The sequence below is a fragment of the Schistocerca nitens genome, chromosome 4 (assembly GCF_023898315.1).
Source record: "Schistocerca nitens isolate TAMUIC-IGC-003100 chromosome 4, iqSchNite1.1, whole genome shotgun sequence".
Lineage (NCBI taxonomy): Eukaryota > Metazoa > Arthropoda > Insecta > Orthoptera > Acrididae > Schistocerca > Schistocerca nitens.
Window position 1 is genome coordinate 660,216,594 of NC_064617.1, and position 72,089 is coordinate 660,288,682.

General features: G+C 41.9%; 1 protein-coding gene across 1 annotated transcript; it reads left to right on the forward strand.

Annotated features, from left to right (window-relative positions):
- Nucleotides 1-7,389: 7,389 nt before the first annotated feature.
- On the forward strand, nt 7,390-37,591 carry LOC126253058 (uncharacterized). Its single transcript, XM_049954145.1, has 3 exons — nt 7,390-7,792; nt 35,049-35,510; nt 37,269-37,591. The coding sequence occupies exons 1-3, from the start codon at nt 7,483-7,485 to the stop codon at nt 37,376-37,378; spliced, it is 882 nt and encodes a 293-aa protein (XP_049810102.1). The 5' UTR covers nt 7,390-7,482; the 3' UTR covers nt 37,379-37,591.
- Nucleotides 37,592-72,089: the final 34,498 nt, after the last annotated feature.

Below are 72,089 nucleotides of genomic sequence, written 5' to 3' on the forward strand. Positions count from 1 at the left end.
GACTGGATATTTTTCAAAAAAAGAGGTTTTCAGTAATCGGTGTGTTACTCCACAGGTTTCTGAGTACAAGCGATGTGAGCTTTGGTTGCTAGTGGCATCGTCATTGCTGTAGCATTCTAAGTAAGATAGGCAAGTGGGGGAGTCGGATGTTGGCTACCCTACTGGGTGGTCTGAAATAGCTTGCAGAGAACAGAGACAAAAATGCAGAGGAAGATGAATTTTGGAATATATTCTGGTAAAGATTAATAAGATAAATAAAGACTTGAGATAATGTTGTTGCTGCACTGCTTGCTTGCACGTACTTATGATGTGTTTGAATAACAGATGGTTTTAATGGAATTTTCTTGATTGGTTCCGGTTAGCTAGTTTCATTGTTCAGACACTGAACGGTGACTGTTGGACATTTTGGGAGACTGGACCATGGGTTTACAGACTTTCATCTTTTTGTTACACAGTTTTATTCACCATTAAATTTAAAAATTTACCCAGTGATTAAATATCGAACAGTTTTACAGTTTTAATAACTACAAACCGAGATTTTGCGTGCTGTAAGTTAAGAAAAAATCAGTTAACAGAGAAGGCATTTAAATCCCAATGAAAGAAACCCAGTTATTGAACTATAATTATAATGTTAATTTTATCTTCGATAAGCACGTGGAACAGAATTTTATCTTAAAAAGCAGACCTTCAGGCTTCTACACAAGACAGAAGAAAGCAAGGTGTATACTTAACATAAGCAACAAGGCCGAACTATTTCCGGTATACAAACACTCAGCAGTATATGAATATTACATTGCCATTATGAGCAGAGTAACAAGATCACCAATACTGCTCCCACAATGGGAATTTTAACATTCAGAAAGAACAAGGTAGACAGTGACGACATTAAAGGTGTACAAGCTAATGGCCAAGTTAATAACTGATCTCTAGATAGTTTAGGACCTGCGGACCCTTGGGGTGTTTGGACTGTAGTGGCTGATACCAAAGTATCTGGAAAAGATGCGGTAAGCAAGTTCTGTCCCGGAACCGCTGGACGATACGGCATGGGTTAGTCCCAAGTGCCGCGACCGAACACAGGACCACGGATACTCTAGCGCGGGCACAATTAGTCCGCGTGGTAGTAAAACTCCGTTCGACCGTCCACGAAAGACCAAACAGGAAAGGCAATGCTCAGAGAATGTTGCTGGCACGATGCGCAACCATCAGTCCGAGATAGGACTAACGTAATCGTGAGGCGGCTACCTGGCACACAAACCACCGATCAGTACATTGTAATAACAAGGTTAAGGCTAACATACAAAGATCAGATGTAACAAACGAGAATCCACTAGACAATTTACCATAGGATTCAGCACTTGCGACCACCCTGATCCACTGACATGTAACCGATCACAATGCAAACCGACACCTGAGAAACATTAAGTAATTACTCGGACACAAAAGAACCACATTATAAGAAAGGCTACTTCCGCGCTAAGGCGAACGGAATAGAACATTAAATACAACCCCAGGTGAGACTACTTGACTAATTTAGTACAAATTGGCAATCATTTATCAATACAAACATAAATATAAAACCAAACTTTGAAACACTTAAGTGCCCAGATCTGATTATTATCCTGGCTTATTTCAGAGTCACACTAATGTCAAATTTATGTATGAACTTCGAGTAATTGAATCCATACACACTTAAACCGTTATGTTAAATGTTACACACGATAACTGTCAACAAAGGGAGAGACCGTAGCCAAACATTTTAACCTCCTGAGGAGGAGAAAGAGATTAACAAATACACTCCTGGAAACTGAAATAAGAACACCGTGAATTCATTGTCCCAGGAAGGGGAAACTTTATTAACACATTCCTGGGGTCAGATACATCACATGATCACACTGACAGAACCACAGGCACATAGACACAGGCAACAGAGCATGCACAATGTCGGCACTAGTACAGTGTATATCCACCTTTCGCAGCAATGCAGGCTGCTATTCTCCCATGGAGACGATCGTAGAGATGCTGGATGTAGTCCTGTGGAACGGCTTGCCATGCCATTTCCACCTGGCGCCTCAGTTGGACCAGCGTTCGTGCTGGACGTGCAGACCGCGTGAGACGACGCTTCATCCAGTCCCAAACATGCTCAATGGGGGACAGATCCGGAGATCTTGCTGGCCAGGGTAGTTGACTTACACCTTCTAGAGCACGTTGGGTGGCACGGGATACATGCGGACGTGCATTGTCCTGTTGGAACAGCAAGTTCCCTTGCCGGTCTAGGAATGGTAGAACGATGGGTTCGATGACGGTTTGGATGTACCGTGCACTATTCAGTGTCCCCTCGACGATCACCAGTGGTGTACGGCCAGTGTAGGAGATCGCTCCCCACACCATGATGCCGGGTGTTGGCCCTGTGTGCCTCGGTCGTATGCAGTCCTGATTGTGGCTCTCACCTGCACGGCGCCAAACACGCATACGACCATCATTGGCACCAAGGCAGAAGCGACTCACATCACTGAAGACGACACGTCTCCATTCGTCCCTCCATTCACGCCTGTCGCGACACCACTGGAGGCGGGCTGCACGATGTTGGGGCGTGAGCGGAAGACGGCCTAACGGTGTGCGGGACCGTAGCCCAGCTTCATGGAGACGGTTGCGAATGGTCCTCGCCGATACCCCAGGAGCAACAGTGTCCCTAATTTGCTGGGAAGTGGCGGTGCGGTCCCCTACGGCACTGCGTAGGATCCTACGGTCTTGGCGTGCATCCGTGCGTCGCTGCGGTCCGGTCCCAGGTCGACGGGCACGTGCACCTTCCGCCGACCACTGGCGACAACATCGATGTACTGTGGAGACCTCACGCCCCACGTGTTGAGCAATTCGGCGGTACGTCCACCCGGCCTCCCGCATGCCCACTATACGCCCTCGCTCAAAGTCCGTCAACTGCACATATGGTTCACGTCCACGCTGTCGCGGCATGCTACCAGTGTTAAAGACTGCGATGGAGCTCCGTATGCCACGGCAAACTGGCTGACACTGACGGCGGCGGTGCACAAATGCTGCGCAGCTAGCGCCATTCGACGGCCAACACCGCGGTTCCTGGTGTGTCCGCTGTGCCGTGCGTGTGATCATTGCTTGTACAGCCCTCTCGCAGTGTCCGGAGCAAATATGGTGGGTCTGACACACCGGTGTCAATGTGTTCTTTTTTCCGTTTCCAGGAGTGTATATCACTTGCTTCTCACTGCACAAAATAGCCTGCAAAAACTAAATCAAAACTTTAGAGAGAAAAAAACATTTAAGCAAACGAATTCGTAAAATATAACAAATAAATGACAGCATATGACAAGCAGAAATGTAATACTGTTACATATCAGATGACGTCACTACTCGTAAATAAGCTAACTGAAAACTCACTACCGGCCGGTGTGGCCGAGCGGTTCTAGGCGCTTCAGTTTGGAACCTCACGACCGCTACGGTCGCAGGTACGAATCCTGCCTCGGGCATGGATGTGTGTTATGTCCTTAGGTTCGTTACGTTTAAGTAGTTCTAGGTTCTAGGGGACTGATGACCTCAGATGTTAAGTCCCATAGTGCTCAGAGCCATTTGAACCAACTGAATACTCACTTCCTTTTGCCGTCGCAACATACAGCTATCGGGCTATTCAGAATGTTGCGATTATGTTAGAGACAAGTCCACTGCGGTTGTAATTACGCAGGCGAGAATATATGTCACCGGAAGCAGAGGCAATCACCAGCACCTAAACGCGTGGCCTCGGCTGCGGCTTCACATGTGGCAATTTGACTGAAATCGACAGCATTCCTCAGTGACGTAAGGTGCCATCTGCGCTCGCTCTCTCTCTCTGTCTCTCTCTCTCTCTCTCTCAACCACGGAGCGATCCATTTCTCTCCGTGACGGTTGCCAACCCTCGTCTTCACTGCGACGGGGCCTAACTCTTACAAGGGAACCTCCCCATCGCACCCCCCTCAGGTTTAGTTATAAATTGACACAGTGGATAGGCCTTTGCTTATTTTTTTCATAGTTCCACACAACTTCTTCCTGTTTTCTCGATTGATCTGTGTTCAGTTTTTCAAGGCCTATCCCTGTGCAAACTTATAACTAAATCTGAGGGGGGTGCGATGGGGAGGTTCCCTGGTTAGCTTCCCCCCAGGCGCCGCCAGAACGCACATGTTCCCATTTACCATGCCTCCGTAAAGAAACTCTGTACTTACGTGAAGAGTCGATAACCAGAAAGCCACAATGGCTCAAACGTGATTAAGAAAAGTTATCATTTGACTTGGCTTCCACTCAGTATTATAGATTTACCATTCCTCTACTCATTCAGTAATATTAATTTCATGGCAGAGTTTCTTACAAAGAGTAATTTTTGTAAAGACTATTGTATCTCTCAAAGGAGAAGTTTTAGTTTCCGCAATAAAATATTTTAAAAAATTAAATTTTTTCAATCATTTAGCAAGTTCAGGTTTCACCGTCTCCTCACGAAATTTTTTTTTAAAATTATTATGCATGTTTCCGCATTGAATACTGAGGAATACAGTGGCTAATGTCAAAACATTATCAACATAAGAACAGCTGCGTGTCCTTGTATTTCATTGTGCAATGTTTTCTCTCTTTTCACCTAGCTTGCCGCTTAGCTGTATTTTTTATGTTCATCTCTTCAAGCAGTATCTAGTTTCTGTTGCCGCAGGCAAGCCGTATAAATTTATTAGGGTCAGTTTTACATCGCCAACAGCCTTCGCGCTTGGTAACACTGGTCCCCTTCAGATCACCGAAGTTAAGCACTGTCGGGCTTGGCTAGCACTTTGAAGGGTAGCAGTCCAGCTCTATCGAGAGCTGTTGGCAAGTGCGGCGCACTCAGCCCTTGTGAGGCCAATCGCGGGGCTATTTGTTTGAGAAATAGCGGCTCCGGTCACGAAAACTGACAAGCGATGTGCTGACGACATGCTCTTCTATATCCGCATCCAGCCACACCATCCTGAGGATGACATGGCGGCCGGTCGGTACCGATGGGCTTTCAGAAGCCAGGTCGGACGAAGTTTTACATTGAAACAACCTCTTTAATTATTTTTTTATTAAACACTGACCTACAGAATTTTCCCTGACAAAAACCTCTCAAACTTAACCTATCCATTTATTACCCACAATATACAAGTCCAACGCAATCTGACTGCTATACACTCACAACACAAAAGAAAGGTCCTGAATTGCAGGAATTCCTAACAATAATACAAATTCAAAAAAAAAAATGGTTCAAATGGCTCTGAGCACTATGGGACTCAACTGCTGTGGTCATAAGTCCCCTAGAACTTAGAACTACTTAAACCTAACTAACCTAAGGACAGCACACAACACCCAGCCATCACGAGGCAGAGAAAATCCCTGACCCCGCCGGGAATCGAACCCGGGAACCCGGGCGTGGGAAGCGAGAACGCTACCGCACGACCACGAGATGCGGGCAATATAAATTCAAAAAATATGAAAGTAAATAAATATGAAACTACTTCCAACTCTATTAATTGCCTAAACTCATTTCAATTACGGATCCCGATAGTGGAAACCCCATTCTTTTTCGTAAGTCACTTACCTCACAGAAGATCTTTATAACACGATCTACAGCAATTAGCCGGCCAGTGTGGTCGAGCGGTTCTAGGCGCTTCAGTCTGGAGCCGCGCGACCGCTACGGTCGCAGGTTCGAATCCTGCCTCGGTCATGGATGTGTGTGATGTCCTTAGGTTAGTTAGGTTTAAGTAGTTCTAAGTTCTAGGGGACTGATGACCATAGATGTTAAGTCCCATAGTGCTCAGAGCCATTTGAACCATTTTTTGAACCATTACAGCAATTACAGCAAGTAGCAACAACAGGCAGCCAAATAAATAGATTCTAACTATTACAGACTCTAATTACTATGAGGCATATGTTTAACAGAAAGAAAGATTTTGTTGAAGAGCAAACGATGTATTTAAAAAATTTTACCTTATTCATGTGACATCCAGTTCCAAAAATTATATACAATAGTAGTTGTCAATAATTCCAGTACCCAAACATTATCAACAACATCCTACATTTCATTGGGTATTTTTTAATAAACACATCATTTCATCTCACTTTACAATCCATGTTCTACCAACACAGAGTCTCCACTAAGAATATCATGTCCATATGCTTCTCTATCCACTCGCTAACTGCTAGTCCGTCCAACCACAGAATCTCTATCCGAGGTCGCAGAGCGCTGACAGCGATTTTAACACAGTCTACAGCGCTTCCAATATACAAACAGGTTACTTACAACATCAGTTATGAAACAATAAAATCATTCGTAGTTATGTGCTACATTTCAAAATTTGTGTCGGGGTCAGATGAGGTAAAATTCATTTCAGATCTCATTTACTATGCAGACAGTTTCATTCTCACAGTGCAGTGTTACATTTGCCTGTGTATCATGCACAGTTTGGAAATTTGATTAGGCAGTTCGCACTAGCAAATTCACAGGAAATTTTAATAGAAACATTTTGGATATTTATTCTTTCAAAATTTGATTGGTAATTTTATGTAGCATCTTTTATTGTGTTAGTTCTGTCTGTTGAATTTGCTAGTCACATATTGCGTCGTCGCACATTGTAACACTGATCACTGCACTGCGTAATAGAAACTTACACAGGATTGTTTCTTTAATTTACAGTTTTAGTTTTCTAATTACTTTAGTAGAAGCTAACTGCAGTAATGGTATACAGTTATACAGTTTCAGATAGTTTGGCGAATTATTTTATCAAGTAGTGTATTCATAATTATCACACCACTTGCATTGTTCAAGACAATAACACAGTAACACAGAGTTAAAGATAGGAAACCTGTACAGGTTTAGTTACGACATAGAATTTTTTTTTTTAATTCGGTAAAGCTACAATGGTAGATTCGATCCGTCAAGTACAGAATCGATATCTACACCCTTACACCCTACCACAAATACATCTTGTGTACTTGCAGTGTGATGATGGATACTAAACGACTAAACTACGGCTAATATCCATGCGTCGAAGTACGCACAACAACAAGAAAGTGCCCCTTAGTGCAGCAGTCATGTGTTTTCTAGGCACGCTCTGAAAACCCGCGCGAAACCGGCAGTGCCTCCGTGCGCACGCGATAGCCGGGAGTCAATAGCGCGTGCTTCCTTCCACTAGCCAATTAACACGTTACATTTTTGGACCATTCCTCACAGAAACACAGGCGTGGAGGCAGGGGGGAGGAAGTTCGTTACGCGTGCTGGCCTTGCAGACGTCTCCCAGGCCCTGCCGCCGCCAGGGTTGGCTGCTGCTGTGTGACTCCCATAAAAGATACACGCGTCTGCCGCCGCGTCCCACAACACAGACGCAGATCCTCACAGTGAGACACACGCGACACCGCTTGCTGTATGTAGCTTACAAAAATACCGGCAACTCTTTTAAAAAACCATCAAAACACAGTTACGTTTGAATCATGCACCATAGTGTTCAGCATGTCTCGGTACTGACTGTTGTGTTGCTGCTGAAGTCTGCTAACAACTCACCGATTACCGCCTTCAGCGCGTCTGAAGTTGACGCAGCGGAAAACGAGGTCGTTGATGTGCCGTGTCTCTTTGGTAGACTGAACTGTGACGAAAGCTTCAGGAACAGCGATGGACTGATGGGCCATAGTCTTCAGGAAAACAGTTCGCCGATGTTCAGCGATAGAACAACAATGTCAACGACCGAGAGAGGTGCCAGCAACGACGATGCCGAAGAAACATCCGTAGCTCAAGACGCAAGAGGTTTGTCATACACTTGTTTCATTAAAAATTCGCCTTTAGAATCTGCAGAAATCCTTACGTCTTAGCAAAATGTATTGAAACCACTTTACGGGCAACAGAGAAAGGATCAATTTTTATACACATGTCCTCGTTGGACGCATAATTATTTACAGGGACGTCTTAAGCCTATTGGTCTCTTGAAATTATAAAAAAAAATAACATTTCTAACCACATTAAAAGCTCTTTCAGTAGCGTAGTTATTCTGATTAGACTACCTGTATGTTCGCGGAGAAATGAATGGCTCTAGATCTACATCTGCATACATAATCCGCAAGCCACCGTGCGGTACATGGCGGAGGGTGCCCTGCACCATTACTCGTCATTTCCTTTCCTGTTACACTCGCAAATAGAGCCATGGCAAAACTATTGTGTATGTGCCTCGATACAAACTGTAGTTTCTCATATCTCACCTTCGTGGTCCGAAATGAATGTTGGCGGTAGTAGAATCGTTCTGCAGTCATCTTCAAAAGCCGGTTCTAGAAATTTTTTCGCTAGTGTTCCTAAAAAAATAAAAAGAACGTCAGCTTATATCAACGAATTCCCATCTGGTTTCCCGAAGCAGCTCTGTAATACCTGGTTGTTGTTCGAACCCACCGGTAAAAAATCTACAACCCGCACCTAAATTGCTTCAATGTCTTCCTTTAATCAGTCCTGGTTTAGATTCCAAACACTCGATCAGTACTCAAGAATGGGTCTTACTAGTGTCTTATATGGTGTCTCCTTTACAGATGAACCACAAGTTCCTAAAATTCTCACAGTAAACCGAAGCTGATCATTCACCTTCCCCGCTACAGCCATAATATGTCCGTTACATTTCATATCGCTTCGCAAAGTTACGTCTAAATATTTAACCGACGATTCCTTGTCAAGCAGCATACTACTAATGCTGTATTCGAACATTACGGTTTGTTTTTCCTACTGGTCTGCATTAACGTACATTTTTCTGCATTTAGAGCTAGCTGCCACTCACCGCACCATTTAGAGTAGTTCTCGTGAATTCTAAAGGATAAGCTACAACAAGCGTTAAGTTTTTCATGGGCTGTAATCTAACTTCTTGCCACCTGGTCCACCTTACAATAGCTCTGACAACGATAACATTACTCCTGCCAAAAAGTAGTCAAAGAAGGCTCATGGTTTATATTGTAGATATGTCGTATAAATATCGATTTTTTTTGGTAAAAATTCACAATCAGTTTGCGTTTTCCCCAAGAAAAAATATTTCCCCTAATGGTTAGTATCTGCAACAGAAATTATCTACTAATTATATGCATTAAGACGGAAAATTTCTAGCGAAGTTCCATACATTCTCCATGAACGAGTTCACTTTTTATTAAATTTGGTTTCTAAGAGTAAGCATCAAAGCCTCTCTTGAGGTACTTAGCGTAAAATCTTTCACAGAATTCAGTTTTTCTATCTCTGTGAATTAACAAGGTGATGGTACATTGGTATCATTCATGCTTCCATCACCCTCAAAGGTCTCTTTGAAACCCATAAACTAAACCATAACGTTGTTATGGGCTCCATTTTGAGATCGAGGTCACATTTCAGAAATTGAGGTTTCCCTTCATAGTAAGTTAAACGGATTCTGTCATCTTAATGGATAATTTCGTTTGTTCATAGTTTCTTGTTAGTGAAATACGTAAACGGCGATTCTTTTTCATAACATATGCATTAAACTAATACGGTGTTTGGAAGAGAATACGTCATGTACCACCATTATTTCCACATTTTCTGTCGTATTTCCCAATTGTGTTTGGGAAGAAAGTTTGCTGGTAAGACTTTATTTCGGCTCTAATTTCTTTGATTACAGCATCAAGGCCATTTCCCGAGGTAGACACGGGAAGGAGTAATATACTGCTTCACTATTCTCCGAATGTACGTTCTCAGAATTATAAAGGAAAATGACATATTTTTTACGACAAATATTTCCGTAACTTGTAAATATACTATAGGACCATCGTAAAATTATTTTAAATGCAATGCCTAACTTAAATTCAATACCAATCCATACCTACAGTATAATCAAAATTGTTGGAGAGGATTGTTGAGGCTTTCGTAGCCACTTGTAAACAAATGCCTGTTGGCTTCTGTCTCAAGAGCTTCGGTCGACGATTGTTTCGCGAATTTCCTGACTTTCGCCAGCACATGTGGTTGCCACTGTCAAAGGTTGACCCCTCTCCCTCTCTCCAACCGCTGGTGAAGACAGCGAATACGTTGTGTTTAAGAAAACTTACTATCGTATAGAAAGACAAAGGGCTACCTACGTAATTTCAAGGAAGATGCAAGACAATATTGTGCACGCTATTCTGAGACATTTGATTGTTCCACGTTGAATGATTGTTGTTGGTTTTTATTGTACTACAGCACGTTTTTGTTGAACGCTGAGGGTGTGACGTTATAGCTGTTTCACTTGAGTTTCTCTGTTTCTTGTAGGACAGCGTTACGAAAGAGAGCTATTTCAATAATGAAGCATCAAAAAATTGAAATAATTTCGAAAAATCAACTTAGACAAAGGTTGTGTGTGGCGTTACAGCAGTAGCGCTGCAGAAATTCATCACACAGTCCACTTCTGTCCTCTATACGTAACAGACAAGCGTTATGCATCTCATGCACCTCCTGGAAAGCGTCCTATTCGCCAATTATGATTTCCGTTATCCAGTTTGTAATTCTTTTACTGTCGTCTTAAAATTAACCTCACTAATTTCCTTTATCCAGACATCATACTCGTATACTGAGTGGCCAAAAGCCAAGGATAGAAACTGGGACACAAGATGGTCGTCGGGTGCAGAGGTCTAAGCCTGCAGAAATATCGATGGGTCACTGAAGCTACACGCTCAGATCGGTGATGATCTGCTTTCTTCCCTCAGATACATGGAGCGATTTAAAGTTGTGGAAACCGTCTCGGCGACATCTAAGTTCAACCATACATAATACTGACCTCAGAAATCCGATTATGCCGAGCTCTATGGATAAAGCACTAACTATCATTTCACGCTGAAAGTCGCATATCTCGCGACGTGCTGCTATTTCAATGAACATATTCCTCAGATATCGCATCTATATTCGCACCGTACACCGGAACAAACCGACGCAATACACGGCACGTCTTCAAATGTGACAAAACTTTTCGTGACTTGGACCACTCAGTTGAAAACTGGAGAGATTTTTCTCCGTCATGTTAAATAAACTTATAGATCCGATAATATCATAACATTTTTTGGTTGGCAATAATGTTCACGTAGTCCAAAACAAGTCACATGGGAGTCCACGTGAATGTCCACCAAAGTATAATTCTAATTCCAGCAGCTCTGCTCCGTTTATATAGCTCTGTTTTTGGGCATCAGTAAATACAGTTAGGTGGCAAAGGTCACGGGAGACCTCCTAATGTCGTATCGGACCTCCTTTCGCCTGGCGTACTGAAGCAACTCGTCGTGACGTGGGCTTAACAAGTCGTTGGAAGTACCTGCAGTAATAATTACCTAAGCTGCCGCTGTAGCCGTCCGTAACTGCGAAAGTGTAGCCGGTGCAAGATTCTGTGCATGAATTGACCTCTCGAGTATGTCCCAGATAGATTTGGCTGGATTCATGTCGGAGGACTTTGATGGCCAAACCATTCGCTCGAATTGTCTAGAATGTTGTTCTAATCAATCATGAACAATTGTGGCCTGGTGACTTGACGCATTCCCATTCATAAATTATTCCATTGTTGTTTAAGAACATGACGACTATGAATTGCTGCAAATGATCTCCAAGTAGCCTAGCACGTAAAGGGCCCATTCCGTTCCATGTAAACGCAGTCCACACCAGTATGAAGCCACCACCAACTTGCACAGCGCCTTGTTGGAAACTTGGCTGCATGGCTTCGGGGGCGACTGCACCACACTCGAACTCTACCATCAATTCTATCTAAATGAAATCGGGACGCAGACCAGGCCACGGTTTTCCAGTCGTCTAGGGTCCAATTGATATGGTCACGAGCCCAGAAGAGGCGCCGTAGGCGATTTCGAACTATCAGCAAAGATACTCGCGTCGGTCGTCTGCTACCATAGCCTATTAACGGCAAATTTCACCCCACACTCCCAACGGATAGGCTTATAGTACGTCCTACATTGATTTCTGCGGTTGTTTCACGCAGTGTTGCTTGTCTGTTAGCACTGACAACTGTACGCAAACACCGCTACTCTCGGTCGTTAAGTCACCATGTCGTTGTCCGTGGTGAGAGGTTATGCCTGAAATTTGGTATTCTCGGCACACATTTGACACTGTGGGTCTCACAATATTGAATTCTGCAGCGATTTCGGAAATGGAATGTCCCTTGCGTCTAGTTCCAACTAACATTCCTCGTTCAAAGCCTGTTAATTCCCGTCGTGCGACCGTAATTACGTCGCATACTCTTCACACGAATCACCTGGGTTCAAATCACAGCTCCGCCAGTGCACTGCCCTTTTATAGACTGTGTACGCGACACTACCGCCATCTGTGTCTGTGCATGTCGCTAACCCATGACTTCTGTCACTTCGTGTATAGTCTCTGCATTGTTACACCAAATATAACGTGGCAAATTTATCACTCACTTCTTAACTACCGTGCAAACGTCATTGGCACAAACGAGGTAAACCAGTCGTGAGCATAAGAAATATGAGCACTGCCTCTTCTCACTAGTAACACCATAGTTATCATTCAATAACTTTATATTGTCCAAACATTTTGACAGTTGATGCTTATACTTTCCGTAATCTATTCTGTACACACCAACGTTTATCTTTTGCCGAAACAAGGATACTTTTAGTTAAGACAGCGTCCTGGCATTTAGCGTCATCAATCCTGACGCCTCATCTTCTTTCTGTCAGATTTAGTTCGTAATCTCAGAAGACTGAATAGTGAGTACCGACGTATATACACTGCTGGCCACCGTAAATGCAACACCAAGAAAGACAAGAGGTAGCACAACAAGATTTGTTTTGTAGATAACATGTTGACCAAGTATCAAATGATTACGTTTACAGACGTCTGTGACATGTGGTTCCTGCCAGAATCAGTAGCCAGAGTAGCCGCCATTGTTGGAGATCACCGCTGCCACACGTCTCGGCATTGAGTCAAAGAGACGTTGGATGTGTTCCTGGGGTACAGCAGCCCAAGCAGCTTCCACACGTTGCCAAAGATCATCTGGTGTGGCAGCTGGGGATGTAATCTGGGTCACTCGTTGAGCAACCGTGGACCACATGTTTTCTATCGGCGAAAGATCCGGAGAGCGAGCCGGCCAGGGAAGCAATTCAATCTGGTTATTGACGAAGAACCTTTGGACAATGCGTGCCACGTGTGGTCGCGCATTATCCTGTTGAAATATGGCTGTGGCCGAGCCCTGAAGGTAAGGAAGGACAACTGGCTCCAGCACCTCGGGGATGTAGCGCCGGCTATTTAAAGTACCGGCAATGCGTACTAGAGGCGTGCGAGAATAATATCCAATACCGCCCCATACCATAATACCCGGTGCAAGACCAGTGTGGCGGTGCATAATGCAGCTGTCCAGCATCCTCTCTCCACGGTGTCTCCACACTCGAATCCGACCATCGTGGTGCTGCAGACAGAAGCGTGCCTCGTCAGTAAAGACAACGTCATTCCATTCTGCCGTCCACATCCGTCTGTCATCACACCATTGGCGACGGAGACGTCTGTGGTTCTGCGTCAATGGTAGACGAAGCAATGGACGTCTTGCGGACAGACCACTCTGCTGTAAACGGCGTCGAATGGTACGCGCAGACACTGGATGATGCGTTACAGACGCAATGTGCTGTGCTATGGTTCGGGATGTCACTGAGTGATCCGTCACTGCCATGCGCACAATTTGCCTATCAGCAAGTGCAGTGGTGCACCGAGGTGAATGCGATCGACCACGTCGGTCCGTCGTACCCTACTGCATCCAACGGTCACATATCCGCATTACAGTTGTTTGGTTTCGTCCAACACGACTAGCGATTTCTCTGTATGATAATCCACAATCTCGGTAAGCCACTATCCTTCCTCTGTCGAACTCGGATACTTGATCAAAAGATGTTCGCTGCTGTCTACGAGGCATAACTGATCGTCTTGTGAAACAACCAAAAGGTAAACACACGTGCCGAACGTACACTCGTCGAAATCGCCAAGCCTTAAATGGCGCTATGAGGTGGCGCCACAGGCGCGCGTGATGTGCGTCTGCGCTGAAATTCTAATCAGTTGCATATCTCATCGCTGCAAACCCATGGTGTAAATTTCACTTGATTCGGATGCTTCCTTCAGGGTGTTGCATTTACGGTGGCCAGCAGTGTATGTAGAAACGAACAGTTTAATCACTTAAAATATGTACCTAATATATTTTCTAAATTGTTATCTTGATAGTAATTTCCATAGCAAAACACTGTAATTGTAAGCTTGACCGCCATTCGTATTTACACGTGGAGACTGCGAAAGACATAGTTATTAAGGACAGCACGAGTAGGGCTAATGATCTAGGAAGAAATGCTTGTTATGTTAGACGTCTGAATGTTCGCTAAAAATGTAAGGTCTGGAGTGAAAGGTGACCAAAAGTGGAACACTTTAAGACCATGAATTTGCTCTAATACTTCAAAGTTGAACTACAGCAGCCTAGAAAGATGTAACAAGTGTTGGTAATCTTAATATCAGAATGCTAAGTAACAGATGGAGGTACTATGAGTGGCATCACGATGGAGTTATTCTCCTAGGGCAAGAAAGAAAGCCAACATGCTGCGGATTTCCATACGAGCGCACACGCTGATCAAAGAATAGATAACACTTTTTTTTTAATTGAAGTATTTATCAGATGTGTGAATGACGATAAGCATTTGATGTAACTGTAAAGCTCAAGAGAGGAATGGTATAGAAGACTTAGATATGGCTTCAAGGAAAGAAATGAAGTGGGTAGAAAAGCATCTAGAGTTCTACAGTCTTTCTCCTGGTCGCAGGGAACATTCTTTCCCTATAATAAGAGACAAGAAAAGACAAAGACATAGAGATGCATGCATATGATAACATAGATCCAGATCGTAGCGTAGCAGTGATTACTAGCATGCTGAACACTTAAAATAAACGGGTAAGTAAGATACTGAAAATTTATAAGAAAATTAAACAAGTCGAAATTCTTGGAGTTTGTATCGAAGACCATAAAAAACAAGAACGTGTCAAGAGTAAACGATGGAATTGAATTGTACTGAAGAAGAAATAATGAAGACGGACAACTGGTCCTGAGCACTCTGGCATAAAGCCAAAACTAGTTGACATGGGTAACGTAGGAAAGACACTAACTTAACGATGAAACAATAAAAACGTAAGACATGAGAGCAGAAGGTGGCGGAACATGTTTCTTAGAGATGCTGCCAAAAGGTTATGTAAAGAGGATTAATCACAATGGATGACAAAGAAATATAAAAGCTTTTCGAAACATATGATCATAGAAAAAATCAGTGAGAGGTAGGCAAGGGCTGCAATTGCTATACTTCTGTTCAGTGTAGAAGAAGAGATGTTATGTAGCTGGACTACATAAAAGTTATCTACAATGGCAGGACCTTTGCCATCCAGGGGCAAGAGCTCTACCGACATAATTACCCAAGTACGATTGACTACTAGTCCTCATAGTCCCGCTTCCTCCATAACCTTGCAGGACTAGCACTCCTGGAAGAAACGATATTGCGGAGATATGGCTTAGCCACAGCCTGGAGTATATTTCAAGAACGAATTTTTCACTTTGCATCGAAGTTTTTTGCTGATATAAAACTTACTGACATATTAAAACTGTGTGCCAGACTGGGTGTGTAGCCGAAGACTCTTGCCTTTAGTGGGCAATTGCTCCTCCTACTTGGATAGTTCAGTCGGTGGAGCACATACCGACAAAAATCGAAGATCTTGGGCTCGAGTTTCAGTGCGACACATAATTTTAATCAGCTAGTATGTTTCATATCGGCGCACATGCCTCTGCAGAGTGAAATATTCGTTTTTGGAACTATTTTATCTGAAATGAAAAGTCAATGAAGCCTGAGACTTCTTTCGGGTTTCCAGATAAGCATTATCTTTACGATCCAGTAACAATACTTGTAATAATGGGAACAAGGTATGTGGATAAATGGAGAACCAACAAAATCTAAGAGGGAGTAAAAAAAGTGAATGATCAAGAAAAACAAGTTTGTGAGGGTGGAAGGTAGGGTTGCAAATTATTCTCACTGCTGGACAAACTGGACGTCGAAGGAACGGTAATGAAAGTGTGAGTGGTTCAAAATGGCTCTAAGCACTATGGGACTTAACATCTCAGGTCATCAGTCCCCTAGACGTAGAACTATTTAAACCTAACCAACCTAAGGACATCACAAACATCTATGCCTGAGGAAGGATTCGAACCTGCGACCGAAGCAGCGCGGTTCCGCATTGAAGCGCCTAGAACCGCTCGGTCACAGTGGCTGGCCAAAGTGTGAGTGAACAGATACCAAATCTATACTTTGTAGGCAACACTCTGCTGTGTGCGAGCATGGTGGCGGGTGTCTTCAGTGTAAGGTAGAGGGTGACATTGTTCTCGAGAGACTTACTGAGATTAATCCCTGTATCACGGTGAATTTCAGTTTACCACTGTAATCACTTATTCTGAGAGGTCAGCAACATGTTTCTCCTTATTTTGTCATAAGATTGGTTCTTCGTATCGTCTTTCCATGCACGACTTTTATCGCACGCCCTTTCAGCTGCCATCAATATATTATGGTACTCTTGTTGCAAGCAGGGCATCCAGTCGTCTACGAGAGAACAATCTATCACCCAACAAAGTAGCTATTGTTTCAGGCGCTTAATGTTATACATTCCCAGAGATACCGTCAACAGTACTATGAGCTTTAGTGTCTTTTTGATTAATTAAATCTCTGAACACAAGCAATTTTAATTCATTTGCACTATTTCTCGCGATTGTTTGACGTTTTTATCGATGTGCATAAAGTCCTTCATTAGTTATTTTCAGCTTCCTCTTTATACTTTTCTGTGATAATTCTGAGGCCACTGTAGAGACCAAAAAATTCTATCGATCCAGTTACCGTGTTTTATGCTTTTCGTAAGGTTCCCTCAGGTTTGTCACAAATTAGCCATACATTAACACGTACACCATAGAACGAATGTTTCTGTCAGTGATCTATGTTTGTTGGTAAACACAGGCGGTGAATGCATCCTATCTCTATCATGATACTAACAATACAGAAATAGCTTTTCGTACAACTCGTTTGAGATTCTACATTTTTGGTAGCATTTATACCAGTATAAACAGATAGGATGTCAGTACCGGCATAGCAACGGATACGAAACTGTACAACCTGCTTTCGGTTACATCATCTACTACACATTCATAAATGTAATTATTTGAGATTTGCAAATTTCTGCTGCACCAAAGGAACAAATGTTATTGTGTAGTGAACTCTGTTCTGTGGTCTCATATCGGACATATAGAATTTTCCAAGAAAAGCGATAACGTGGTTGAATTATATGTGCGTTTGGGACAGAACTTCGTTTCGAACAACTTTCATGAAAAGGAAAAAAATCAAAATCCAAAAAAAAAAAAAAAAAAAAAAAAAATCAGAATCCCAAACTGCACGATCCAGTTAAAAAAAAAGTTCAGCGTCCTGTGAAGTCTCATCCTAAACATTCCAGCAACGAAAAAAGAAAAGTTTTCACCCAACACCAATGAAATATAACTAATTTTTCATGTAACCGACGCTTTCTATCAGACACGTTATGTTACAGTCACACTTCCTCATGTCTTTAGCAGTCACAACCTGGCGTGTTGAGTGAAAACCCATGACGGTCGGCGCTGGTACATTGAAAAATGCCTCAGTTATGACTGTTGTTATCAGTTTGTCGTAACTTATACCCTTCCTTAGTACATGTGCAATCGTTTTTCTTGTGCAATCGTGTTTCGTTACAAGCAATGCTTTCTTGTAGCTTCCACCAACAGTCGACGTCGTAGCTACAAATTACTGGTAGATGCTTCATCGAAGTATTTCAGTTTCAGCGACGTCTTTGACGTAAAAAGAAATTTAAGAATGTACGTGAAAAGTTCCTGCTGAGTACTGCAACTGTCGTAAAATTTATTGTCTTATTAAGTGAAGGAGTGGGGGAGCTGTTACACCACGGAATCAAAATAACACATGATGGACGATTCAGAAAACTTAAGTCCGCAGTTCGTGGTGTAGTGGATAGCGTTGCTGCCTCTGGTTCACGGGGTCCCGGGTTCAATTCCCGACCGGGTTGGGGATTTTCTCTGCCCTGAGACTGGCTGTTCGTGCTGTCCTCATCATTTCATCATCATCATTCGTGACAGTGGCAAAAATGGACTGTGAATAAATTGGAACTGACAGCACAGTTGAGCGTCCCACAAACCAAACATCATCATCATCAGAGAACATAAGCAACAGACTACCACTGACATAGAGAAATTTGCTGGTATTATAAACGGAAATCAATTTAAAAAGATGTTTCTGAGAATGTGCATCTAATTCAGAGCATTGAAGTGGATCATGGACTGTACAAAACCCAGAAAAGTATCGAATCGTTTGAGATATGGTGTTACTGAAATATGTTGAAATTTAGGTAGATCCATAATATAAGAAATATTTGGTTTCTAAGTAGGTTCGGCGAGTAAACGAATATATGGAAAACACTAAGAAGAGACCAGATGAACGAACTTGTGTTAAGACATGATAGCAAATGTTTGAAGTTATTACAACAGACTGCAAAAAGTCCATGGGGAAACAGAGACTGGAATATATACAACACGTAACCTGGAACAAATTGTGTAAATCAAGGCACATTAAATAATAGGGTCACTGCAGGTGGTGAGACACTGACTCATATTCGGAAGGATGGAATTGTTCTGTATGGTCGTCTTGATTTGGGTTTCCGAATCACTAAGAAGGCAAGTATCGTGTTGGTTCGTCAATCAAAGCCACGGCCGACCACCTGTCCTTGTTCTATGCTCATAAAACACTTTATGTAGTCTGTGTGTTGTACATCCTGACCTATTCATCTGCGATGAGTTACCTTGACAAATCCTATATGATTGTCAGTCGCTCCTTGGATGAGTAAAGGCAAATAAGAAATTATTATTTACTTCTTATGACTGTGCAGCACACTGTGATGGGTATTATAGAATGAATAAATTATTGCAGTGCATGTTAGAGGCTGTTCTGGGATGAAATGACTGACATAGCAGAGTGCTTACTTAAGTTTTGCGTTTGTTGTAACGTAGTATAGACAACTCTAATTTTGATTTATATAAATACATCAGTAACAAGTTATAGTGCATTCATCGACAAAGAATTGTATCTCTCAGCAGTTAGACAATCTAGCGTAGTCACTATATAAAATATATAATTTTAGTTGTGTAGACTCAAACATATTGTATTACCCATGATTGTTGGTGAACACGTGGCTGATTTCGTAAATGTCACTGAAGGAATAACTGCAATCCGACATACTTTTGAATGCATGATTTGTTTCTCACTGCACACGATAACAAACCAAGATTTACGGCAAATTCCCGGTTCAACCAAAGTTTGCGAGCCCACCTTCTTATCAGTAATCTTTTTGTTTCTCTGTAATAATGTTGTCCTGCAAAAGTTAGCTATCTACAAATTTCACTTTATAATGATCAAAATTCAAAGAGTAGTATGTACCTAAGCAAAACGTAGTCTGGTTTTTATTTTTTTACATCATTTGGGACTAATGACACGTAGACATGATTACTTTCCAAACATAATTTACATAATGACAAACAGGACTTTATTGTTTATCTAACTGAGAATCATCATTACATTTCAGAAACACATTCAACATCTTCAGAAATAAATTATCTTTATGCAAAAATTCAATATAAGCAAACCTTAAGAAATGGCATACTTTCAAAATTATTATATTTGTTTTGCAACTGTATAAAATCAGGAATGCAGAAACACAAGTCACTTAGGGATGACATAAATGGGAAATGAAGGAAAGCTAATGCGAAATGGCTACATGAAAAATGTGCAGAAATCGAAAAGAAATGATTGTCAGAAGGACTGACTCACCATGTAGAAAAGTCAAAACAATCCTTGGTAAAATTATAAGCAAAGTGCTTAAGACTGCAATGGGAATTCTAATGTTAAATGCAGACAGAGCAGATAGGTTGGAAGAGTACATTGAGGGACTCTATGAAGGGAAGGACTTATCTGATGTGACAGGAAAAGAAACAGGAGTCGATAGAGAAGAGATATGGGATGCCCTTTTAGAACCAGAATTTAGAAGAGCTTTGGAAGACCTAAAATCAAATAAGACTGAAGGGATCGATAAAATTTCATTAGAATTTCTAAAATCATTAAGGGGAGGGGAAACAAACTACACTCCTGGAAATTGAAATAAGAACACCGTGAATTCATTGTCCCAGGAAGGGGAAACTTTATTGACACATTCCTGGGGTCAGATACATCACATGATCACCCTGACAGAACCACAGGCACATAGACACAGGCAACAGAGCATGCACACTGTCGGCACTAGTACAGTGTATATCCACCTTTCGCAGCAATGCAGGCTGCTATTCTCCCATGGAGACGATCGTAGAGATGCTGGATGTAGTCCTGTGGAACGGCTTGCCATGCCATTTCCACCTGGCGCCTCAGTTGGACCAGCGTTCGTGCTGGACGTGCAGTCCGCGTGAGACGACGCTTCATCCAGTCCCAAACATGCTCAATGGGGGACAGATCCGGAGATTTTGCTGGCCAGGGTAGTTGACTTACACCTTCTAGAGCACGTTGGGTGGCACGGGATACATGCGGACGTGTATTGTCCTGTTGGAACAGCAAGTTCCCTTGCCGGTCTAGGAATGGTAGAACGATGGGTTCGATGACGGTTTGGATGTACCGTGCACTATTCAGTGTCCCCTCGACGATCACCAGTGGTGTACGGCCAGTGTAGGAGATCGCTCCCCACACCATGATGCCGGGTGTTGGCCCTGTGTGCCTCGGTCGTATGCAGTCCTGATTGTGGCGCTCACCTGCACGGTGCCAAACACGCATACGACCATCATTGGCACCAAGGCAGAAGCGACTCCCATCGCTGAAGACGACACGTCTCCATTCATCCCTCCATTCACGCCTGTCGCGACACCACTGGAGGCGGGCTGCACGATGTTGGGGCGTGAGCGGAAGACGGCCGAACGGTGTGCGGGACCGTAGCCCAGCTTCATGGAGACGGTTGCGAATGGTCCTCGCCGATACCCCAGGAGCAACAGTGTCCCTAATTTGCTGGGAAGTGGCGGTGCGGTCCCCTACGTCACTGCGTAGGATCCTACGGTCTTGGCGTGCATCCGTGCGTTGCTGCGGTCCGGTCCCAGGTCGACGGGCACGTGCACCTTCCGCCGACCACTGGCGACAACATCGATGTACTGTGGAGACCTCACGCCCCACGTGTTGAGCAATTCGGCGGTACGTCCACCCGGCCTCCCGCATGCCCACAATACGCCCTCGCTCAAAGTCCGTCAACTGCACATACGGTTCACGTCCACGCTGTCGCGGCATGCTACCAGTGTTAAAGACTGCGATGGAGCTCCGTATGCCACGGCAAACTGGCTGACACTGACGGCGGCGGTGCTCAAATGCTGCGCAGCTAGCGCCATTCGACGGCCAACACCGCGGTTCCTGGTGTGTCCGCTGTGCCTTGCGTGTGATCATTGCTTGTACAGCCCTCTCGCAGTGTCCGGAGCACGTATGGTGGGACTGACACACCGGTGTCAATGTGTTCTTTTTTCCATTTCCAGGAGTGTACTATTAACTTTGGTGTGTAGAATCTTTAAGACTGGCGATATGCAATCAGATTTTGGAGAAACATCATCCACACAATTCCCAAGATTGTAAGAGCCTACAAGTGTGAGAAATGTCGCACAATCAGCTTAACAGTTCAAGCATCCAAGTTCCTGATAAGAACACTAAATAGGAAAATGGGAAATAAAATTGAGGATGTGTTATACGATGATCAGTGTGCTATTAGGAAAGCTAAGGCACCACAAAGGCATTTCTTACATTGTGGTTGATAATGAATGCAAGACTGAAGGAAAATCAAGACACATTCATAGGATTTGCAGACCTGGAAAAGCGTTCGACAATGTAAAATGGAGCAAGATGTTCGAAATACTAAGAAAAATGGGGATAAACTATAAGGAAAGACATGCAAAATGCAATATGTACAATAATACTAGGAAAAGATACATTGTTAGTCAGTGTAAAAATCAGACATTAATTTTCAGAGACACACAACTAAAAGACTGTTACACGTTTAGCTTTCGGCCAAAGTCTTCTTCCGAAAGAAAACATACACATATCCACACAAACAAGCACACTTCACAAACACATGACTGCTATTTCCAGCAGCCCCAATCAGAATGTTTTCTGGTTAGAGCTGCAAGAGACAGCGATCACGTGGTGTAAGCTGCGCTGACTTGTGTGAACGTGTGTATGTTTTCTTTTCGGATGAAGGCCTTGTCCAAGTGTATAAGAATCTTTTAGTCGTGCTTGTCTGCAGTTTAACATGTCATCATTATGGCGAGTAGTAATCTATCCTTTTCCGAACAGTGCTGATTTTTTAACCTGGATTTTCGGTTGTTTAAGGATACAGGATACTTATAAATGGTGGAAAAATCGAAATTTCGTTATGACTTTATTAAATTCTGTAGTCTTTCCTGATTACATCGATATATATACATTATAGGGTTTCAAATGAAAAATGACCTATACATACCAAATTTTAAAGTTATGGTCATGTATGCCGCCATGCCCCCTTTGTTTCTGTTACAGAAACCAGTATTATTTCGAAAAGAACTGTGAACTTTCTGTTTCCAGCGATTATCCGTACGATACATTGTATATTTTGGTAACAGTGCAGGTTTCTAGTGCCTGTAAGTGATTATTTTTGCTAGTATTTACCTTTGTTTCGCTGAAGCAGTTTGTTCATGTGTTACTGACTGTTTGTTGCCCAAGTGCTACATATATTTGTGGGAGCAGTTCTAGGCGCTTCAGTCCGGAACCGCGCTGCTGCTATGGTCGCAGGTTCGAATCCTACCTTGGGCATGGATATGTGTGATGTCCTTAGGCATAAGTAGTTCTAAGTCTGGGGACTGATGACCGGAGATGTTAAGTCAAAAACATAGTGCTTAGAGCCATTATATTTGTGGAAGTACATGTTCTTTAGTGTGCAATAATTACGACCTCTGCCATGCATAAAGAAATTCAATTAAAGAAAATTCCATGGTAATCAGTTCACAAACAAAGCAAGCCACTCTGTTGAAAGTAACCTATGTGTCAGCTATTCAGGGAAGAAACTCCCACGTGGGACACCGCCTGGTGATTCGAAATTTTGTGTTAACAATGACGCTGATTGTAGTGGATTTGTTGTTGTTGATGTGGGCATCTTATCTTTTTGATACAGCAAGTGGAGAAATGTAGACAATGTGATGGTATATCCTGTCTGAAAATAACAACAAAGTAGCAGGAAGAGTTTAGCGTCAAAATTAGTTGTTCTGTGTAGATCCTGCAATAAATCTACCTCGGAAATAATTTCGAACATTGTGCATAATTCATACGATGTGAATTTGAAGTTAGCGTATGCAGTGCGTGCAACAGGAAGAGGAAAAAAGGCTGCTCAAACGTTTTATGGTTTGATGGACTTTCCTCCTCCTCCAAGTTGGTTCAGCAAGTACACAAAAATACTTTTAGGTACCTTGACGGTTGTGTCTAAAGCGTCTGTGAAATATGCGATAGAAGAAACTGTAAGTATTAGTGGAACCAGGGAAACTGCTGTTGCACTTGATGGGACATGGTAACATCGGGGACATCGTTCCTTGAATGGTGTTATAAGTGCTACTTCTCTGGACAATGGAAAAGTTGTCGATGTTGAGTGCTTATCTAAGTACTGCCACAACTGCCATGGTAACACTGAAGGACATATTGAACATCAGTGTTCTAAGAATTATGATGCTTACAGTGGAAGTATGGAGTGTGATGGAGCTCTAGAAATATTTCAGAGGTCGTTGCCCGTTTAAAACATTAGATATACGAGGTACCTAGGCGATGAGGACTCTAAAGCTTGCAATAAAATTAATGAGTTCAATGTTTATGGTGATACTTTGGTAACAAATCTGGAGTGTTGTGGACATGTGAAAAAGAGGACGGGTGCTAGATAGAGAAGGCTATGAAGAGAAATGAAAGGAAAGTTGCTATGTGATGGAAAATCTCTGTCTCGCAGAGGCAGATTGACAGAAACTGAAATAGACCTTCTTCCCGGTTATTATGGACTGGCCAGTAGACGAACTGCACCTCTGAATGATGTTACAGCAATGAGAAAAGCTGTATGAGCCAACTACTTTCATAAGTTGTCCACAGATGACCACCCAGTTCACGGTCATTGCCCGAAAGGAGCAGATTCTTGGTGTGGCTACCAAAAAGCAAAAGATAGTGGTCAAATATCCTATCATAAGCATTCTCCTCCTGAGCCTGCTATGAATGAAGTAAAATCAATTTTTAGATACCTGGGTGACCCTATTTTGCTTAGTAAACGTCTTCGTGGGGGCACTCAGAATACAAATGAAAGTTTCAACCATTGTGTATCCGAAAGATTACCCAACAATTTTTTTGTAGGACTAAATGCATTAAAAGTTGGTGTACTACGTGCAGTGATACGCTTCAGTGATGGTGGGAAAATTGAAAGTCCTGAGAAATTTAGGCATAAAATGTGGCTCTAATATTGAAGATCAAAAGCTTGTGTGTGACAGACAACTGTTGCATGAAGCTGAAAGATTCATTCTTCAAGTTACGAAAGAAACAAGAAGTGCTTAAAGGAATACCATGAGGAAGCGTGAAGATTAAGACTATGTTTCAGGAATGTTCTGAGACACAGTTTAATTGGACTCACATCTTCATTCGCAATTTCCTGCAAGATGTATTTTTCAGAATTCAGGTACACATATTTCATAAAGTTTATAAAGCATTGCTCTTATTTTTTCTGTAGTTTTCAGTAGTCCATACTTATGTAGCAGACCTAAGCTTTATTGCACAATGAACTAAATTTTAGAAAAATAACGTTTTTATTAGGAAGAAAATTATAAATATTAAAATGTAAGATGTGATATTTTTTGTCCTGGTAATATATATAATAGGTGGAATTAAATAGGTCTAGTACATCAGCCATCCTGTCGAACTTATCTGGTAAAAATTTGCTCTCCTTCCAATGTTTAACATTGGATTAAATGGTACCTCAATTTGAGGAAGCACTTTGGAAAAAAATTGCATCGATGTCTTTGTAATTTCCTTCACTAGTTGTTGTTGTTGTTGTGGTCTTCAGTCTTGAGACTGGTTTGATGCAGCTCTCCATGCTACTCTATCCTGTGCAAGCTTCTTCATCTACCAGTATTTACTGCAACCTACATCCTTCCGAATCTGCTTAGTGTATTCATCTCTTGGTCTCCCTCTACGATTTCTACCCCCTACGCTGCCCTCCAATACTAAATTGGTGATCCCTTGATGCCTCAGAACATGTCCTACCAACTGATCCCTACTCTTTGTCAAGGTATGCCACAAACTGCTCTTCTCACCAATTCTATTCAATACCTCCTCATTAGTTATGTGATCTACCCATCTAATCTTCAGCATTCTTCTGTAGCACCACATTTCGAAAGCTTCTATTCTCTTCTTGTCCAAACTATTTATCGTCCATGTTTCACTTCTATACATGGCTACACTCCATACAAATATTTTCAGAATCGACTTCCTGACACTTAAATCTATACTCGATGTTAACAAATTTCTCTTCTTCAGAAACGCTTTCCTTGTCATTGCCCGTCTACATTTTACATCCACTCTACTTCGACCATCATCAGTTATTTCGCTCCCCAAATATCAAAACTCCTTTACTACTTTAAGTGTGTCATTTCCTAATCTAATTCCCTCAGCATCACTAGACTTCATTCGACTACATTCCACTATCCTCGTTTTGTTTTTGTTGATGTTCATCTTATATCCTCCTTTCAAGACACTGTAAATTCCGTTCAACTGCTCTTCCAAGTCCTTTGCTGTCTCTGACAGAATTCTAATATCATCGGCGAACCTCAAAGTTTTTATTTCTTCTCCATGGATTTTAATACCTACTCCGAATTTATCTTTTGTTTTCTTTACTGCTTGCTCAATATACAGAATGAACAACATCTGGGAGAGGCTATAACCCTGTCTCACTCCCTTCCCAACCACTGCTTCCCTTTCATGCCCCTTTTATAACTGCCATCTGGTTTTTGTACTAATTGTGAATAGCCTTTCGCTCCCTGTATTTTACCCCTGCCACCTTTAGAATTTGAAGGAGAGTATTCCAGTCAACATTGTCAAACGCTTTCGCCAAGTCTACAACTGCTAGACACGTAGGTTTGCCTTTCCTTAATCTTTCTTCTAAGATAAGTTGTAAGGTCAGTATTGCCTCACGTGTTCCAACATTTCTACGGAATCCAAACTGATCTTCCCCGAGGTCGGCTTCTACCAGCTTTTCCATTAGTCTATAAAGAATTCGCGTTAGTATTTTGCAGCTGTGACTTATTAAACTGATAGTTCGGTAATTTTCACATGTGTCAACACCTGCTGTCTTTGGGATTGGAATTATTATATTCTTCTTGAAGTCTGAGGGTATTTCGCCTATCTCATACATCTTGCTCACCAGATGGTAGAGCTTTGTCAGGACTGGCTCTCCCAAGGCCGTCAGTAGTTCTAATGGAATGTTGTCTAATCCCGAGGCTATCAAACTCTTCACGCAGTATCGTATCTCCCATTTCATCTTCATCTACATCCTCTTCCATTTCTATAACATTTTCCTCAAGTACATCGCCCTTGTGTAGACCCTCTATATACTCCTTCCACCTTTCTGCTTGCCCTTCTTTGCTTAGAACTGGGTTTCCATCTAAGCTCTTGATATTCATACAAGTGGTTCTGTTTTCGCCAAAGATCTCTTTAATTTCCTGTAGGCAGTATCTATCTTGCCCCTAGTGAGATAAGCCTCTACATCCTTCCATTTGTCCTCTAGCCATCCCTGCTTATCCATTTTGCACTTCCTATCGATCTCATTTTTGAGACGTTTGTATTCCTGTTTGCCTGTTTCATTTGCTGCATTTTTATATTTTCTCCTTTCATCAATGAAATTCAATATTTCTTCTGTTACCCAAGGATTTCTACTAGGCCTCGTCTTTTTACCTACTTGATTCTCTGCTGCCTTCACTACTTCATCCCTCAGAGCTACCCATTCTTCTTCCACTACATTTCTTTCCCCCATTCCTCTCAATTGCTCTCTTATGCTCTCCCAGAAACTCGGTAGAACCACTGGTTTAGTCAGTTTATCCAGGGCCCATCTCCTTAAATTCCCACCTTTTTGCAGTTTCTTTAGTTTTTATCTACATTTCATAACCAATAGATTGTGGTCAGAGTCCACTTCTGGCCCTGGAAATGTCTTACAATTTAAAACCTGGTTCCTAAATCTCTGTCTCACAATTATATAATCTATCTGATACCTTCTAGTATCTCCAGGATTCTTCCATGTATACCATTTATTTTATGCTTCTTGGACCAAGTGTTGGTCATGATTAACTTATGCTCTGTGCAAAATTCTACCAGACGGCTTCCTCTTTCATTTCTCTCCCCCAACCCATATTCATCTACTATGTTTCCTTCTCTCCCTTTTCCTACTCTCGAATTCCAGTCACCCATGACTATTAAATTTTCGTCTCCCTTCACTATCTGAATTATTTCTTTTATATCATACATTTCATCAATTTCTTCAGTCTCTGCGGAGCTATTTGGCATATAAACTTGTACTACTGTAATAGGCATGGGCTTCGTGTCTATCTTAGCCACAATAACGCGTTCACTATGTTGTTTATAATAGCTTACCCGCACTCCTATTTTTTATTCATTATTACACCTACTCGTGCATTACCTCTATTTGATTTTGTATTTATAACCCTGTATTCATCTGACCAAAAGTCTTGTTCCTCCTGCCACCGAACTTCACTAATTCTCACTATATCTAACTTTTACCTATCCATTTCCCTTTTTAAATTTTCTAACCTACCTGCCCGGTTAACGGATCTGACATTCCACGCTCCGATCCGTAGAACGCTAGTTTTCTTTCTCCTGATAACGACGACCTCTTGAGTAGTCCCCGCCTGGAGATCCGAATAGGGGACTATTTTACCTCCGGAATATTTTACCCAAGAGGACGCCATCATCATTTAACCATACAGTAAAGCTGCATGCACTCGGTAAAAATCACGGCTGTAGTTTCCCCTTCCTTGCAGCTGTTCCCAGTACCAGCACAGCAAGGCCGTTTTGGTTAGTGGTACAAGGCCAGATCAGTCAATAATCCAGACTGTTGCCCCTGAAACTACTGAAAAAGCTGTTGCCCCTCTTCAGGAACCACACGTTTGTCTGGCCTCCGTTGTGGTTGCACCTACGGTGCGCCCATATGTATCGCTGAGGCACGCAAGCCTCCCCACCAGCAGCAAGGTCCATGTTTCATGGGGAGATAATAACACTAAGCAGGTTCAAAAATATTCAAAATACTTATAATTTGTTTAGAAAGTGTGCTGCATTACCTGATATCAACACAAAAATCTGTAAAACATACACATTATAAACAGTTCCTGAAAAAAATAGGTCTTGATTTTTACATAATATGGAGCCAGAAAAGTACCATTCATCCTTAAAGATTAATTATACGTATGAGCTACATTTAATATGCACATGCATATGCATTTGCACCAAATGAAAATTTATAGTGACACTTATTTTTCAATGCAAACTTTCCGAATTTCTTGCTGTAACTATGGCCATTAACGGAATGACAAGTGGTTCATCATAAAAATGACAAAAGAAGCTTTAAGATATGTGATAATCATTTTTTTCAAACGGTTTCTATAAAATACTTTGAGAAAGATTGAAGATCGACTGGCAGGGTGTGACATATTGTTTAGTCTTGAGGGTTAACTGGCGTTATCTGAGAATTACTACCCTGTAATTATTCTTTAAACTTGGAAAGATTTACTGTCTATTACCAATTTAAGGGAAATGGATTGTACGTAATTCACGTTGTTCTGGTCACACGCTCCAATGAAACAGCCAGAATGAAATATTAACAACACACTCGTGTCTCATAAATAGTTTGAAAAATCGAAAAAAGATTTTGCAAATGATAACATGCAAAGAGGAGAGTATTTTGCTATATGATTAATGTGACAAACTGACATATCTAGGGCAATATGCAAGTAAATATAGGTTGATTTTTTTCAATGAAATAATGTAATTTTTAAGGGCCACTAATAGCTGGTTAAATGAAACTTGCATTGAGTTTGAACAATATACCTGAGGGAACTACGTTTATTTTTATGGCCATTTTCATAAACTACTGATGTGTTTTACCATCAGTTGCTAATTTTAAATATACTGTTGCAGGATTTCCACTGTGTTAGAACGCTAATGAGACGAATCTTTGTAAAGTATATTATGTCTTGTCAAAAGAAGTAGATTTTATCATTGCGAGGAGATAAGTTACACATTTCTTGAAACTCATCAGTGATAACATTTCTTTCAATAAAAAAAATAAAATAAGAAATCTGGGATCATAAATCGCTGCTTCTGCTAAAATTCTGTGTAAAACACTGAGAATTCTGTATCCTGGTGTATTTTTTATAATGAATGATTGGGACTGAAACTGACCAGGGGATTTCGTTTCTGTATCTCAGTGCTCTGAGAAATATGAAAATGTTTCAGTTTGCAGAATCCTCTATACTACTCAATAATGTGTAAACAGACTCGGTATCTTTGGGAATGTAAAATATGTTTGTGGCGGAAAGGTACAGTCCTTCATTCGAATGTGGATGGGAACTGAAGGACGGTTTACTCTAGGATGTTGATTATTTTAGATTTCTTGGGTGACTGAGATACGAAATGAAATCCTTTGGCCAGACTCATCAACAGTCATTCATTATTAAAAATACATTGGGGTACAGGATTTCCCCGAAGTATCAACAGAAGTAGCGACTTATTTTCCCTGGAGTTCTTATGCCTTTTTTCTTCAGTGATGAACTTTGGATAACACTTGACTTCTCTTGTTACCATGTTAAAATCTGCTTCTTTCGCCAGAACGTAGTATACTTACAGCTATTCATCTCACCAACAATCTAATAAAGTTGAAATGGCTTCAGAATCCTGAAACAGTGTATTATTAAACTATGAACAGAGGAAAAGAAACATTGATAGTTTATGACTAAGCTGAATCAGAGATTAAAAATAATTATGTAACTTCTTCACTTACACTGTTGCAAACAGCACAGTAATTCTGGTTACACCAGCTATCGATGTCCAGTAAAAGCTATATTCTTTCACTGAAAGTATATATAGTTGGTTGAATATCGTTGTGGATATTGGAATTTTGCATATTATTTATATGGTAAATACACTTCTCTTTCCATGTCATCGTTTGACAAAGACTTGTTTCAATTTCTCAAACCGTTTATGTGATACAAGGGATGTTAGAGATTAATCAGTTGTTACTTTTACTCTAGCACATCTGAGTGGAGCTCTGTGCTATACACACGTGCCAGTTTCTTTAGATCAGAAGCAGATAGCGATATCCTCCTTAAGATCAATGAATAATTTAATGTGTTAACTACAATTCATATGCACAATATATCGCATAACATGCACCAAACGCAAATTCGTAGCGACTCCTATTTTTCAATGTGAACTTTCCGAAATTCTTGCAGTACTTCATTTATACTCAAAATTTCACAATATCTGTGACCTTTAACGAAATGATTGATATTTCGTCAAGATACTCACAAATGAAGCTCTGAAATGTGTTAGGACCAATTCTTTTACTGAGTAGTTTCTGTAAAGTCGTTTGAGAAAGCTTGGAGATTGACCGGCAGGCATGTGGCATTCGTTTCGCCTCGAGGGTTAACCAGCGTTGTCCGTGAGTTCCCACGCTGTAGGATGTGGCGTCAGACGCTAAGTAGAATTCCCGACTGGCCGGCAAAGGTAGCATTTAGAGAACCTTACAAGGAAAACAGCAACGGAGCTATCACAGACAACATGCACAGCTTCCTGTAATATAGCAGGCTAGCAGATGGCAAAGCCTGCAAGGTAACTGTCGCATCAGCGAACAAATAAATTTACAGTGAATCTTACTCATAATGAGATTGGGTTTTGGGTATGCGCCTGTTGGATGAGTCGCGTTTGGTGACTAACAACATAACTAAGCGGCCCCGTATGCAAGTAGCAGGGGCCCAGCAAATGTCTTTCTGTCCGCAGTATGTCGGGGAGCAGTGGTTCTGTAGACTTGGAGTGTGTGGCTGCAATGACAGGTGGCGATTGGCTCCTGACAAATTGTGGTAGCATAACCGTGTACCAGGAGGACAGACCAGTCCATGTAATCTGCGTGACAGGAAGAGTATATTGGAGAGCAACGGTGCAGCCTAGTTTGAAAACATACACTTGCGGATCTGAGAGGCAACTGATGGCTGGCGACATCGAGAGAGCTATGCTGGTTACAGGAATAGTTGATCGGATAGCATTTTGCTCGATCACAGGTAGATTGTGCCTGGAGTGCACAGACATGGCTGTGATTAAAATATCGAATCAAAACACCTGAAGGTGGCTGAAGACGTTTTGATTCGACATTTTACCCACATCAAAATACATTTTGCATCACCCCAGTTCTCAGAACTCCTGAAGATAGACGTTGACTGTGAATATTTTATCACAGACACGTTCCCTTTGACTGTTCAGAGATGTCATTAAACCCATCCAAAGATGTAAACTACCATGCATGAGCCTACTAGACGGAGGGGTCCGCCTGATGATCATTTCCAATCATTCCCCCAGGATGGAGGTACATAGCTCCTGTTGTCTGTAGTTCAACCATGCTTAAACAGTCAATACCGCGGTTCGATAGCATCCGCATTGTTACTTTGCACCAGGAAGGGCTCTCAACAAGGGAAGTGTCCAGGCGTCTCGGAGTGAACCAAAGCGATGTTGTTCGGACATGGAGGAGATACAGAGAGAGACAGGAGCTGTCGATGACATGCCTCTCAGGCCGCCCAAGGGCTACTACTGCAGTGGATGACCGCTACCTGCCGATTATGACACGGAGGAGCCCAGACAGCAACGCCATGATGAATAATGCTTTTTTATCAGCCACAGGACGTCATGTTACAACTCAAACTGTGCGCAATAGGTTCTATGATGCGCACCTTCACTGCCGGCGTCCATGGCGAGGTCCATCTTTGCAACCATGACACCATGCAGCGAGGTACAGATGGGCTCAACAACATGCCGATTGGACCGCTCAGGACTGACAACAAGTTCTCTTCACTGATGAGTGTCGCATATGCCTTCAACCAGACAATCGTCGGAGAAGTGTTTGGAGGCAACCTGATGAGGATCAATGCCTTAGACACACTGTTCAGCGAGTGCAGCAAGGTGGAGGTTCCCTGCTGTTTTGGGTTGGGATTAGGAGGGGCCGACGTGCGCCGCTGGTGGTCCTGGAAGACGCCTTAATTGCTCTACAATACGTGAATGCGATCCTCCGACCGATAGTGCAACCGTATCGGCAGCATACGGCGGGGCATTCGTCTTCATGGACGACAATTAGCGCTCCTATCGTGCACATCTTGTGAATGACTTCCTTCGGCGGATAATGAAATCTCTCGACTAGAGTGGCCAGCATGTTCTCCAGACACGAACCCTATCAAACATGCCTGGGATAGATTGAAAAGGGCTGTTTATGAACGACGTGACCCACCATCCACTCTGAGGGATCTACGCCAAATCGCCGTTGAGTAGTGGGACAATCTGTACCAACAGTGCCTTGATGAACTTGTGGATAGTATGCCACGACGAATACAGGCATGCATCAGCGCAAGAGGACGTGCTACTGCGTATTAGAGGTACCGGTGGGTACAGCAATCTGGACCACCACCGCTGAAGTTCTCGCTGTGTGGTAATACAGTATGCAATGTGTGGTTTTCATGAGCAATAAAAAGGGCGGAAATGATGTTTTTGTTGATCTCTATTCCAATTTTCTGTACAGATGCAAAACTTTTTTTAATGTGTGTATATTGAACAGCCGTGGTCCCTTAACCATCTCTATAAAGATAGACTTACAGAGACTTGCTGTATTTAATGCTAAGTACTCTGGACACAGTATTACTGAAGGGACTATTGCAGTGTGTGGTTAGCAACCTTTGATACTTGTTATGTATTTCGTGGTTTACCACAGTTAATTGGTTTAGTTGTGTGCTCGTTGTGTTTAGAAATTGTGCTGGTGGTTGTTCACTATCTACTACTAGAGACTGCAGATGCAATATCGATAACACAGTGAGCTTACTTACTTTATTTAGTCTCTTTGTTACTGTTTGTGGGAAGGCTTTACGGAAAATTAGTTTTTACACCGTAAAAACGTTGTTCTTAAATTCTCAAGTTTTAATAATGGTATTATGATACCTTCCAGAACTGAGATTTAGCTATCTTAGGACTAGTGAAATTCTTATGCTCTGATATTATTCATGTTGCCATATAACAAGTTTGTTTGCAAGGAAGGTTTAGAATTCGTGTAATATTTTAGCTTAAGAATGCGTTGCAATGTACCACATCAATTATGTTAACGTATTTATTCCGTGCAATTTTACTTTTAATTGTACTACTATTCCTTTTTAGTTTAGGGTTTTAGTGCTGGCTTGTTGTTTAGTCCCTGACGAAGGATTTTTAGTATTATTGAGCTAGATCTCCTTATTGGTTGTAAGACATGTAATACGCATGTACAATTACGTAGTCCACTGATAGTGAACTATTTGAACTATTAATACTAGTATTCCTCTCACAGAACACTTTATATTGATTTTTAGGGATTGTTATTATTTACTTTGAACCATTAATAATAAAGTTATATTAACGTTTTCTTTGAAATTGATTGTTTTAGGACAAATTACTTAATAGTTTAGTGATTGCGTTCAATAGCTGAGTTGTTAATAAACGGTATTACTGTTAAATCATCTTTACATCTTCACAAATTTCAGCCACTTCCACTTCACAGCCTTTGTTCCTGCTAATGCCAACTTTTCACACAACTGACCAAACCATCTGCAAAGATTAATTACTTTTTCAAAGATGCATTTACCATAAAATGACGTTAAGAACCAAAGTAATATGGAGTGAGGTACTGGACCACGACTGCTTGATTCAAACATTTGTTGTGAGAACCAGTCGGCTGACAATACCGCTTAAGAAGTACTCTTGGCCCTGGACATTCAGGAGCAGTCGACAAGCAAGATTTCATCGTCGACACTCATGAGATGGCAGAGAGATAGTTGTGTGGTGATGCATTGCAACGGTGAGATGTTGTGTGTCATTTAACTTGCTCCATTGTAATTGGTTTTTCCTTATTCAGAAACCGTTCATTGCCTCGCCGATTTAGCGTAAATAATTAGCATAAGACGTAAACAGTGCTTCCAAGAAGGAGATGACGAACTCGTTGAGCTTAGGGCTTGACTACGTTAACATACTGACTTAGCTCTTTTTATTCTGGCTTGGGAACTCAAGGATGTTCTTGGCATTTTTACTAGTACCTGTCGATTTCGTTGCACATTCTGTATCAGAATGTACGAAGAGTGCACTGTGTAACAGGGCACAGTGGTCAAGATATAGCTGTAAGTTATTATGACTTGGCTAGTAAGAAGCAGGTCTCAGTCCACTGGATACTGCAGTGTATAGAAACTGCAAAAGCAAGTATGATGCAGTAACAGGTTTTTAAAACGTCTCAAGCAACAGGCATCTTACAGCATCCCAACACATCAGAATGTAGAAAATAAATAAATAACAATAACGTCGAGAGTAAATTATGGGGAGCCACATCAAACTAGTCAGAAGACAGATGAATCAAAAAAAAAAATAGAAAGGAAGCATTAGTATCTCCCACACATTTCTCAAAGAATCCCTGTGGGTTGTAAACTTTATTGACACATGGACATATCATCTATATTTTTTGTCTGTCATTTGCTTTATATAGCCTATTTCTTCTTTCGGCAAGTTGTGTGTTAACTCCCATTGTTGCCTCAATGCTGATGCTGTGTGGCTGCTTCCAGGATACATGCGGCGCGCAAGCAAGGTGATCGCGCCGCTGGTGCTGGGCTTCGTGCTCGCCAGTGTGGTGATGGGCGGCGTGACGGCGGTGAAGCTGTTCCTGGTGAAGGCGCTGCTGCTGAGCCAGCTGGCGCTGGGCGCGGCGCTGCTGCTGGCCGCCAAGTCGCTGCTGTCCGCCGTGGGCGGGGGTGGCTACCCCTCCCACCAGCCCTACCTGCACCACGCGCAGCCGATACACTCGCCGCTGGTGGAGCCCTCGCCCTACCACCACAACCCCTATGCAGCTGAACACCACTTCGCTCCCTCTATGGAGGGCTATCCCGACTACGGTTACCACGCAGTTGGAAGATCACCAGAGGCAGTTCCAGTGGAGCAAGAAGATCTTCAGGCGCATTATTCCAATCAAGTGGCGGCAACGGTGCCAGCTGCCACTGGAGCGCGGAATGCCACCTCCAGGATGGACGGTGAGTGAGCTATAAACCATCCCCACATTTATTTGCTTGCTCCAACCTCTCTCTCACCGCGAGTTCCTCATGAGATCCGCATCAAGTGTTCTTTATTCCTTAATCACAAAGGGAGAAGCCACTACTTCGTCACTTAAAAAGTGAAGCTGTCACTGGCCCTGAGGTTGACTTGAACATCGCAGTGCTTTATTGGTTCTATTAGTGGTACGCGGTCGCCTTCCTGCAACCTATGAATTGATTGAACCAACCATGTAATGGGAGACCTATAGTTTTTTCCACTTCTTACTTGTGACTGGTTCAAAACTGGTTCAAATGGCTCTGAGCACCATGGGACTTAAGTTCTGAGGTCATCAATCCCCTAGAACTTAGAACTACTTAAACGTAACTAACCTAAGGACGTCACACACACCCATGCCCGAGGCAGTATTCGAACCTGCGACCGTAGTGGTCGCGCGGTTCCAGACTGTAGCACCTAGAACCGCTCGAACAACCCGGCCGGCTTTATTGGTGACTATTCTCGTATATCTGTATAAATGTTGCTGAAACTGCGACGCAACATTACATCTGGATCCTCACTATTCCATCATTAAGGTATAGACATTTTCAGCGAAACGGTCTACTTCGTAATGGAATCTGCTTTTCAGGATATTAGTGAAAGAACGAAGAAACATGCCAGTAGAAGGGCCTCTGGGAGAATCAGTTTCGGTTCCAGAGAAATGTTGGAACATGTGAGGCAACACTGAACCTAGGACCTACCTTAGAAGACAGGTTGAAGACACACAGCTTACTTTTACAGCACTTGCAGATTTAGAGAACAATTTGGCAGTGGTGCCTAGTCTACTTCCTTTGAAAATTTTAAGGTAACGAAGATGGAACTAAGAGCCGCAACTTCAGGTCAACATCTGCATAACAATAAATCAAGAAGGATAACTGCCCTGAGACATCCACTAATACGATAATTTTCTTAAACTATTTTAAGATCTTTAAAGTTTTAAATCTTTAAAAAAAAGTTTGCACAAGAATATTGAAATACCTGTTCTCACATTATCAAAACATTAGAGCTAAAAAGCCTGGGGCTTTGCACCTAACATTCGCTGTCCGACGAAAGAAACACTGCTAAAAGACCATATGCCAATGAATAAAAGAGCCTGGTGCATGGATTCCACTCGAATACGGTGGATGGAGCCTAAACAAATTGTACTATAGTGACCCAGTGTTAAGGTGCAAGCATGTGAAAAACTAGATTAAAAATCTAAGATTGAGAGATTTCTAAGTAATCTGGATAAACTGCGTCAAGCAAACAGTTTTTGAGGGAAAGTAGAACCTGAAAATATTTGAGTAAATTTTAACATTCTTATGCAAACGTTTTCTAAAGTTTTTTGAAATTTTAAAAATCTTTAAACAATTTTAGAAAATTATCATATCGGAATATGTCTCAGGGTTGTTATTCCTTCTTGATTTATTATTATACAGATTTTCACCTGAAAATGTAATTCTTAGAGCCACTAAACCATTATTGATCTAAAACTAAAGGACTAAATACAGCTGAAACGGTTTAGTAATACCCAAGATGATTACGCATAACTGTGCTTGCCCTATCTACAAGGTTGTCTGCATACCTCAAAGATGTCCTAGGTGTAATGTCAACTAACCATAACATTTTTAGTTTGCTGGGCAGTTTACAGACTGAATAGCCTTTAGATTCTTGGAAACATGCTGTTCTCTCACTAAATTGTTACGTGTGTCTCTGCGTTTCAGTGCGCCCGGTACCAACAGGTGGCATCACCCTGGTCAAGAGCCAGTCACACCACGCGCCTGTGGTGGTGTACCGCAAGGTGGTGTCCACGGGACATGCTGCCACCAGTTAAGAACACGTTCGCGAGATGCGAGCCATCAGTGCTCTGAGTCTTTCGTTTATACACTTATTTATTAATTAATTTATTTATTTAATCATCGAGTAAACTTTTTCTTCCCTCAAATTTCAGTAAGTTGCCCTGAGATAATATTTAATTCCAAGGAATTGAAGCAACGAAACATTTGCTTCAAAGAGTCGTTATGTTGTATGGACGTGCTGCCATCAGTTAAGGGCAGCACTCTTGTGTCTCTCGTTTAAACACTTATTTATTTATTATTTAATCATCGAGTAATTTTCTCTCAGCTCACAATTCAGCAAGCTGGCCTGAGATAACATTTAATTTCAGGAGACTGAAGCAACGAAACAGCTACTTCAAAGATTCATTACGTTGTATGGACCTTCGTTTGTACAGGACTGCATACTTTGCCTGGATGCAGCATATATAGTCTCTGTATGATACTTAACTTTGTTCACTACTTGTAATATGTTTGAAAGAATCAAAAACAGTGCCGTTGACTAATTACTGTAACATAATTTTCAATAAACAAGCAGTTTTCTTAATGTGTATTTGAGGAAGATAATGTACAATAAATTTTCCAAATCCATGGATAAATACTAATAACACCCGTGTTTCTTTAAATAGTGCGTGTTGAGAATACAGAAAAAGATTTATGGCGTTGTTTTACTTAGTATACACATTTACAGATGGAAAGAACTAAACTTTTCTTTTGTTTTACTTTTTAGTGCTGTAAAATCAAAGAATCTATTGGTTTTGTAACTATGAAAGTGAGCATATGCAGTGTCTAACAACGTAGTAATAGACACAATGGTGATCATTACTGTATTCCGTAAAGACTCTATTTTAAATTTGATGTCTGCATGTATTGTGTGTTGATTTCGGAACTTCAATCTACGCTGCTAAATATTTTGACATATTAAGACATGTTGGCACCCATACCATTTTATAATGGCTTGTATGGTCCAAACTGGCTATTCATGTGAAACTAAACGACGTGAATACGTGTAAACAACAGCTGAGGAGGGACCATTACAATGTCCTTCAACAAATAGTAATGCAGTTCATAAAAGCAGACAAAGTTATCATATCCACAAGACTGTTTCGTTAAAATAAGCATTATATTCAGCACTACTAGCCAATGACGAGATTTAACTCGTTTACACTTGCAGAAGGAGGTTCAGGATTTGCTTTCGATTTCTTCTGTCGTAGTAAATTTCATAGGAAGCATCGCTGCCTTTAAAAAGTAATATTAACTTATGCTGTGATTCCTTGTGGTTTGTAACAAATAGCATGTAATATGCTTTCCGTTGCGCTAGTAATAGTCATTCTTATTTATCTAAAAACGTATCAGCTAATATATATTGTAGCTGGCAATATGGTGCAGTATTCTATGTTAAAATATACCAGCTACGTAAATGTTTACAGTATGATTAGGCATTTTATGCTTAAATTCCAACATTCTCCAGTGGTGTTCTTTCTTAGACGTTACAAATTTCAAGAGTACATAATTGTAGCTGTCAAAATGCGACGTACAATGAATAATTGCTTCTTTCAAAAGAACTAAAATTCTTTGTATTTTTCAGTTTAATATAAAACTGTTTCATAACAAATAAATAAATAAATAACGATGTCAATGGAAATATGGCGATGAGTGATACATTTCAGTGTCAACTAACATGTGAGTGTATGGAATAAACACTCACACATTACAACTGAAGAGCAATATATCTCTGCATACAGTGTCGCTTCTTCACAGCTCCCACTCTGATGGTCACTTCACACTTTCTTGTAGGTATGCTTCGAATGTGCATAGAGAATTGAGAGTCTAGTTCAATAGTCAATCTTTCCATTGGGCTTCCACCATTGTCCTTGTGGAGCTGTATTAATGCTGACAGTCACTTGTAAATATGTTTTGACGCTCATTCTTTTCTCAACAAAAATGGTGTAGTGGTGGAAAACACTGTGTTATCTGTTGTTACCTTGTGAACAGGTCCATGATTCTGTCACTGGAATGAGATCTTCGGTCAGTAAACGGCATCCATTACTCTTTGAGGGATGGTCGACGATTTAACCTGGAAGAAACAGAAGTAGGCGAATTATTTACTTTGCAATTACATCCTAGCTAAGAACATCAGGAATAAAAAGCTAAAGATGTGTTCGTCTTTCATTTAACGATGAATAATTACCTCTATTTCACACGGTATTCTTGTAACTTCTTTGTTTTTTCAGTATTTCTTAAGTTTTGTAAGTCACACTTAGATGAAAACAATTTTTTTTCTATGAGGCTACATTAGACATATAACCTTATCTTTATCTGGATTCACAATTGATGACCCAATGACGTCGTCTTTATTTGTGTCTGAGCTTTGCAGTCATATACCTATTTAATTCCAATTCCCAAACGATTATTGTAACTTTCGCACTCGAGTGTCTAATTTCATGTCAGACAGCGATGGATTAAAACCGTAGTAACTGTTTTAATCATTGCCAGAGTACACACTAAATGTATGAAAACGCCACACTGAAAACAAGGTTCCAGGAAATTTTCTGCCAATGTGCTAATTACCTGAGGATATGTTTTCAGTCGAATTGTTTCCAGAAATTATACTTTCTGTAGTCAGTTCCCAGCTGACAATGTGTTACAATGTCAGGGTTAAAAACTAATTATGTAGCGAAAGCACTTGCTTGTGTAATGCTTATAACAGATATATGTTGCTGTTTGTGTTTTAAGAAATTCTCGCGCCCCCAATACGTGTTATTGCTACCTTTATTCTGTACCAGCGCCCTGTGGATATCAATATGAAATTCTTGTAGAATTTCATACTTGCTACTGCCTACTTTTTCCGCTTCTGTCAATAACTGAATTGAGTTAAGTGTGGCACCGAATAATTTTTAACAGAATATCGTTATGAATCTTCACGCCATGCTAAATTTGCACACATTCATGGTAGGTCAGCAACGGTAATCCAGTGTGACTTGTCTGAACGATGACACATACCGTTTCGTGGCCGAATGCGCGTAATATTTTGCTAATTCGTAACGATGTGGGGTACTTTGTCTTACTAAAACCGTTATGTTATCTCGATAAGCTGGAATTAATTTTTATTAGTACAATTAATGCTAATAAGAGTTTCTTCTGTCATTTACATCTTATATTTACGTGTTGTGTTTAACACACTAATCAACATTAATATAGTCTTACACATGATGGAAAACAGTCTGACAAAGTTCGGATGGTTTTCAATTTCACGCCTGTGCGTAGTATGTTGGTAGCAGTTCGTCGCCTAGCCTGTTATGCTGTGTAGCAGACTTCAAAGCTGTGCGGATCAGCATAAGGAAAAGGCGAGGTGTCTCGCTCGTTTTGTCCACGACTGTACCTGTGTACAGATGCAAAAGTAGTGTTACGTGGCTGCTGCCGTTACGCGTACAGCTCGGCAGAATGTCATCACTAAAGCTACCCATACAGCTGTGTATCACTTTACTACCCAACCACGATATTAATGCACTTGGCCTCCCGCGGACGTTAGCAAAAATCACGGTCACGTTATAATAAACAGAAACTATTGCCATTTTTTCGACTGTCGTACACACGGAGCATCTCAGAATAGTTTCGTAAGCAAGTAGTCTGGCCGATAGAACAGCAGGACACTTTCTGACGGGATTCAAGAATACAGGCGAGCGACCGATGCGCCCTCAGTTCCAAGTACGTCAGTAGTGAATGCGTACGTGGAGACAGTTTTTGTGCATCAATCACCGACATAGTGTAGCTGAGACGGAATAAGGGGAACGAGCCCGCGTTCGCCGAGGCAGATGGAAAACCGGCTTAAAAACCATCCTCAGACTGGCCGGCGTATCGTACCTCGACACTAATCCGCTGGTCGGATTCGTGCCGGGGACCGGTACGCCTTTCCGCCCAGAAAGCAGTGCGTTAGACCGCACGGCTAACCGGACGGGCTAACAGTAGCCATACTGAGAGTCAATAATGTGCGGACATTAAGTGACGCATTTTTCCACTGCTATGTGTCTGTTGTCTGTGTGTCTTATAGTTTCCATGAGGTCGTTTTCATAAACTCTGGGAATACTTAATGAATAACCCCTGTACAGAGCCACGCTGGCAAAACGAACAAGCAATACCGGAAAGTGAGGGAAGAAGATTCAGTTAGTGTAAGATGTAAAGCTCGGGATTTGTCTTGGGTTGGCAACATTGTAGCTAATGGCAGACATCTTGGGTAGCCATTCATCATTTTTCGTGGATAAACCAGCCGAAAAAATTTGACACTGTGAGTAAAAATAAGTTATTTTAAGTCAAAAACTCATAGACTCAACAATACAAAAATCGGTGGTAAGATGTAACAACAAGACATTTTTTTCACTACAGAAGAAGTGACACATAGTGAACGACATGCAAATGAGGCAACGTATCAGTATTGTGAAGGGAACCTGGAAAACAGTTCTTAAAGCTGAAGAGCAGCGTCTAGCACAACCACAGCGTGATGCTAGTTGCCAGTCTATCACTCACCGTTCTGTTTGCGGCGCTGAGCCCTGTAGGCCATGTTGTGTGCTGCTCCGTTGCGTCCCCAGTCGCCGCCACCGCCGCCACCTCCGCCGCCGCCGCCGCCACCACCATAACCACCACCATAACCACCACCGCCGCCACCACCGATGTTGGAGTACGAATCACCACCGTACTCTTCCTGATGGGAGTGCGGGTCGGGTTCATAAGAGTCAGGCTTATTCTGCTGAGTCACCACCTGTACAGAGGAATAATATCGGCTTAGTCCCTCGAAGGTTCAGGATCAGAAAAAGAAACCTATATACTCGTACTTATCAAATGAATTGCATGTATGTAAATCGCTGGATCGATATCTACCAAACTTGATATATACAGTATATCACTTGCTATGTGGATAGAAATACTGTGGTGATAGAAACGCTCTACCTCTCATAGTGGTGGAAGTGGGAGTTAAAAGGAAGTGACAAAGAAGAAAAACTAAGGAATATCAACGAAATTCTGGATAGACCTCACACATTTTTCATATAAAAAGACTATAGCGTAACGTATGTCCACCATAATATTGGGTAACGGTCGATATAAGGAAGTATCAAATTCAGAGTTTTTGGGGTTAATATGTTCATTGGTGACAGTCCCCAAGATGTTTCACACCTAGAAGACGGGAGGGGGTTGTATAAAAATACTGTTTAAGTTAGATTTCCCTACTACCTCTAGGGGTGGAGGCACGGAATAGATAGAGTGACGCTTACCTAGGTGTACTTACAAATTTCTTGAGGATTCACGTGAAACTTAATTCGCTACAGCTACAGATGAAATATGTGTACAATTATGTGTGAAATATGCATACATGTATTAAATACGAATATGTATGAAATTTGTGGTTGCTACAGATGCGTAACAGGTGAAGCTGCGGACAAAAGCTAGTTTGTTATATTTAGGACGCAGAATTTTAAGTAAAATTGACCGTTTAAGACAGAAGTATAAGTATTAGCTACTCGTACATAAACAACTGTACGAGGGCGTGCTGGAAAGTAATGCCTCCGAATTTTTTATGTGAAATATCTTAAAGGTTTTTAAATAAAACAAACATTATTGACTGTCTAAACCTAGACTCTGCATATCTACATATTTATGTCTCAACATTGACTCCCTGAAGACGAATAAATTTCTCTCAGCGAGAGAGCAGTTTGTGGGTATTGTCACTGTAGACTGTTTGACTTTGTTGACTGACCACTAACCTCACCTTTGCTTGCAAACCTTCATCACTAGCAAAGCGAAGTCGTCGAAGGTATCCATTAAGTTTTCGAAACAGCTTAAAATCAAATGGGGTAAAGTCGGCACTGTATGGAAGATGATCGATGACAATGAACACAGTGAATGTTTAACGACAAATGAGTCACGTGTAATGTGTAACGAGTAATGTGTTAGTTGCTTATGATAATTTTTTTTTACTGTAAGTACAGTATTTGATGAAATGAGGCTGTGACAAGTTAACATTTAACGTCGCTCGGTGGGGAGAACTATTTTTTTTCTAAGTCATCAGTCTTCTGACTGGTTTGATGCGGCCCACAACGAATTCCTCTTCTGTGAAAACCTCTTCATTTCAAAGTATCACTTGCAACCTACGTCTTCAACTCTTTGCTGAATGTATTCCAATCTCTGTCTTCCTCTACAGTTTTCGCCCTTTACAGCTCCCTCTACTACCATGGAAGTCATTTCATGATATCTTAACGTATGTCCTATCATCCTGGCCCTTCTATTTGTCGGTGTTTTCCATATATCCTTTCCTCTCCGATTCTGTGCAGAACCTCCTCGTTCCTTACTGTAACACTTCACCTAATTTTCAACATTCGTCTGAAGCACTAGATCTCAAAAGCTTCGATTCGCTTCTGTTTCTTTTTTCCTACAGTCCATGTTTCATTAGCGTACAATGATTGTACGTATTATATTCCATTAACCTCTCTCACCGTAGCTTAGCCTATTTTTCTCAAAATTTCGAACATCTTGCACCATCTTACATTGTCGAATGCTTTTTCCAGGACGACAAATCCTGTGAATGTGTCTTGATTTTTCTTTGGTTTTGCTACCATTATCAATCGCAACATCAGAATTGCCTCTCTGGTGCCTTTAACGTTCCTAAAGCTAAACTGATTTTCACCCAAAACATCTTCAATTTTCTTTTCTGCTTTTCTGTATATTAGTCTTCTCAGCAACTTGGATGAATGAGGTGTTAAGTTGATTGTGCGATAATTCTGGCACTTGTCAGCTCTTGCAGTCTTCGGAATTGTGTAGATGATATTTTTCCGACACACAGATGGTGTGTCGCCAGACTCAAACATTCAACACACCAACGAGAATAGTCGTTTTGTTGCCACTTCCCCTAATGATTTTAGAAATTCTGGTGGAATGTTATCCATCCCATCTGCCTTATTTGATCTTAAGTCCTCCAAAGCTCCTTAAATTCTGATTTTAATACTGAATCTCCTATCTCTTCTAAATCGACTCCAGTTTCTTCTCTATCACATGAGATAAATATTCCCTCTCACAGAGCCCTTCAATGTACTCTTTCCACCTATCCGCTCTCTTCTCTGCATTTCACAGTGGAATTCCCGTTGCAATATCAATGTTACCACCCTCACTTTTAATTTCATCGAAAGTTGTTTAGACTTTCCTATATGCTGAGTCAGTCCTTCCGACAATCATTTCTTTTTCGATTTCTTCACATTTCTCACGTAGCCATATTGTCTCAGCTTTACTGCACTTCGTATTTATTTCATACCTCAGAGACTTGCATTTCTGTATTCCTGAATTTCCCTGAACACTTTTGTACTTCCTCCTTTCATCGATCAAGTGAAGTACTTCTTCTGTGACCCACTGTTTCTTCGCTGTTGACTTCTTTGAAACTATGCTTTTCTTTCCAACTTCTGTGAGTGCTCTTTTTGGAAATGTCCATTCCTCTTCAACTCCACTGCCTACTGAGATATTTCTTATTGTTGTATTTATAGCCTTAGAGAACTTCAAGCGTATCTCGTCATTCCTTAGTCCTTCCGTATCCCACTTCTTTGCGTATTGATTCTTCCTGACTATTGTCTTGAACTACAGCCTACTGTTCATAACTAATACATTGTGATCTGAATCCTTATCTGTTCATGGGTACAGATCATAATCCGGTATCTGATTCCGGAATCTCTATCTCATCATGATGTAATCTAACTGAAATATTCCGTATCACCCGGCCTTTCCAAGTATACCTACATCTCTTGTGATTCTTGAACGGAATATTCGCTGTTACTAGCTGAAATTTATTAGAGAACCCAGTTAGCCTTTCTTCTGTCACATTCCTTATCCCAAGCCCACATCCTCCTGTAACATTTTCTTCTTCTCCTTCCCCAACAACTTGCATTCCAGTCCCCCATGATTATTAGATTTTCTTCTCCCTTTATGTACTGTATTACCCTTTCAATAATGTCATATACTTTCTCTATCTGTTCAACTTGTGAAGTTGACATGTAAACCTGGACTATCGTCGTCTGTGTTGCTTTACTGCCGATTCTGGTAAGGATAACCATATCACTGAACTGTTCACTGTACATACTCTCTGCCCTGCCTTCCTATACATAACGAACACCACTCCGTTTTATAGCACTTTCTGCTGCTGTTGATATTACCCTATACTCATCTGACCAGAAATCCTTGTCTTCTTTCCATTTCACTTCACAGACCCCTACTATATATAGAGGGAGCGTTTGCATTACCACGTTCAAGCTTCTGACATTCCACATATTATCATTTTGTTGGTTATCCAATCTTTTTCTCATCGTCACCACCCCCTTGGCAGTCCTCTCCCTGAGATGCGAATGGGGTCCATTCCGAAATCTTTTGCCAATGGAGAGATCATCATGAGACTTTTTCATTTACAGACCACATGTCCTGTGGATGCACGTTATATGTCTTTAATGCAGTGGTTTCCATTGCCCTCTTCTTTGTCATGGAGTTGATCATTTCTGATTCTTCCGCCTGTCCCAAGGACAAAGAGTGTTCTGAACCTTCGTCCTTCCTCCGCTCTCTTTGACAATGGCGTTGCCAGAATGAGGGTGACTTCTTATGCCGGAAGTCTTCGTTCGCCAATCCTGATTATTAGTCAGAATTTACCCAGGGCCGATAATGTTTTTGTTAGTAACTAAAGATGCTAGCCCTAGACCACGAGTAAGTTTATGCGCGTATTATTATTTCGTAATTGGTAGCCTACGGCTTACCAGACACAGGGATCCAGGATCAAATTTTGTTTTAGCTCCTACAGTGGTTTGTGTCCTAGTGGCGTTCTGAATGAGTATGAATTCGTAGAAAGGATGATATTGCTGAAATTCATCTACAGTCACATATACATGATTACTTTGCAATTCACAATTAAGTGTCTGGCAGTGGGTTTATCGTAGCGCCTTTAAACTACTCCTCTACGGCTCACTCTCGAACTGTGCGTGGGGAAAACGAACACTTACATTTTTCGTGCGAGTTTTAATTCGCTTATTTTGTTATGATGATCATTTCTCTCTATGCAGGTGGGCGCAGCGAAACATTTTCACACTCTGAGGAGAAAGTTTGTGACTGAAATTTCACGAGAAGATCCTGCCAATGCGGAAAGCTCCTTTGTTTTAATGGCAGCTGTGAGATAAGGGTTACCAACTCGGCGAACATCTCGGCATGAAATACAGGAGTTGAAGCTAAAGCTACTAAGTTCCTTCCCTTGAGAAGCTGTGTCAAGTCACGGTACTCTGATACACTGCAGCTGCTGCTATGGGAGCTACCACCATTGCTTCAGTACATTCAAGGGAATTTGGATGTCATCACCGTAACACCAAATCGACGATGGTTAGAAGAATTTTGGTACGGAGTATGCATTTGCGATCAAAAAGAAGGTCGCCAAAGCGACCTGTTGTAAATGATGAACTGTCGTACGATGATCACAGAAACCAATGTGAAGAATCAGACAACAGTTACAGCTGTCAGCACAGCTTCTCCTACTAACTGCAAGAGTCTTAGGAATTCGGTCTGTTGTCTCCTTAAGGCTTTTTTAATAATCATAACTGTTGCCGAACACGATGATGGTTTGTAACAATGAAGCATCATGAGGGAAGAAGCAGTATTATTTCATCTGTCTAGAAACACAGACAGCTACAGTTCCTGGGTCAACTGAGCCCAGAAACCCCATGTCGTCTCTGATACTGCATGTGACATCCAAAATGTAGAAGTGTTTTGTACTGCTTACCAACGACCTGAGTTCAGCCACTACTTTTTTCTTACAAACTGCAATGGGACTAAAGTATCTGAACATAGGACGTTTGTTAATGCCACACGATTCAACAGAAGGAACAGAGGCGCTCGTTTTCTTTCACTTATTAGAGTGGTCAAACATCGGCCAAAGGGGACATCTACTGCTGATACTCACAGTGCTTCCTGTATCTCACACAGAGATTTCTTCCCGCACCAGTTTGTTAGGGACAGAGTTTACATCTGCCCACTTTGAGGGACGTTCCCAGAATTTACAGATATCCTTCGTGTACACAGAGAAAATTACACCATATTTACTTGTAAATGGTTGACGAGAATTAGATACCCTCGGGCCATTTCTAGCGTCATGTCAACACTGTCTCGGTAATGCCTTCCACTGAGCACGTTGTATTCGTGATACAACAGCATAGGACCACTTATTTTGCCTGAAGGAAGCTGAGTAGACAGCAGTCTTTGATTGGATTGTTGAGGCTGCATGTTGTCTATAATTTCATAGTGAATTAGAATATGACAAGTAACACACATCGATGAACCGAAACATTGCGTCCACTGGCCGCAGCGAGACTGAATATAGTGTGGAGGTGTTGCAAGCACGCGACGTGGTGGATAAATTATGAAGGCTGTACAAAATCGACGTCTACAAAATTTAAGTGTGTTTAGAGGAGATACAAGAAAACACTTTTATTATAGAAGCAGATGGAAAGGGAATTTGTGGTAAGATCTTATGGGACCAAACTACTGAGGTCATAGGTCCCTAAGCTTACTCACTGCTTAATCTAACTTAAACTAACTTACGCTAAAGACAACACACACACCCATGCCCGAGGGAGGAACCAAACCTCCGGCGGGGGGGAGCCGCGGAGGACCGTGACATGACGTCCTAGACCGCGCGGCCAACCCGTGCGGCAGATGGGTTGGGAGCTGCATTTCGCCGTTCATTTTGTGTATATGAAGAAGACTTTTTGGGAGTGGAAACAATCGTCACCGTATAACAGGACAAATCAACAACTAACTACGACCAGGCGTTAGATGTACAACCAGCACAGAATCCACTTTGGCTCTAACCCTCGAAGCCTATGCTACGTCACACATCACTTATCAGACAGTGTATCTTCGGCCTCAAAAGGTTCGTGTTTATGGTGGGCAATGCGCCAGATGTATTCCCTAACACAAAGGTGCCACATGGGTCAGCGAATGTGGTGCATTGCTCTCATAGAGACGATTCAATACAAGTACGAGAAAATGTTGTGCGCAGATAAGTTGTGGGTTGGTTAACATAAGTTCCTATAGACTAACTTGCCTGCAAGTTTTATAAATGCTGACAAAAAAGTCTTATATATATAAGGAAAAATATTTTTGGTGAAAACTTTCTATAGTGAACCTCGTGATTGAAAGTTTTCTTCGTAGAAATGCTACAGCTTGTATCTTCGGCTATAAGCGGACGAGAAAACAAAATCTCATATCTTCTGCTGCTGCTATACAACTCTTTCGTGCGTTACACAACTACATACAACTGTACATTGCATTTTCAATCAAGTGGGTCTGTTATGTTACTGAACGAAAAGCTACGATAATTATTTCCGCTCGTGCTGCAGAATGATTTTCAGATTCATCAAGACTAAACATTCCTTAATTTTAAACAAACGTTGCAATTCAGATTGTCAACTAGCAAACATGTTTGGCCAAAACCGGTAGACCATCGCGTAGAGTGAATTTTTCTACTCGAGTCTGCGGTCTTAGTTTTCTTCACAGCATACATTGTTCCATTTTGCGGATGGTGCCCATTCTACATGACGCATGTCGCCGTTTATTCCAGTCCACATTTTTCCTTACTGCATAGATTTAATGATAAGTCTAGAGCTCATCCTGTAAATGGGATCGATAATGACCTAACGCAATGAGAACTAAGTTTACAGTTTACATATATGAGTTAATGATGACAACTCCAAGGAAGTGTGTGTTGACTTGAAGTCAACCAAGCGAAGAACACTGTTTGAAGCTGCTTTCGGCTTCTTGCGAGATTCTCTCTACTGTGAGCCCCGAATTTGGAGTAATAACGAAGGTAGAGGGCTTTTAGATCTATAATTGTTAAATATAGTAACAGTTCTTCACGGATGCTAACCAATAAGGCCAAGCAGCTGTAGTATAAAAATCTTTAGCTCTTTTGTCTACTCAGGATATAGTGGTATAAAAGGCAAAAACAGTAACACACACACACATTACACTCTGCTGTCAAGACACTGTTCGAAATACTACCAAAAAATGGCTCTAAGCACTATGGGACTTAACTTCTGAGGTCATCAGTCCCCTAGAACTTACAACTACTTAAACCTAACTAACCTAAGGACATCACAGACATCCATGCCCGAGGCAGGATTCGAACCTGCGACCGTAGTGGTCGCGCGGTTCCAGACTGTAGCGCCTGGAACCGCTCGGCCACTACGGCCGGCTAGCAGACCTGTGCTCGAATCTTGGCCTTGGTACAAATTTTAGTTCACAGCTTCATTAAGCATACACATCAAATCACTAAGTTTGATTAATAGCGTAGCTGTAAGGTAGGTTTCTTACTACTAAGTTTTCTACAGGTGAGTACGACTGGAGAGCAAACAAGGAGAAAGTTACGTAAGAAAGTGATACAGTTCTAAGTGGCTGACGGCTTTGCTGGTACGCTGAGGCTGCCGCGGCCCACCTGGTAGGAGATGTCCTTCTGGAAGCCGTGGAAGAAGAGCAGCGCGAGCACGGCGGCGGCCGCCGTCACCTTCATGATGACGGCCACCTTGGCGATGAGCACGGCCATCACCTTGAGCGCCAGCACGCCCAGCACCACCGTCTTCAGCACGATCGCCGTCATCGTCGTCCTCGTGCTGTTGTCCTTGTCGTTGTCGTCGTCGTCGTCGTCATCGTCATCGCTCCCGCTGTCACTGCTGCCGATCGGTAAGTCGATACCGCCGACGGTGAGTTTCTCGCTGCGACCTGGTAACGTAAAACGTATTCGGTGTACTATTGCCTGTATAATGAGACTTACGAACTCCACAGCGTATAGCATCTGATCACAGTCTGTAAACGGAGAGTCGATGAAGACCAGAAGTGGTGCTGCACGAACTATGTTTACGTTAATGTACTGGTTGGAAATTGATGATCTTTTTAGTTAAACTGCAGCACATTACTGTTTGCTCAAGGGTTCGTGCAATAATACGCGTAAATGTGAGTGCCAGGAAAACAGCTCCGAGTATTACGCACACACCCCCTGGAATACACCCCAAGTGTGAAGAGACACTCCAAAAGTTCTAATTATCATCTCAAAAAGATAAAGTTAGATAATTAATTTTTTGTTTTTTTGCAGTCTTGGTACGCACTGACAACCCCGCGCCACAGTACGGCCTCACGCCGCCATAACAGCCAAAACAAAATTGGTGCAACACAAGTGCGGTTATTCAGCGGAAATTTTGCAGGTGTACTGATGTCACTCCAGATAAAATCCTTACCAATCTGGATGAACCTGACTCACCTGCAACATTTCTGCCGAAACAGAATTACCACACAAAGGAAGGAAGATTACTCTTTAACGTCCGCCCACAGCGAGCTCTTTAGAGATGGAGCGCAAGATCGGTTTGCATCAAGGATGGGGGATCCAAATCGGCCGTTTTCTTTTAAAGGAATTATCATGGAATATGTCTGGAGCGATTTAGGGAAATCAGAGAAAATCTAAACCTGGATAGTCGGACGCGGATTTGAATCGTCATCCTCTCAGATGCCAGACCAGTGTGCTAACCACTGCGCCGCCTCGATTGGTATCACTGCATGATACTGCATATCGTCAATGGGTTGCGTCGTTACGATTTGGTTTGTCTGACGGTATGGATCAAAAAACAGAGGTACGAGGAGTTGCCTACGTTCTAGCACTGCTGACATGAATGTTCAGACAAAAAACAATATTTCCATAACTTTACTTTTTCGAGGTAATAATAAATACTTTACGACTATCCCTCATACATTTAGTTTCGTTGTTGTAGCTCTACGAATACACTTTACGAATACATGCTCCTCCCGTCAGTATCGCAATGTTGTCTTCCAATCCCCCATTAGAACACCATCACGAAAAATTACGTCACGAAATCCAACAATGTGATTACCTAGCCTGTCTCCAGATTGTTTGAATAGCAGTGCCAGCTTCATGCCAATTGTACTTTCACAATAATTAGGCCTATAATGCGACGGGAAAGTAAAACGTGTATGCCTCCACAGGCCAGCAAAGGCAGTAATAAAGATGGAGTAGGACTGACATACTGAGAATTAAAACACTGAGCCCAGCTCTACTTTAACTGATTGGCTGCAAGAGTGCAGTCTCACCGGACAAGCTCGTTAAACAAATATCTTACGACACTCCCAAGATCACCTACAATACCACTATGATGGTTTCTGTGACCAATTACAGGACCACTTTGTCACTATAGAAGCTGCACGACATACTAAAATTGTTTGCCCGACCAATCTGCCCACTGACATTTATGACTGTTACTTTGATCAGTTACAGCTGACGACAGGTAGGCTATCTCTTCTGAATAAATTTTATTCCTGTAGCTATCATTACTTGAGAGAGCTCCTTTTTCATTTTTCACTACTGTATTATGGTCCATAGGCCACATTATCTCCATGACATATAGGTTCAGCTGATTATTCCTTTCAGTCGTTGTTGTTGTTGTTGTTTTTGTTGTTGTTGTTGTTGTCTTAAGTCCTGAGACTGGTTTGATGCAGCTCTCCATGCTACTCTATCCTGTGCAACCTTCTTCATCTCCCAGTACTTCATCTCTTGGTCTCCCTCTACGATTTTTACCCTCCTCGCTGCCCCCCATGCTAAATTTGCGATCCATTGATGCCTCAGAACATGTCCTACAAACTGGTCCCTTCTTCTTGTCAAGTTGTGCCACAAACTCCTGTTCCCCCCAATTCTATTCAATGCCTCCTCATTAGTTATTTAATCTACCCATCTAATCTTCAGCATTCTTCTGTAGCACCACATTTCGAAAGCTTCTATTCTCTTCTTGTACAAACTGTTTATCGTCCATGTTTCACTTCCACACATGGTTACACTCCATACAAATACTTTCAGAAACACCTTCCTGGCGCTTAAATCTATACTCGATGTTAACCAATTTCTCTTGTTCAGAAACGCTTTCCTTGCCATTGCCAGTCTACATTTTATATCCGCTCTACTTCGACCATCATCAGTTATTTTGCTCCCCAAATAGCAAAACTCCTTTACTACTTTAAGTGTCTCATCTCCTAATCTAATTCCCTCAGCATCACCTGACTTAATTTGGATACATTCCATTATCCTCGTTTTGCTTTTGTTGATGTTCATCTTATATCCTCCTTCCAAGACACTGTCCATTCCGTTCAACTGCTCTTGCAAGTCCTTTGCTGTCTCTGACAGAATTACAATGTTTTGTTTCTTCTCCGTGGATTTTAATACCTACTCCGAATTTTTCTTTTGTTTCCCTTACTGCTTGCTCAATATACAGATTGAATAACATCAGGGAGAGGCTACAACCCTGTCTCACTCCCTTCCCAACCACTGCTTCCCTTTCATGTCCCTCGACTCATAACTGCCATCTGGTTTATGTACAAATTGTAAATGGCCTTTCGCTCCCTGTATTTTACCCCTGCTACCTTTCAGTCGTAGTTTACGGTTAATCTAAATGTAGGAATTCTTCAGTATGACACAATATACCCTACTAAATTTTAAATGTGTCATCGGAAGCACCTAGTCCTTGATGCTGTAGTTGTTCCCGGAACCGAGCACACATCTTCAAAAATTTAATTGTGACCGTTTGTGGGTTTTCAAAAACCTATTGATTTTCAAGTGTACATGATAAATTTAATATTTTTGAAAGATAGAAGTGAGGCGAATTTTTTACAACTTATTAGACCATAAAATTACACCAACCTCAAGGACTTTTCATGTGGAGCTGAAATTTGTTACATGTAGTTTACAGCAGTGGTAGTCAGCCTGGTCCCTACTACCCACTAGCGGGCGTTCCACCCTTTATAATGGGTGGTAGGTGGTAATGCTTTTGAGAACATTTTCATTACGTTTTCATGAAATTTCGACATGGTATCTATTAAGTAATTATTACGAGATACTTTCACTTATTGCAACTTTGCTTTATACTTGTAAATTTTATGAAGTAAGGTTCTACATCTACATCTCCATCCATACTCCGCAAGCCACCTGACGGTGTGTGGCGGAGGGTACCCTGAGTACCTCTATCGGTTCTCCCTTCTATTCCAGTCTCGTATTGTCCGTGGAAAGAAGGATTGTCGGTATGCATCTGTGTGGGCTCTAATCTCTCTGATTTTATCTTCATGATCTCTTCGCGAGATATACGTAGGAGGGATCAATATACTGCTTGACTCTTCAGTGAAGGTATGCTCTCGAAACTTTAACAAATGCCCGTACCGAGCTACTGAGCGTCTCTCCTGCAGAGTCTTCCACTGGAGTTTATCTATCATCTCCGTAACGCTTTCGCGATTACTAAATGATCCTGTAACGAAGCGCTCTGTTCTCCGTTGGATCTTCTCTATATCTTCTATCAACCCTATCTGGTACGGATCCCACACTGCTGAGCAGTATTCAAGCAGTGGGCGAACAAGCGTACTGTAACCTACTTCCTTTGTTTTCGGATTGCATTTTCTTAGGATTCTTCCAATGAATCTCAGTCTGGCATCTGCTTTACCGACGATCAACTTTATATGATCATTCCATTTTAAATCACTCCTAATGCGTACTCCCAGATAATTTATGGAATTAACTGCTTCCAGTTGCTGACCTGCTATTTTGTAGCTAAATGATAAGGTATCTATCTTTCTATGTATTCGCAGCACATTACACTTGTCTACATTGAGATTCAATTGCCATTCCCTGCACCATGCGTCAATTCGCTGCAGATCCTCCTGCACTTCAGTACAATTTTCCATTGTTACAACCTCTCGATACACCACAGCATCATCTGCAAAAAGCCTCAGTGAACTTCCGATGTCATCCGCCAAGGCATTTATATATATTGTGAATAGCAACGGTCCTATGACACTCCCCTGCGGCACACCTGAAATCACTCTCACTTCGGAAGACTTCTCTCCATTGAGAATGACATGCTGAGTTCTGTTATCTAGGAACTCCTCAATCCAATCACACAATTGGTCTGATAGTCCATATGCTCTTACTTTGTTCATTAAACGACTGTGGGGAACTGTATCGAACGCCTTGCGGAAGTCAAAAAACACGGCATCTACCTGTGAACCGGTGTCTATGGCCCTCTGAGTCTCGTGGACGAATAGCGCGAGCTGGGTTTCACACGACCGTCCTTTTCGAAACCCATGCTGATTCCTACAGAGTAGATTTCTAGTCTCCAGAAAAGTCATTATACTCGAACATAATACGTGTTCCAAAATTCTACAACTGATCGACGTTAGAGATATAGGTCTATAGTTCTGCACATCTGTTCGACGTCCCTTCTTGAAAACGGGGATGACCTGTGCCCTTTTCCAATCCTTTGGAGCGCTACGCTCTTCTAGAGACCTACGGTACACCGCTGCAAGAAGGGGGGCAAGTTCCTTCGCGTACTCTGTGTAAAATCGAACTGGTATCCCATCAGGTCCAGCGGCCTTTCCTCTTTTGAGCGATTTTAATTGTTTCTCTATCCCCCTGTCGTCTATTTCGATATCTACCATTTTGTCATCTGTGCGACAATCTAGAGAAGGAACTACAGTGCAGTCTTCCTCTGTGAAACAGCTTTGGAAGAAAATACTGAATGATGATCTCTACTGCTGTGGAACTTGTGGACAGTTGTATAATTTTACTACGTACAGAAATACAACAGTTAGCGGAGATAAGTTGACCAACCCGGGTTTAAAGTAATGTAAATGAACGACTCAGGTTTTTGTTACAGCCACAATGCAAAAATGTTACAAAAATTTTCGTCAAAGGAAGTTCTAGGGTTATTGGTCCCACTGTTCATATGAGACATTAACAGTCAACCGTCAACTGAATTTACACAAAACTAGCGACCCGTCCCGCCTTCGCACAATAACTACTAGCGAACTGATAGTCTAATGAGGGGGCAATTTTATTTACCACTGCGTACAGTTATGATTAAAATTCAGGTAACTACTTTAGGTAACTGAATTTTAACTGGAAATTCTATGATTATGTAAATTATTTAACCAGCATACGCCAGGAAAATTCTCAGTAAGCATGACATAATCGACAAATATCATCATAGTTCAAACAATTTGGACCGAATATTTGTAAATTATACATAGAAACCTTCCTCTTGAATCAGCCTATCTCAGTGAAAAACGTATCAAAATTCTTACACTAGTTCATGAGATTGGTCTTCAAATACAGACAGAAAAAGGCAGCAAGGGACTTTACGAAACGTAGTGATGAGTCCAACTCGCTGTATGTCTGGGAGAGCAAGTAAAATACATTTTGTCTAATGCTGTAAAATATACTTCCATATTTTAGAGTTCCATACCTTTATTGTCATTTTATTGCTATATTCTTCCTTGGTGTGTTTTCGTTAACTCTGACATTGTCGGGGGTATTGATTGTTTTTCCGCAAGTCCGCAGTATACTGCACAGATCATCATTCAGTATTCAGTTGCAAAATGTTTATTGGATCTTGTTAATTGTACTGTATATCTGGTGTAAAAAATACCGTATGTATTTTAGACAGCCATTGTCACGCCGCACACATGATGAGCTACTATGATGGAGGAATGTCAAGACACGATGTAGCGCTGTGTCTTGGGTACAGTCATCAATCTACGAGGGTTGTTTTTTAAGTAAGGGCCGTTCGCGCGTATAGTCCCGTAGTTCGCGCGGACGCCGCAACAAGCCACCGCGCCACTTGCCGGCATCCTTCCCGTTCACACTGTTGCAAGTTGCAGCTCTGTAGCTGACGTGTACGCATCGCTGTGCTACTTTATAATGTTTACGATTATTGAATCGCCCACCGCGTGTGAGATACGGTCAGTGATACCTTTTTTGACCACGAGAAGCCTATCAACTGCAGAAATTCATCGTCAGTTAACAGAAGTTGGCTTGAATGCAATGAGTGAAGGTAAAGTGCGTCAATGGGTTAGAGAGTTTAAAAATGGCCGTCAAAACGTCCATGACGAAGAACGCTCAGGCCGGCCCTCTGTGATCACTGATGATTTGGTGGCTGCAGTCGAAACAAAGATTCGTGAGTACAGAAGATTCACAATGTCCACTCTTTCTTTGGAGTTTCCATAAGTTTCAAGATCGGTTTTGTACAAAATTGTGTCTGAAAACCTAAACTTTAAGAAACTGTGTTCTCGGTGGGTACCCAAACTCCTCACAGAGGACCACAAAGGGAAGAGATTTGCCACTTCATTGGACTTTTTGATTCGTCGCGAGGAAGAAGGGGATGACATGTTGAGTCAAATTGTCACTGGAGATGAAACATGGGTATCCCATATCACTCCTGAAAGCAAGCGACAATCGATGGAATGGCGACACACAACCTCACCCGTCAAGGCCAAAGCCAAACAGACGCTGTCAAAGCACAAGATTATGGCAACTGTGTTCCGGGATCGGCGCGGTGTTTTGCTAGTGGACTTTATGCCACGAGGAACGACAATCAACTCAGATGCCTACTGTGCAACTCTAAAGAAGCTCCGCAGAGCAATTCAAAACAAAAGGCGCGGCATGCTGACAAAAGGAGTTTTGCTCCTGCACGATAACGCTAGGCCTCACACCTCTCAAAAGACTCGGGATTTGATTGATTCTTTTGGCTGGGAAGTTTTGGACCATGCACTATACAGCCCCGACCTTGCTCCTAGCGATCACATTTTCTGGTACCTGAAACACCATCTTGGCGGGCAGCGCTTCAATGACGACGATGAAGTGAAAGCGGCCGTGAATTCTTGACTGTCGGAGCAGGCGACCGAATTCTTTGAAGAGGGAATTAAAAACTTAGTTGTACGGTATGACAAGTGCTTAAATAAACAAGGCAACTATGTAGAAAAATAGGTAAAAGTGTGTAGAATCAGAACATAAAAGTTTTTTTACAAAAGTATTTGTATCTTTTTTAAAAATAAAAACGGCCCTTACTTAAAAAACAACCCTCGTATTAAAAATACAGAACCGTCCATCCAGATTACGGTTGCCTGTGAATTTCCTAAGTCCTGTAAGGGCACTCTCAGTCTTCGTTCATTAAAGAAGGAACGGCTAATTTTCTTCACCATCAGACCTAGTGCCCCATCTCTATTGCTTTCGTCGTCAACAGGGCATTAAAATATATGCTTCCTTCATCATGGCTCCTTAGATGCATTTTACAGTATTTCCAGAAATTCAGTCTTCGTTGTTTTCGTTTTTCCACGAATTCACAAGAAGGTAATAATGAAGTCAGAGAAGAGGAAGAAGAAGAAAAGAAGAGACAGATGAGGAAACCGGAAGCATTTGGAACGCCGTGGAATCGCAGAATAGTAAAAAGTAAGTCGACAAATAAGATAAGAAATGAAGAAATATCAAGAAGAACAGACGAGTAAAGAAATTAAGAAAAAAATGCTTGAAGAAGACACAGGTGCTGGGATACCCACTACGGCATCTAGTAACACTAAACTTATCCATGGAAAACAGCAGTTGAGGAGAAAAACAGCGGAGACAGACTGTAATAATTACATTGTGGAAGATGCTGGCTGTAGTAGTTATGTGAGGATAAAAAAATTAGCATAAAATAGGAAAAGATGATGGACAGTATCAAATCAGTCGTAAGACTGAGAAGTAAAAAACAAAAAGTGTATGACTGATGTGTAAATGGGAAAAGAAGAAATGATTTTGCCATTCCTTGAAGCGAGTACTTTTGACCAGCCCCTCGCACTAGGAAATTCAAAAACAGCGTATTCCACATGGTCCGTCCGAGAAACAGAGAAATTTTTGAAAAACCATGATTTGCATAGTAGCTGTATGCCACTTTATTACCAATGATCAGATTCGGTCGTCAGGTAAAAAACATCAACTACAGGACATATGTCCGATTATGATAACATGTGTCTACATCAATTATAAAAACAACGTGTAACAAAGAGAAAGTATGCGGGAAAGCAGCCAACACTTAGAGAAAAATGTTAACTTATAACCTTATGTGTGTGTTAGGTACGTCCCCAATTGTCATCGCTTTGATGCAGTTCCCACGATTTGACAGTCCGATAATAGATGCCATTTCATGCCTAAAGAAGGTCCGTTGTTTGATCGAAGCTGTTTGTTTGTAATAAAATGACTCACAGCTAACGTGCAAATAATGTTTCTTCAAAAATATTTGGAAGTTGTAAATCGGCACCTACTTAAAACATCGCAAAAGGGTTTGTTTTTAAAATACTTTTCTACTACCAGCCACGGTTATCGTTTTATTTATATATTTCACGACTAGTTTCGGGAAATGATTCCTATTTTCAAGAGCGTTTTTCGTGTGTTATGTCATTTTATTCCTGACATTATCGACATGTGAGGTACTGCACTGGTCTGTTTTATTTACAGAACAATGCATTTGTATATTATATTTAAAGAACAATGCCGCACATCACACATTGAAATCACCACCAATAAAATGTCAGCACATATCACAAACTCACTTAAAAATGGAAATCATTTCCCGAAATGGTTCGTGCAAAATGTAAATTGAAGGGTAATCGTCAATGGAAGTAGAAAAGTTATTTTATATACAAATCGACTGGTTTAAAGCCACAGACTATCGCTAATCATTTCTAACGGATAAAATAAAATAATATATGCTGAAAAATATTCTCATCTAGACTATGAATGTTTTTCGATACGGAGCGTCGTTTAGAAAAATGTGTTTTCCTTTATTTATTTATTTTTCATTTAGAAGCAATAGTTTACCAGAGGTGGGCTGAGTGTTTAAGGGACTCCTGCTTCCTTGCACCTCTGAGTAGACAACTAAACTGAACCTGCTCCAATAAGTTACTTTCATGTTGACTGTCTGACTGTCGTGCACATTAGATCAGGACACGACAAAAACGATGACAACGCAGTTGCAGACATGTTGTGACCGGAACCTACCTGCCCCGATTGCCTTCTCCAGGCTCCGAAGGAAGCCACGCGTACGCGCTTCCTGCACGAAGTCCGCCACGGGCCGCAAGTCGAGGCTGAGCACGTGGCTGCGCGCGAACGCCCACACCTTCCGGCCGATCAGCTGCAGCAGCGACGGCCCGGAGTCGCCGTCAGACCGCGAGGTCGATGCCGCCTCTTCCTCGCTGGAGTTGAGCGGCTGCTCTGGCCACACCTGTGGAACGGGTACTCGTGTACAACGTGCACGCGAAACAACAGCAAGCACTAGTTGCTAGTGCTGAGATTGTTGCGGTGACCCAGGAAGGGCGGCAAGTCTCCTATAGTTATAACCGGTACGAAAAGTTTTCTTGGAAGTACCAAAATTAACGATGGAGTGCTAAAACTAAATATTGCTCTCTTTCCCACAAGTAGTCTACCTACTGCCCTTGACAATGAAATGCGTAACATTGTTTAATTCACCCATTTTTATTCAACCACCATCTGTGATATCATATCAGTGGGCAACACTGTGCATTCACGAAGTAATTGGCAAAAATAAACAAGACTTATGGTATTAACTACGATAATAATTATATCGTGTGACTGAATGACTGGAGGCCAGTCTGCAGAGAGAGAACTCACAGGTTAACGTGGAATTGGAATTGTGTGTCGTGTGTGGCGACTCCTAACACTGTTGAGAAGTGGATGTTAGGTTAAACGCAGACAAAGTTTTCTGCGTCTCCACGGAATCCGATTCTAGGATCTCTCGGTTTCTTGGCACGCGCTTTACCGCTAGACCACCAAGCCTGACATCGAGCGTTACCGTTGAACTGAAGGTTCCTGGCAGATTGAAGATGTGTGCCGGAATAGGACTCGGAGCTAGGACCTATGCCTTTCGCAGGCAAGTGCTCTGCCGATTGACCTATCCAAGAGCACTTTAGTTTTAGTTCTGCCAGTACCTCCACTTCTATCTTCCAAACTTCACAGAAAATCTCCTGTTTACCTTGCGCGACTAACAGTCCTTGAAGAAAGGATATTACCGAGACATGGCTTGTCTACAGTCTGAGACATAGTTTCCTTTCTTCCAGAAGTGCTAGGCCCACAAGATTTCCAGTAGAGTTGTGAAATTTCGAAGTTACGAGATGAGGTACTGGCAGAAGTAAAGCTGTGAGACACCTACTGAATCTAATCGCTAGAGCACTATACCATGGATCAGTTTGTCGTGGCCTCTTAGTGAATCGTAGCGTTATGCCGGTACAAGTTTCTTCAAAATCGACCAGTCAGCCGCAGTGTCGGAGCAGTTTGCTACACACTTCATCTTGCGCTGCACCTCAGACGGCAGAAACGGCTGGGCACCAGTGTCTCCTCACGGAAGTGACACGTAATATAAATGTTTTGAGGAGTAAAAGTAACGAATGCAGACGTGTATGGACTATTGTGTAGGTGAGCACCACTACCTGTCTACCTATTCCGTTCTTACCTTTGAAGTCCGCATGATTTTAGCTCACAAATCGATGATCAGAACAATCTGGGGTATTATTATTTTTTTAAATTTTGTGCGTTTCACTGTTCAAGTATTTCATCAGTATACACTCCCTCGTGGGATTGGTGCTTAATGAAATGAACGTTTTCAAAAGAAACTGCAGCATTAACTCATTGAACACTACATATATGATTTATTTACCGGTGGGTAACACTTCCCATGCCATTGTACAGAAATGTCTGCTCTACACTAATGGGCAATGGTAATGGGAAACAAAAGAGGAGGGTTGTCGGTAGGAGCTGCTGAAGCCTATGTGATGCATTTTCTTCTTACAGTCGCAGTAGAAATCTGTCCTTGACGCCCCACATTCAGATTGCGGACATTCTGACTCACTGTTTAACAGACCGTCGATCCACCCCGTATGGCTATTTGGAAGCGATGTGACACCGGTTCGTCAAACACTTTTGGTAGTCCTGTACGACGATTTACGCAAATGGAAATATTGTCTCTGCGATTTTCACCATGCAGCCTAGAGATCGGTGATCCCAGTTCACGTGTAATCTCAGATACGCTACGACCCATTCGTCCCAAACCGGTTCTCTATCCGCACAGCTGACTTTAACAGACTGCTCAGAGAGCGCTTTTACACTGGCGCCATTCGCCGCATCTAGCCGCCAGACATTTGGGTGACATATACGACACATGGGACTACCCTTTCTGCGAACTTTACAATTTTCAATAGCAATACTAATAACCACACGTAATAAACCCTAGATTTTGGAATCTGAATGTTGGAAGGCCATTAGAGCAGCGACCTTTTATTCTTAAACCAGTGCTCGCAATAATTTAGAGCCTTTCGTTTTAATGTTTTAATAAACTTTTTCAAATTTTTTTATGTGTGATCAGTGCTCAGGGAACGCCTTCCATGCCCAGGTATTTTGGCTCACATGAATCCATCGAACCTGAGAAAAAAATAAACACAGAAATTAATAAAATATATAAACACTCTTATCCAAATAGTTAAACCAGAAATTTTTGTATCAGTAGTCTAGTGAAATAAAAACGACATTACATACAAATGTCTTAGCAATTGAAACAGAAAGTCTGTCCTATACGCAAGTCGACGAATGGGATCGTGACCTTTCTGAAAAAGTTCATATTGAGTACTAGTAACAATATACTTAATCATCAGTTTTCGACAAGAACTAAACAAGAACTTGACTCGGTTCATACGTAAACATTCACGCAATAATGTCTTGTGCGACGTGGTGTTGAAATAAAAAGGGAACTATTCTTTGGATGAAGAAATTATTGGCAGTCATTAGTTATGGTGTATGATCCTCGTGTTGTGAAACTTTTTATTACGAGCGCATTAAATAATAACATAACCTCAATAGGTTTCTCCTCAAGCCATGTTTGGAGTAAATGAATCCTTCTTCCCTTATACACTTTTACTCATTCCATCGATTCGGAAATAACAAGGGCAAGTGATAAAATTATTCATCCTAAACAGCTTGACACTAAAAAAGGAAAATTGTAGAAGATTTTCAACCAATAATCAGAAATATTCGTCAATTGTTGTGAATTAAGTGAAAATAGTTGCACATCCAATGTTGTATAGCGCGCACGTACAATGAAAAGTGATAAGGGATCACACACACTGGGCTCCTATAGAGAATCAGCAGATGTTGAAGAAGCAACATCTAGAGAAAGTAGAACAGGGGGCAGCGGTGGTTACGGCGCTAATAACAGGTACTGTTTACACTATCGCGCATCGATTATCAGGTTTCATGGGGTGAAGATACTAATTAGCCATCATACAGCCACACGACATATGTATATATTAGAGTTTTTCAATATTGATCTCTAAGTTAATCGGAAGGATTGTAAATGCAAAGCCATACCGTTCGGTAAGCACTACTGATAACCGTAAAGTAAGATCACTGACGACGCACATAAAAGTTTTGTGGGTATCGTACGGCGTCATACTGGGTCTCCAGCAGACCCAGGAGAAGCCCCTGTAACCGTGCCCGAATGTCGACTGAATCTGGCAGCAGAAGCGTACGCAATTATATAAAATCACTGAGTTACAGACACGTGCAAACCAGTTTGAAATACAATCAAACACTACACTTGTAAGTAAAGAGGTGAACCACGCCGTAGTACGCTTAACAATAGTTAAAAATTAAAGACAATAGTTAACACACCGAAAGAATCGCGCTAAAAATCTTGTGCATGTCAGTTCTGAGAAGCAAATACACTACTAAAACGTGATCTATTCGCATAAAACACCCGGATTCTGCATTCGTTTTCCATGAAAACTGCCTCGGTCTCTCCTCCGTCCACAGATATTCGCCGAATCGACGAGTGAAGAATCCTCACCTGGGTGAGATTGACGCCAGGCAGCAGGTTCACATTACTCCTGGCCATGAAGCCGTCAAAGTAGTCGGTGAGCTCCACCATGAAGCAGGATAGGATGTCTCCGCCGGAGCACCTGACGCCCAGTCTCTGCATAACCAGACGCTCCCGAGTGGTCGGCTCTATCCTGTTTTCCTCCGCCGATTCCGCGCCATTTCGTCGTCTCACCCCATTAGAGGACACATCGTCTTCACTCACTGGCAGTCCTACCTCTCCATCCGCACCGGGCTGTCCAAAACTGTGACTGGGTTCCGTTATAACCGTCGCGGCGGTCGTCTGCTCCAAGGGCACACACTGGACGGCGCTGGCGCACAGGAAGGCGGCGGCTACGAGGGGCCAGCCGGCCATGGTGTCGAGGACAGGCGCCGTGTCGCTTCGGTCAGCGGGCGCCGGTGCCACTGTGGTAGTGGCGGCGTTACGCGTCCCGTTGTTCTTATACCGCACTTGCCAATCGCGTTCATGGAGGGGCACGCCGCCAAGTCAGTATTCAGTGCGGCCGCTAAGCGACGGAATCACGCCAAATCAGACGCTATTGTCTTCCTTTGGCACCTGCGACCGATGTCTGCTGCGTGCAGCGATACGTTAGTGTTACACTACAACTGCGAGAGGGACGCTGGGATGTACGTTCGAATAAATTTTAAGGTATTGACGTATTTGAATTACGCGGCCGTATGCTATTACAGGCTACAAACCACCAAGGGCCAGTGTTCGTGTTAAAACTACGTATAGTGCAGAGTTTTCGAGTGACAATCACGCATTCTCATTGGCGACTAGGACACACGCACTCTCGATGGGGCTTTCTCTCGTAATGTCGGTATCAATACGGAATGGTACAGCGGAATAGATTAATATTGCAGGGGACGAAAGCAAAAGTCTTTCGCAGAGAAACTTTCACAAGTATTCGTCATGCACGCCTTTACAATTTCAGTATCATTTTGAAATGATTTTCTTTTTTTAATTATTCTATTTGTGAGTTCTTATTAATGCAGGGTGTTCAAAAAGAATGACGTGATTTCAAAACTCCATTTCTATTCATAAAAACTTCCTACAAACGAGATCCCTAGTCAAAATCATACAGATCATACTTCAACAGCTAGTCAAGAAAACCTCAACAATTTTGTGTCTTGTGCATTGGGTTGTTGTTGTGGTCTTCACTCCAGAGACTGGTTTGATGCAGCTCTCCCTGGTACTCTATCCTGCGCAAGGTTCTTCATCTCCCAGTACCTACTGCAACCTACATCCTTCTGAATCTGCTTAGTGTATTCATCTCTTGGTCTCCCTCTACGATTTATACCCTCCACGCTGCCCTCCAATACTAAATTGGTACCGAGCGAGGTGGCGCAGTGGTTAGCACACTGGACTCGCATTCGGGAGGACGACGGTTCAATCCCGTCTCCGGCCATCCTGATTTAGGTTTTCCGTGATTTCCCTAAATCGTTTCAGGCAAATGCCGGGATGGTTCCTTTGAAAGGGCACGGCCGATTTCCTTCCCAATCCTTCCCTAACCCGAGCTTGCGCTCCGTCTCTAATAACCTCGTTGTCGACGAGACGTTAAACACTAACCACCACCACCATCACTAAATTGGTGATCCCTTGATGCCCCAGAATATGCCCTACCAACCGATCCCTTCTTCTAGTCAAGTTGTTCCACAAATTTCTCTTCTCTCCAATTTTATTCGATACCCCCTCATTAGTTATGTGATCTACCCATCTAATCTGCAGCATTCTTCTGTAGCACCACATTTCGAAAGCTTCTATTTTCTTGTCTAAACTATTTATCGTCCAAGTTTCACTTCCATTGAGTATAACATGAAAATCTCTGCACTAAAGCCTACGGTTATTAGGAAGATATTCATCCTGAACAATAATAGCACTAAATAACAGACCTATCAGGCAATACTTTGACTGTGACATAACGTATGACATTTAGCTTGATATCGATAACAAACTGAACTACAAGCCGCATGTGGAACAATCCGAAGAACATCATGAAGGAGAACGATGGAAGAAGTAATAAAGTTTTGCAAATTGATGGCTGTACCAGTTTTCCTTTACGGTTCAGTTACGTGGGTGACAATGATATAACAGTAAGATACAGGGACCTGAAATAAAATTCCTGAGGTTCAAGAAAGGCAGCACGAGGCCGGATGAACTTAAAAATGACAATGGACGGGTAAAACTGAATATTTTTGAAACAGAAGACAGAATCAACGAAAGTAGTGCACGATGGCTTTCACAGCTCGAGACAATGCATAAGGAAGAATGCCAAAAGAAGCTTTCTCATACAGACAGAATGGTAAAAGTGACACTGGGTAACGAAGGGAATGTTGACAACAACTTCCTCTGTGAACAGTAGAGGCGAATCAAGAACTCCTTGAAAGAAGAAGAACAAGTTGATGTTATTTATCAGGTTAGAGACCAACTCCTTACTGGGGTACCTGTGCCTATGTTACAACACAGCGTTTCATTCAACCACATAAATTCTAACGTATTACAGCTCCAGATCTTAGCGGTCAGATCAGGTGTTGCCACTAGCTATCCACCGATTAGGGGAATCACAAATGTTTTACACATAAATAAGAATACTGGAAGTTCAGTGGATTTCCTGCAGCCAACGGGATGCTCTCTAGTTGTTCAGTTAAGGTACTTTCCATAAAAAGGTGTTATTTGTGTGTAATCATTCATTCCTCCAAATAAAGAACACCAATAGTGGAGAAAAACAGTTTACACTATGCAACCATTTAAAAGTGAACCATTTAAAAGGGAACCATTCATGATTAAAATTACTCATTTCTCTCGCCCTCTGGAATGCCAAAGTTTTCTCCTCCGGCACTTTCTTTATTCTTACAGGTGTGAAAGTATATAATCCTTTATCGGCAATCTAACGTAGGAGATGAATAAACGGCCCACAGCCAATTTATTAATATCTTGATTACTTAATACCGACACTTTTTGTTAATCTTTCTCCCTTCGTTATTGAGCCAATCGACATTAGGGACGAAGAATTCGAGTATCAAGTGGAGCTATTGACAAGCGTAGAAGCATCAAAGTACAAAAATTCGATTTTGTACATGTTTATATTTAACGTCTTTCGCTGAGAGACTCAGTTCGCTTTATGATACCAAGCGGTTGGCGCCTTTAAGTGTGCGCATCTTTCGAGCTGAAGGTATATTTAATGAAAGACATATTATCGCGAGTTCGTCACTGGTTGCTCTTTTAGGGTTTTTTGTTGATAAGTCGTCAGTCTTCTGATTGGTTTTGTGAGGACCACCATGGAGTTCTCTCTAGTGTAAATCTTTTCATCACAGAGTAGCACTTTCACACTATGTTGTCATTTCTGCCTTAGTTTCGGTCCACAGACCACCACCTACCAGACCTACGTACAGAACAAACTGCAATCAAAGTTAATCAATTCGACACTAAACATGAGGAAACTGCGCAGAAAGCATCATACATAGAAATATCTGAAAACAACAATAAATGTCTAATTGAAGGTTTTTCGAATATGTCGCTATAGTTAGACCCTGATGACTTGAAGTCGTTATCTAACCCGCTTTGAAATAACCACAATTTAAAATGCTATTGCTTGTTACGATATATGCCATACTTTTATAGAAAACAGGAAGTACCGATATGTTAGCATTTCACAAATTCTGTATCTGGTTTTGAAGTGGTGCTGAACATGTCTCATGTTGTCAACGGTATACAGCGAAAGTCAGAACGTATTACACCAGATGGAATCTCCTAAGTCCACTAGATGACCAGAAATGAAGTGGGTCCACAGGAAAACTGAGAATCTGCTTGCGTCCAAAAAGTATGCACCACCGAACTTCTGTTCTCAAATTTGTATGGCTGGAATAAGGAACTTCTATACTTCAGGTCAGTGTCTAGAGATAACTTATCACTTGTGGAGGTTATCTAAACCTTGAAGTTCAAAATCCAATCTCTAATCGAACCTAATCTCCCCCCCCCTCCCACTCACCCAGAAAAGATATCAACCACACGACCAAACTGATGAGATGATCTGGTTTACAGGATGCCGGAAAAGAAAATCGTGCCAGCTTGAAAATGAGCGTACATCATATGGGTGATAAGGTTATCTAAATATCAATTTTATGGGTGATTGTTTGTCTTATTTATTAAATAACGTTACAAAAAGAGTCAAAATTCAGTAGCTCGGAAAGTATTAGTGGTAGAATGTTGGCTGTGCTATGACGTGTTTTTCACAGAACTGCATGAAAAGACATGGACTTTTTAACAATATTGCCAGCATAGTTACCTTTTTACTGCCAAGTGGTGCAACATATTAACTAATACTTTGCTAAGAGATGATGTACATTTTACTGTTGTATGCATTTATACAACACTAGGTCAAAACAACGTTTAATTAATGACGGCTAGCAACCATGAGATTGTTTCAACATATACCGTCTGTGTAAAATGCATCTATCCTAACATCACATCCATTTATTACTAAAACAAATCCCATCTCTTTCTATATATTTATTCAGAAAACGTGATGCTCCAGTGGCAATTTACGAATTTCCCCAGCTTTCAGACAATAATGGATAACTAGCCGCATGAATCAGATGAGTCCGTCGTTAAGGTTACACGTTTTGCTCATACAGAAGTTGCCAGGAAGCTCACGGAAACGGTGTTTACAGTGTTTTCTACACGAACGTGTTCATTTACCTGGTGATATAAATTTATGCTCCCATAGCTACAAGGGCATGAATGAGCCTATAGGAATAGAACAGGTGAACAGGATATGCAAAGCAGGACAGGATATGCATGCGATTAGAAATGCAGGGTCGACGCGCATGCTGGAACTGTGCGCTGCTCTCAAAACAGACGTGTGAGGCGTACTAACAGGAACCGCCGCAGCGTGAGGCAGGAAGCGTACCATCCTGACGTCAGCCAGCTACACAGGGTCTAAAGGATCACTATTTATAACGTCCCATCATACCGCAGTGTTGTACAGGGAGTCGAGATGAACAATTTGATACAGCACACTTGTGCTCTATTAAACCGGAAAACAATCTCAAATTGGACTACAAAAACCACGTAAGCCCCAGCGCATATTCGTCGCATGAGATTTTTAATAACCTCTTGCTCTGTTACGCCACCAGCTTCCTTGTGCAATTAAAGATTTTGAAACTGATGTTTGTGTAAAATTTACCTCACAATTTTGTAAATTTGGCAGCGTAAACTCGACAGTTAAGTCGTTTTGATTCCTTGGCTTTTTACCTAATTAACTATGCCTGTAAGGTTACAGTTTAGATGAAACTAGAAACGTAGTTAGTTTCTTTGTAATTTGTTCAAAGGCCTTTACCTTTCATTACTCTCACAAGAAAGGTTAGCTTACTAATGTTAACGCCGACCGGGGTGGCCGAGCGGTTCTAGGCCCTACAGTCTGGAAACGCGCGACCGCTGCGGTCGCAGGTTCGAATCCTGCCTCGGGCATGGATGTGTGTGACGTCCTTAGGTTAGTTAGGTTTAAGTAGTTCTAAGTTCTAGGGGACTGATGACCGCAGATGTTAAGTCCCATAGGGCTCAGAGCCATTTGAACCATTTCTGAACTAATTTTAACGAAAGCCGCTGGCATAACAGGGCGAGAAGACACTTCAAATCTCGGGCGGCGCGCATGCGCTGTTATCTTAGTAACTTTTGTAGGACAATTTGAGTGTGTTTTCCGGCTTCATAGGACGCAGATGTATATTAAATTGTTCGTCTAGACATTCTCTATACCACGATGGTACGTTGCAGACAACTATCGCTTATATTCTGAAAGTAGTGTTGCGGAACCCAGTCATACCCGGGACACATGACTGAGCTGTGTGCGTAAAAACAAACATAAATACTACTTTTGCATCGTGCTCCAACACAGGGCAATAAAAGTAATGAATGAAAGTGCCACTCTTTGGAAATAGCAGGCACTACCCACTGATATCAGAACATTCATCTCATAGCAAGTATCTCTGATGCGCTGCAAGATTGGATGAATAAGAGACCAAGAGAAAATTGTTCGGATTAAAAAGGATGTATGGCAAGGAGGTAGCCTGTCGCTCCTGCTGCTCAATCGAAACATTGAAGAAGCAATGATGTAAATAAAGGAAAGGTTAAGGGGTGAGATTAAAATTCAGAGTGAAAGAATATCAGTGATCAGATTCCCTGGTGGCTTTGCTATCCTTAGTGAAAGGGAAGGAGAACTACTGCAACTTTAGAATGGAGTGAACGGTCGTTTGCTCTCAGAACAGGGACTGAGAGTAAACCGAAGAATGGCAAAAGTAATGAGAAGCATAGAAGAGAGCAGCGATAAACTCAAAATTGGCGACCACGTAATAGACGAAGTGAAAAATTCTGCAGACTAGCAAAGTGAAAGAGGACATTCCACGCAAAAATAAGTCTACTCTCATCAAAGATAGGCCTTCAATTAAGCAAAAAGGTTCTGAGATTTTATGTTTGGAGCACAGTATTATACGGTTATTAAAAATAGTTTTAATGGTATATACTTGATGTTTATTATTAAATGAAGTGGGTTAAAAACAAATACTTAACGTACACACGTTAGTTTAGAGGAGGGAGATTTTGGGTCTAAACCCGAGGCCGAGATACAACCTTTACTGACTGAACAGTCGGCACCAGGTAGTTTAGCTGATCAGTTTGCTCGTTTGCCTAATCCGATATTGTTGCTTATTAAGGATATTAAGGAACTGTCCTTGGATTCTGTGAATAAAGTTCAGCAGGTGTTGTGGTTCCTTGTACGCCTTCAGGTTCATGTGGATGCTTTACAGGTTCGTCACCCCGTTTTGCTAGCCTTACCTTACACGGTAACTGTCACCCCGTTTTTCTAGCCTTACCTTACACGGTAACAGAATGGAGGTTGAGTATACTTTGAGCAGAGGTCTTGCAGGAACGTGGGTCGTTAGGGCAGCTTAGGCAACAAGTGTTACAGCAAAAACTGTCAGCACGTATGCGCGTTCGTTTAGAGCAAGAATATCATTGGAAAGTGCAGGTGCCGCAGGAAACCTTGGAACAATATTCTGACCGAGTACGCATCGCTGTCGACGTAGACATGCGCATCCCGGAAGCCCAGAGCGATGACCATCTTATTGAGTGGATGCGGCCCCAGGACCGTTCGCGTTTTACCTTTGCGAATAAGCCTTCCTCATGGAGTCAGTTGCAGGATCTTCTACATATGGCGGAAGCTCTCGCGTTTGCTGACAAACAGAGCGTTGCTTTGATTGATGGTCAGGAGAGTGTTAGTGAGTCCGCGTTTAAACAGAAGCAAACACCCGAGATCCGACGTTGTTTTCGGTGTGGCGCTGACGACCATTTTGTTCGCCAGTATTCGAAGCAACGAGCTTCCCGTCCTAAAAGCTGACGCTTAAAGAAGATGGGTCGGCTCGTCGTAGGAATTGGCCAGTTAATTGTAGGGCTATTAGCTCATCGGCCACCCATTCCCTCCCTTACATCTGTACGAGCGTTGGCAACGAACCCGTATGTGCCCTGCTTGATTCGCGCAGTTTGATTTCTCTCACTAATCAGCGCTGGTACCTGGAGTATCGGCATTTGTATCGGTTTTCGATTCCAAGCCGGTCTCACAAAGATGTAGACTTGCGGATGGCCACGAGCTGCCTTTATTAGGCAAGGTGGGCGGCAGTTAAGCGGTGCAGGGCTTTTCATGGCCCATGCAATTTATTATTGCTAAAAACTTGAGCATACCGGTCATCCTGGGCTGTGATTTTATACATCGTACAGGGTTAGTACTTGATTATGCTGGCGGTACCTTCCACTTTCAATTCTCGCCTGGAGACTGTTTTGGATTCTGTGCTTGCCGTAAGGGCAGTGGGGTGCATACCGTGTACCGCAGTGAGGGAAACATTGATCTTAATCACTTAGATGATCTGCAGCGTAAGTCTATGAGGGAAATGTTGAATCGTTATCCTGATGTTTTGTCGGATAGGCTGTGCGTTACGACTCTTATCCAATATGATATCCATCTTCTGGATAGAATTCCTGTGCGCCAAGGCCCTACAGACTTTCTCCTCCTAAGATGAAAATCCTGCTGGATAAAATCGACCGTATGTTCGAAGACGGTGTTATCCGTTATTCTGCCTCCCCTTATGCTTCGCCGGTCTTCCTTTGCCTACAGGGCAGGGTGGCGATTCTCGAACTGTCGTTGATTTTAGGGCCCTGAATAAGAAAGTCGTCCTGGAATCGGTTCCCTTGCCCTACCGTCACAAATGCTTCATTTGGTTTTCTGGAGCGCGCTTCTTTACCGTTTACTTAAATCAGTCAGTCACACTATCAAATTCCGCTGGCTGAGCATTCGAATGTGGCTATGGCGTTATGTACCGATTGTAACTTATTTGAGTTCAATTGAGTTCCTTTCGGCCTTGCCACTGGCGCAGCTGTTCTTTCCCGTCTTTTGTATAATGTTCTGGGAGATCTTAAGTATAACTGTGTTTATAATTATGTGGATGATTTGGTTACTCTTAGTAAGTCTTTCTCTGACCATCTTGAGCATCTTGATCAGGCTTCTTTTAGACCGCAAAGGGCTGGGTTTAAGGTCAAGCAGAATAAGATTAACCTGTGTCGGCCTTGTATTTCAATTTTGGGACTTCTGGTCTCTGCCGACGATGTTAGAATTGATCAAGAACGTACTAAAGCTATCAAGCAATGTCCTCCCTCCAAAGATAAGAAGGGCATCGCCAGATTTATTGCCATGGCCGCTATATTTTGTAAGTTAATTGCTAATTTTGCGCAACTGGGTGCGGCACTTTATGATCTGCGTAAGAAGCATCACCCGTTTGTTTGGGAGGGAAGAGCAGTAGCATGCCTCTGAAGCGATTAAAACCGCTATCGCTAATTCTCCAGTTTTAGCAGTATCTAACTTCAATGAGAC

Excerpts from the sequence above, each read along its gene's own strand:
- LOC126253058 (XM_049954145.1), top strand. The coding sequence starts at position 7,483 with ATGCACCATAGTGTTCAGCATGTCTCGGTACTGACTGTTGTGTTGCTG. Across the intron at positions 7,793-35,048 it reads CGTAGCTCAAGACGCAAGAG|GATACATGCGGCGCGCAAGC; the intron begins GTTTGTCATACA and ends GGCTGCTTCCAG. Across the intron at positions 35,511-37,268 it reads TGCCACCTCCAGGATGGACG|TGCGCCCGGTACCAACAGGT; the intron begins GTGAGTGAGCTA and ends TCTGCGTTTCAG.